The sequence below is a fragment of the Lissotriton helveticus genome, chromosome 7 (assembly GCF_964261635.1).
Source record: "Lissotriton helveticus chromosome 7, aLisHel1.1, whole genome shotgun sequence".
NCBI classification, from domain to species: domain Eukaryota; kingdom Metazoa; phylum Chordata; class Amphibia; order Caudata; family Salamandridae; genus Lissotriton; species Lissotriton helveticus.
Window position 1 is genome coordinate 843,583,302 of NC_136068.1, and position 72,089 is coordinate 843,655,390.

A 72,089-nucleotide genomic window follows, 5' to 3' on the forward strand; every position below is an offset into this window, starting at 1 on the left:
CGGAAAAAGACTCTCAGATCTTTCTCTAGCTGAAATTTATTGATGCCTGCTGTGGGCACAAAATTAAAGCCCATCCCTAGAACTTGTTGTTCAATATTTGTTAACGTTCTATGGGAAAGGTTTATAATAGGAGTTTTTTCTAGCGCCAGTACACCTTGTTCCTGGTTCGCTTGTATTCTTGAGGGGCTGGGTTCTTTTGGTACTCCTGATCCTGTTCTCTTTGGGCTGGTCTCTTTATATATTGACCTCTCCCTCTGCCTCGAAAGCCCCCCTGTGTTCTCTGTGGGCGCTGGTCTCAAAAAGCTGTCTCATACTCCCTATTGGGTCCTGCGTATTCTTCATCCTCTCTGGTGTGTACCTCCTCTTTCTCTTCCCCGCTACTCTCCGATGTTCCTGAGAAGTTTGCGTGTCTCGGTCTTCTTGGCTGAAACCTTGTCTGAAACCTTGTTCTCGGACCTTCGCTCCTATTGGTTTCCGGCTTCTCTGTATAGTAATCTTTTCTGAGGAAGGGATATACTACTTCCTGAGTAAATTTGTTCATATCCTTCCTGAGTTTCTGTGTCTTACGATTTGTTAAGTGTTCACAGTACCCATTCATGTCCCGATTAATTTCCTCAATTTTCTTTTTCGCATCCTCAATTACATTGCTGTCAAGTAGAGTTTTTTCTAATTCTTCCATCTCTTGCATTTCTATCAAGATTGTACTTTGGGCTGTTTCAATTATTAAAAGCATGAGATCTCTACTGCATCTGTTGCAGATAAAGGTCCATGTTTCCAAAAATGTTGGATTATCTACGAAAAGCCCTGGTTCATTTCGTATTTGGAGCCCTATAGGTATTGTGCTGGCCTTCACATATTGCGTCATGAACTCAGCATGTAATTCAGTTCTGATAATTTTCTTTTTGAGATTGACCAACTGGTTCCATTTCTCACCTCCATTAGGGATTACTGTTATATTATTGCCCCCTCTATTGGAGCTAAGTATTTTGTTCAATTGTTCCTCACTAAAGCCAAAGGTCTTTAGTGTATCCATTCTATTGTTGGATGGGGGACGGTTGGTTTTTTTTTAGGAGGAAAAACTATTTCAGTCAACACAAAAAACCTAACTCTCCAGCACTAGGCTGTTCGTTGAAGGTATCTAGGGAGAGAGTACCCCACTATCTCCAGGGAACAGGGTACAGTGACACTCAGTCAAAGAGAAATCCCTGGGTACACACTCACGTATGAACTTGCTATACTTTCATACCCATCTGTCTAGGCATTCAAGCGTCAACAGGAAAGACTAATTCAGTACACTATACTCGTAAAATGTTACTTTCCACACCAGAATTGGAACGTTCACAGTCTTTTTTTAATAAAAGCATATACAAAAAAAAGATTAATACAAAATAACAGGTTAAAATTTCAAAGAACACTCTTTGAAAACATACAATAAAATCAAATATTCATCACAATTCATTACATATATAGACAAATTTTGATTAAATTTAAAACAAAGAAGTCATGAAGGAATGAATATCACAGGCAGATATTTCAATGACTCACAGATCAAAAAATAGAATAAAACAAACTTACCCCCTACACTCAATGTGGCCTACTGATATTTTTGCCACTGCTAATTTCTGGATCCAAAGGTCCTTAGTTGATATAGAAGTGACATCAACAGTACCATTTATATATGTGTATGAGTTGCTCACTGGGCCCTACTTGGATTCTATATATGAAAAATGCGTCGACGCGTTTCGGTGCAGAACACATAAGATACTGTAGCACCTTCTTCAGGACTTCCGTCTTTGGGGTCACCGGCTTCAATGGATAATGCTTAACACCCTTTCTATGGATACACGGGGAGAAAAGCAATATGTCATATTTTTGTACAGATCTTGGTGCAGTAGCATGATCTAAAGCTCTTACCACATAGGTACAAGTGATTCTATGACCAATTTCAATTTCTCTCACACATGTTATTTATCTTATTTCAATTTATCTCTCTTTTGTCCTTCTGCCCGCTATCAGGGTTCATGTTTTTGCTTTTAGACTTTACAAGATATGAAGACTCACATTTTCCATTCTATACATGTAATTACCCTCTGTATAGTTCATGCATTTCCTTACGAGCATTCGTTTTTATAGATAAAATCCCTCCGTTTCCATTTTGGTGTGGAAATAGATATGGGTATTAGGGTCCCACTACTTTTTTTGTCTAGTATTTATAAGGTCCTCACTCACATCTTGGCTCAACTCATTACAATCAAACACATTCTTACCATATAGGTGTAAGTCAGAGCTCCCCTATTGATGTTTATTTTCACGAGTCTCCGCTCTTAGCTTCTAAACTGAGGTGTAGTTCATCCTAATGAGAGCACATGGGACACTGTCAGTACATCTATTCTTTTACTCCCACCCTTTTAAAAAAACTGAAAATTAGGGCCATTTACCTCTTCCCGATTGTTGGGTTGAACGAAGGGGAACCTCTTCTATCTTTTACAGATCTATGTGGGTACTTCCACTCCTTTTAGCCATCTGTGTAGGTATCTATACCAATAGAGAACATAGCACTCTTTAGGACTATATCCCCCCAGTTTTTGGTAGTTAAATGGATCTAATGGTACAGTCGGTAAAATTCGCCTACGCCGTTTCTTTGAAAACAGACCAACTAGGGAAGCACCACAAGACTCTGGCTTAAGAACCAAGTCTTCGTTCACCCCAAGCTTAGGTATGGTGGACAAAAATCTGGAGATTTTTGAATCAATTGTAAAATTGGAAATAGGAGTACTACTAAATAAAAAACACTTTCAAGAGTATAATATCACAAAAGCCCAAAGAGATGCTATAGATTCTCTATCCAAAGACACGCGTATAACAATCAAACCCGCGGACAAGGGTGGAGGAGTAGTAGTCCTCAGCACGAACGACTATGATCAAAGAGTAATGGCTCTTTTATCTAATGAACTACACTATACGAGAGTGCCCCAAATTAGACTCAACAACCTAAAAAAAGATGTAGAAACATTGCTTCAACAAGCACGAGTGAAGGGTGACATAACCGAAGAGGAATGGAAGTTCCTGAACAATACTAATCCGAAGATTCAGGCCTTTTATGGGCTTCCAAAAGTCCATAAAAGCCTAGACAATCCCCCACTCAGACCTATAGTTGCATCTATCGACTCCCTGTTAGAACCTTTGAGCAAATACGCTGATAGGTTCCTTAAACCTTTAGTGCAGAAGCAAAAATCGTATATCAGGGACACTGCTGACATGATAGCTAAAATAGAAGGAATGGAATTTGATGGAGAAAATGAACTCATGGTGACTCTCGATGTAGAGTCACTCTACACGAATATACCTCAACAAGACACCATTGAGGTAGTTAAGGCCCTGCTGGAGGAGACTGAAATTGTAGGAGGAAGTAAAGAGTTCATAGCGCAATGTGTCTCTATGGTACTCCTCAACAACATTTTTCTATTTAAAAAGGACCTCTACATCCAAAGTAAAGGGACAAGCATGGGTGCAATCTGTGCGCCGAGCCTGGCCTGTATATACGTGAGTATGTTTGAAAACAAACATATCTATAATGAAGTAAGCCCGTACTATGAGAATATCCGAAGCTGGGCACGCTTCATAGATGACATCTTGTTTATATGGCTTGGTACAGCAGAACTACTTGAAGAATTTCTATCTTGGCTTAATTTAGGGGATGTGAACCTAAGATTCACAGCTGCATATAGTAGGTCCAAAGTTACCTCTCTAGATATTTGTATAAAGAGCCAAGACAAACAACTCAAGGTAGAGTTATACAAGAAAGAGTCTGACCGCAATACAGTATTGCACTATAATAGCTATCATCTGAGAAGCCAAAAAGACTCTATCCCTTTCGGGGAATTTCTCCGCCTCAGGAGAAATTGTACCGAAATAGATGACTTCTATAGACATGCAGGAGAGATGAAGCAAAAATTCAAAGATAGAGGCTACCCAAAAAAACTGATTGCCCATTCCTTGAAAAGAGCCAGATATTATGATAGGGACTGCTTGTTAACCAAAAAAGACAGAAAGAAGTCACAAGAAAAAATAGTGATGGTGAGCCAATATTCAGTGGTGGCCAATTAGGTGAAGAACATAATAAACCATAACTGGAAAATCCTGAATGATGGAGCAGAAATTGCTTTACAACGTCCTCTATACGTGTACAGGAAGAATAAAAACTTAAGGTCCAACCTAGTACACACTTATAGGGACGATGTAATAGAAGGTCAAACCACCCTAACAGGAACTAGAGCAGTAGGGAACCACAAGTGCGGTAACTGCTGCATATGTGAACTATGTATAGTTACCAAAAAGGTGGAACACAATGGAGCAATACAAGAAATCACCACACTTAACAATTGTAGAACCAAGAACGTGATATATATATGATCCTGTGTCCATGTGACCAGGCATATATAGGGGAGACAGGCAGGGAAGTGAGGTTGAGAATAGGAGAACATAAATCAGCAATTAAAAATAACAAGGAAAATGCACCACTAGTGACTCACTGGAAAGAAAAGGGACACAGTGAGAAAGACCTAAGATGGGTCATCCTAGAAAGAATAAGGGAACAATCCCGATTAGGCAACAGCATTAATAGAAGAAAACAACAAGAACAATGGTTTATGGTCAAATTCAATACCATTAGGTGTGGCCTGAATTCAAGGGAGGAATGGGAAGCCCTGATATGAATGAAAAAAACTCGAAGGAAGTTGCATGAAGACAAGCAAACTGAGGTCTTTTACACAGGCTAGAAGAGGGGTTGAGAAGGCAAGTTTAAGAACATACCCAATATATACATATATGATACATTACAATCCAAGAGAATATAATTGCTGAACTCCTAAACCCATGTGGAAAGGGAAAAGGACCCTTACAAAATAAGGGCGTCGAGAACCTAGAGCAAGTGCCCTGGAGGGATTTCATGCAAACTAAATTAGTACTAAAAAAGTGAAACAGCGTATAAAATAGTCCCCCCGGGTCACCACGCAAAGTATTTAAGATAACGAAATAAAAAAAAGGAGAGACTATACGACGCGGTTTAATAAAACAAATTTAAAGAAAGTCAGGGTATATTTATAAACTATGGAGTTAAAACAAAACATTTGAATATATTTAGTAATAGATGTGGGGATGATATAACATGCACGAACGGGCTGAAAAAAAGTGTCGGTTGAATAAATCTAACACACACAAACACACTGCAAAATAATAGGAACGCCGTTTTAAGATGGCGCCACCATCTGTGAAGGATCCGTCGAGTTAGCGCATGCGCGTAGCCCAGGTGAAACCAATCTATCAAATCTAAATTTGCATAAATACAGCGCGCCCTGATCCTCGGCGTTGAAGGTGAAAGAACGAGGCAGAAACGCGAATCCCGAACGCAAGAGGTAAGAGAGGGGAACCGAATAGACCTAACATATAGATGGGAAAGTCGGTCCATTTAAAACGGGTTGAAGGGTGGAGCTCGGCTGACAGAGTAAAGCTAGAAATATAACGTGGATAACAAACCCCGATAGCAGCGCATAGAGGTGGGAAGGGCTAAGTAAATAGACAAACCCTCGCAGCAGATATATAATGGCAAATGGGTACGGGGATACAGAATAAAGCCATACTAAATGTGAATAGAAAATTCCTGAGATAGCAGCGCGCAGGGGAGGGACTGTTTAAGCAAACAGATGAACCCTCGCAGCGGATACATTGGTAACATAAATGGGAACAGGGAAATGAAATAAAACCGCATCAAACATTGATAGAAAATCCCTGAGATAGTATACGAAGAAGGGAGATAGATAAACATCTAAAACTAGATAAACTAAAATAGCAAATCCAATACGAATAAAATCAGGTATTTGGATTTCTAAGATGCACAAATATATATGTACATTTGTTTACCCCGACAGAACATATCCAGTTCACCGACGGAGGTACGCGGACATATGCCCGTTCAAGAAAGGTTTTATAAATTCTTAAGGTAAGGTAATAAAAACTGACCTTTACCGACTGTACCATTAGATGCATTTAACTACCAAAAACTGGGGGGATATAGTCCTAAAGAGTGCTATGTTCTCTATTGGTATAGATACCTACACAGATGGCTAAAAGGAGTGGAAGTACCCACATAGATCTGTAAAAGATAGAAGAGGTTGCCCTTCGTTCAACCCAACAATCGGGAAGAGGTAAATGGCCCTAATTTTTAGTTTTTTGAAAAGGGTGGGAGTAAAAGAATAGATGTACTGACAGTGTCCCATGTGCTCTCATTAGGATGAACTACACCTCAGTTTAGAAGCTAAGAGCGGAGACTCGTGAAAATAAACATCAATAGGGGAGCTCTGACTTACACCTATATGGTAAGAATGTGTTTGATTGTAATGAGTTGAGCCAAGATGTGAGTGAGGACCTTATAAATACTAGACAAAAAAAGTAGTGGGACCCTCATACCCATATCTATTTCCACACCAAAATGGAAACGGAGGGATTTTATCTATAAAAACGAATGCTCGTAAGGAAATGCATGAACTATACAGAGGGTAATTACATGTATAGAATGGAAAATGAGAGTCTTCATATCTTGTAAAGTCTAAATGCAAAAACATGAACCCTGATAGCGGGCAGAAGGACAAAAGAGAGATAAATTGAAATAAGATAAATAACATGTGTGAGAGAAATTGAAATTGGTCATAGAATCACTTGTACCTATGTGGTAAGAGCTTTAGATCATGCTACTGCACCAAGATCTGTACAAAAATAGTAACATCTTGCTTTTCTCCCCGTGTATCCATAGAAAGGGTGTTAAGCATTATCCATTGAAGCCGGTGACCCCAAATACGGAAGTCCTGAAGAAGGTGCTACAGTATCTTATGTGTTCTGCACCGAAACGCGTCGACACATTTTTCATATATAGAATCCAAGTAGGGCCCAGTGAGCAACTGATACACATATATAAATGGTACTGTTGATGTCACTTCTATATCAACTAAGGACCTTTGGATCCAGAAATTAGCAGTGGCAAAAATATCAGTAGGCCACATTGAGTGTAGGGGGTTGTTTGTTTTATTCTATTTTTTGATCTGTGAGTCATTGAAATATCTGCCTGTGATATTCATTCCTTCATGACTTCTTTGTTTTAAATTTAATCCAAATTTGTCTATATATGTAATGAATTGAGATGAATATTTGATTTTATTGTATCTTTTCAAAGAGTGTTCTTTGAAATTTTAACCTGTTATTTTGTATTAATCTTTTTTTTGTATATGCTTTTATTAAAAAAAGACTGTGAACGTTCCAATTCTGGTGTGGAAAGTAACATTTTACGAGTATAGTGTACTGAATTAGTCTTTCCTGTTGACGCTTGAATGCCTAGACAGATGGGTATGAAAGTATAGCAAGTTCATACGTGAGTGTGTACCCAGGGATTTCTCTTTGACTGAGTGTCACTGTACCCTGTTCCCTGGAGATAGTGGGGTACTCTCTCCCTAGATACCTTCAACGAACAGCCTAGTGCTGGAGAGTTAGGTTTTTTGTGTTGACTGAAATAGTTTTTCCTCCTACAAAAAAAACACCAGTCCCCCATCCAACCATAGAATGGATACACTAAAGACCTTTGGCTTTAGTGAGGAACAATTGAACAAAATACTTAGCTCCAATAGAGGGGGCAATAATATAACAGTAATCCCTAATGGAGGTGAGAAATGGAACCAGTTGGTCAATCTCAAAAAGAAAATTATTAGAACTGAATTACATGCTGAGTTCATGACGCAATATGTGAGGGCCGGCACAATACCTATAGGGCTCCAAATACTAAATGAACCAGGGCTTTTCGTAGATAATCCAAAATTTTTGGAAACATGGACCTTTATCTGCAACAGATGCAGTAGAGATCTCATGCTTTTAATAATTGAAACAGCCCAAAGTACAATCGTGAAAGAAATGCAAGAGATGGAAGAATTAGAAAAACTCTACTTGACAGCAATGTAATTGAGGATGCGAAAAAGAAAATTGAGGAAATAAATCGGGACATGAATGGGTACTGTGAACACTTAACAAATCGTAAGACACAGAAACTCAGGAAGGATATGAACAAATTTACTCAGGAAGTAGTATATTCCTTCCTCAGAAAAGATTACTATACAGAGAAGCCGGAAACCAATAGGAGCGAAGGTCCGAGAACAAGGTTTCAGACAAGGTTTCAGCCAAGAAGACCGAGACACGCGAACTTCTCAGGAACATCAGAGAGTAGCGGGGAAGAGGAGGTACACACCAGAGAGGATGAAGAATACGCAGGACCCAATAGGGAGTATGAGACAGCTTTTTTAGACCAGCGCCCACAGAGAACACGGGGGGGCTTCCGAGGCAGAGGGAGAGGTCAATATATAAAGAGACCAGCCCAAAGAGAACAGGATCAGGAGTACCAACAGAACCCGGCCCCTCAAGAATACAACCGAACCAGGAACAAGGTGTACTGGCGCTAGAAAAAACTCCTATTATAAACCTTTCCCATAGAACGTTAACAAATATTGAACAACAAGTTCTAGGGATGGGCTTTAATTTTGTGCCCACAGCAGGCATCAATAAATTTCAGCTAGAGAAAGATCTGAGAGCCTTTTTCCGTAAAATTAGCCTACGCCTTTTCTTTGAAAACAGACCAACTAGGGAAGCACCACAAGACTCTGGCTTAAGGACCAAGTCTTCGTTCACCCCAAGCTTAGGGATGGTGGACAAAAATCTGGAGATTTTTGATTCAATTGTAAAATTGGAAATAGGAGTACTACTAAATAAAAAACACTTTCAAGAGTATAATATCACAAAAGCCCAAAGAGATGCTATAGATTCTCTATCCAAAGACACGCGTATAACAATCAAACCCGCGGACAAGGGTGGAGGAGTAGTAGTCCTCAGCACGGACGACTATGATCAAAGAGTAATGGCTCTTTTATCTAATGAACTACACTATACGAGAGTGCCCCAAATTAGACTCAACAACCTAAAAAAAGATGTAGAAACATTGCTTCAACAAGCACGAGTGAAGGGTGACATAACCGAAGAGGAATGGAAGTTCCTGAACAATACTAATCCGAAGATTCCGGCCTTTTATGGGCTTCCAAAAGTCCATAAAAGCCTAGACAATCCCCCACTCAGACCTATAGTTGCACCTATCGACTCCCTGTTAGAACCTTTGAGCAAATACGCTGATAGGTTCCTTAAACCTTTAGTGGAGAAGCAGAAATCGTATATCAGGGACACTGCTGACATGATAGCTAAAATAGAAGGAATGGAATTTGATGGAGAAAATGAACTCATGGTGACTCTTGATGTAGAGTCACTCTACACGAATATACCTCAACAAGACACCATTGAGGTAGTTAAGGCCCTGCTGAAGGAGACTGAAATTGTAGGAGCAGGGCCGGACTGGGAACCAAAACCGTCCCGGGGGGGGGGGGTTGGGGAAGCCACCGAGCACTTTGCTAGGGCCGTTTTCGGCCGATTTTGTTGCAGGGCCGATTTTGCAGCAATGCTGCAAAAACGGCCCTCTAACAAAATCGAAAACCGGCCCCCACCCTTGCGGCGCACCTGGGGATTGCCCGGTGCCCGCTATGGCCAGTCCGGGCCTGTGTAGGAGGAAGTAAAGAGTTCATAGCGCAATGTGTCTCTATGGTACTCCTCAACAACATTTTTTTATTTAAAAAGGACCTCTACATCCAACGTAAAGGGACAAGCATGGGCGCAACCTGTGCGCCGAGCCTGGCCTGTATATACGTGAGTATGTTTGAAAACAAACATATCTATAATGAAGTAAGCCCGTACTATGAGAATATCCGAAGCTGGGCACGCTTCATAGATGACATCTTCTTTAAATGGCTTGGTACAGCAGAACTACTTGAAGAATTTCTATCTTGGCTTAATTTAGGGGATGTGAACCTAAGATTCACAGCTGCATATAGTAGGTCCAAAGTTAACTTTCTAGATATTTGTATAAAGAGCCAAGACAAACAACTCAAGGTAGAGTTATACAAGAAAGAGTCTGACCGCAATACAGTATTGCACTATAATAGCTATCATCCGAGAAGCCAAAAAGACTCTATCCCTTTCGGGGAATTTCTCCGCCTCAGGAGAAATTGTACCGAAATAGATGACTTCTATAGACATGCAGGAGAGATGAAGCAAAAATTCAAAGATAGAGGCTACCCAAAAAAACTGATTGACCATTCCTTGAAAAGAGCCAGATATTATGATAGGGACTGCTTGTTAACCAAAAAAGACAGAAAGAAGTCACAAGAAAAAATAGTGATGGTGAGCCAATATTCAGTGGTGGCCAATCAGGTGAAGAACATAATAAACCATAACTGGAAAATCCTGAATGATGGAGCAGAAATTGCTTTACAACGTCCTCTATACGCGTACAGGAAGAATAAAAACTTAAGGTCCAACCTAGTACACACTTATAGGGATGATGTAATAGAAGGTCAAACCACCCTAACAGGAACTAGAGTAGTAGGGAACCACAAGTGCGGTAACTGCTGCATATGTGAACTATGTATAGTTACCAAAAAGGTGGAACACAATGGAGAAATACAAGAAATCACCACACTTAACAATTGTAGAACCAAGAACGTGATATATATGATCCTGTGTCCATGTGACCAGGCATATATAGGGGAGACAGGCAGGGAAGTGAGGTTGAGAATAGGAGAACATAAATCAGCAATTAAAAATAACAAGGAAAATGCACCACTAGTGACTCACTGGAAAGAAAAGGGACACAGTGAGAAAGACCTAAGATGGGTCATCCTAGAAAGAGTAAGGGAACAAACCCGATTAGGCAACAGCATTAATAGAAGAAAACAACAAGAACAATGGTTTATGGTAAAATTCAATACCATTAGGTGTGGCCTGAATTCAAGGGAGGAATGGGAAGCCCTGATATGAATGAAAAAAACTAGAAGGAAGTTGCATGAAGACAAGCAAACTGAGGTCTTTTACACAGGCTAGAAGAGGGGTTGAGAAGGCAAGTTTAAGAACATACCCAATATATACATATATGATACATTACAATCCAAGAGAATATAATTGCTGAACTCCTAAACCCATGTGGAAAGGGAAAAGGACCCTTACAAAATAAGGGCGTCGAGAACCTAGAGCAAGTACCCCGGAGGGATTTCATGCAAACTAAATTAGTACTAAAAAAGTGAAACAGCGTATAAAATAGTCCCCCCGGGTCACCACGCAAAGTATTTAAGATAACGAAATTAAAAAAAGGAGAGACTATACGACGCGGTTTAATAAAAAATGTTTAAAGAAAATCAGGGTATATTTATAAACTATGGAGTTAAAACAAAACATTTGAATATATTTAGTAATAGATGTGGGGATGATATAACATGCACCAACGGGCTGAAAAAAAGTGTTGGTTGAATAAATCTAACACACACAACCACACTGCAAAATAATAGGAACGCCGTTTTAAGATGGCGCCACCATCTGTGAAGGATCCGTCGAGTTAGCGCATGCGCGTAGCCCAAATGAAACCAATCTATCAAATCTATATTTGCATAAATACAGCGCGCCCTGATCCTCGGCGTTGAAGGTGAAAGAACGAGGCAGAAACGCGAATCCCGAACGCAAGAGGTAAGAGAGGGGAACCGAATAGACCTAACATATAGACGGGAAAGTCGGTCCATTTAAAACGGGTTGAAGGGTGGAGCTCGGCTGACAGAGTAAAGCTAGAATTATAACGCGGATAACAAACCCCGATAGCAGCGCATAGAGGTGGGAAGGGCTAAGTAAATAGACAAACCCTTGCAGCAGATATAATGGCAAATGGGTACGGGGATACAGAATAAAGCCATACTAAATGTGAATAGAAAATTCCTGAGATAGCAGCGCGCAGGGGAGGGACTGTTTAAGCAAACAGATGAACCCTCGCAGCGGATACATTGGTAACATAAATGGGAACAGGGAAATGAAATAAAACCGCATCAAACATTGATAGAAAATCCCTGAGATAGTATACGAAGAAGGGAGATAGATAAACATCTAAAACTAGATAAACTAAAATAGCAAATCCAATACGAATAAAATCAGGTATTTGGATTTCTAAGATGCACAAATATATATGTACATTTGTTTACCCCGACAGAACATATCCAGTTCACCGACGGAGGTACGCAGACATATGCCCGTTCAAGAAAGGTTTTATAAATTCTTACGGTAAGGTAATAAAAACTGACCTTTACCGACTGTACCATTAGATGCATTTAACTACCAAAAACTGGGGGGATATAGTCCTAAAGAGTGCTATGTTCTCTATTGGTATAGATACCTACACAGATGGCTAAAAGGAGTGGAAGTACCCACATATATCTGTAAAAGATAGAAGAGGTTCCCCTTCGTTCAACCCAACAATCGGGAAGAGGTAAATGGCCCTAATTTTCAGTTTTTTTAAAAGGGTGGGAGTAAAAGAATAGATGTACTGACAGTGTCCCATGTGCTCTCATTAGGATGAACTACACCTCAGTTTAGAAGCTAAGAGCGGAGACTCGTGAAAATAAACATCAATAGGGGAGCTCTGACTTACACCTATATGGTAAGAATGTGTTTGATTGTAATGAGTTGAGCCAAGACGTGAGTGAGGACCTTATAAATACTAGACAAAAAAAGTAGTGGGACCCTCATACCCATATCTATTTCCACACCAAAATGGAAACGGAGGGATTTTATCTATAAAAACGAATGCTCGTAAGGAAATGCATGAACTATACAGAGGGCAATTACATGTATAGAATGGAAAATGAGAGTCTTCATATCTTGTAAAGTCTAAATGCAAAAACATGAACCCTGATAGCGGGCAGAAGGACAAAAGAGAGATAAATTGAAATAAGATAAATAACATGTGTGAGAGAAATTGAAATTGGTCATAGAATCACTTGTACCTATGTGGTAAGAGCTTTAGATCATGCTACTGCACCAAGATCTGTACAAAAATAGTGACATCTTGCTTTTCTCCCCGTGTATCCATAGAAAGGGTGTTAAGCATTATCCATTGAAGCCGGTGACCCCAAATACGGAAGTCCTGAAGAAGGTGCTACAGTATCTTTTGTGTTCTGCACCGAAACGCGTCGAGCATTTTTCATATATAGAATCCAAGTAGGGCCCAGTGAGCAACTGATACACATATATAAATGGTACTGTTGATGTCACTTCTATATCAACTAAGGACCTTTGAATCCAGAAATTAGCAGTGGCAAAAATATCAGTAGGCCACATTGAGTGTAGGGGGTTGTTTGTTTTATTCTATTTTTTGATCTGTGAGTCATTGAAATATCTGCCTGTGATATTCATTCCTTCATGACTTCTTTGTTTTAAATTTAATCCAAATTTGTCTATATATGTAATGAATTGTGATGAATATTTGATTTTATTGTATCTTTTCAAAGAGTGTTCTTTGAAATTTTAACCTGTTATTTTGTATTAATCTTTTTTTTGTATATGCTTTTATTAAAAAAAGACTGTGAACGTTCCAATTCTGGTGTGGAAAGTAACATTTTACGAGTATAGTGTACTGAATTAGTCTTTCCTGTTGACGCTTGAATGCCTAGACAGATGGGTATGAAAGTATAGCAAGTTCATACGTGAGTGTGTACCCAGGGATTTCTCTTTGACTGAGTGTCACTGTACCCTGTTCCCTGGAGATAGTGGGGTACTCTCTCCCTAGATACCTCCAAGGTAATCAATACTGTGAACTCTTTCTAGTGATTTATTCCCAACTTTCCCAATACAATGTTTAGCAGTTCCAGGTTCAAAACACCATACATTTAATTTTGGTTGCATTCAATTCCAGTCCTAATTTAGAGAATCCCAGATATTTATTGATTAGCACCTGCAGGCCCATAGGGGTTTTAGAAATAAGAAGGGAATCATCGGCAAAAAGTAGGATTGGTACCTTCTTAGTGTTTAAAACAGGTGAATCATTCTAGCTGTCTAATTGAATCTGTACCACATCACTTATATACAGAGTAAACAAAGTGGGCGTACAAACGCACCCCTGCTGTACACTTCGTAAAATTGGGGATGCACTCAGTCAATTCCCCATGCTGCCCTAGCGGACCTGAGCGTAGTTCTCCATTTGCAGTTTAGCTATACGTTTGACCAAGTTCCCAGGAGCACCCATCTTAAGCAAAATATTCCACAGATTCCCTCTGGGAATGAGGTCAAAAGCAACCTTCAGGTCCACAAAGGCAACATACAATTTTTGCTTTAACAACAATGCATATTTCTAGTAGAGAAGAGCCAGTCTGAATACCTGGTCAGACATTCTCGTCTTTGATTGAACCAGCTTGAAGGGGGGACAAAACAGGATTTTCATCAACCCATGCTAGTAGTTTATCAAGGACCTGCCTAGCAAACATTTATTTTGCAAACTGGCAATGATTTTTAAAGGTTTATAGTTGGAAGAATTATGAGGGTTGCCCTTTTTATTCACTGGGATTGTTTCGGCTCTCCTCCAGGTATCAGGAATCCCACCCCATGCTGATATGCCACTCGAAAGAAGATTGACTTAGCTGAGCCAAAATTTGCGGCTCTGATTTAAGCAGATCACCTGGGACTTTGTAAGGACCGGGTGCTTTTATTGACTTGAGAAGGTGTATCGCGTTAGTGTCTTCTAAGGTAAAGTGCATCAGATCTGTTTCCACCACCTCACCGAGAATACCGTCACTTCTAGAGGTTGTCGCCCCAAAACCTGGAGTAGTATCACCAACAGGGACAGGATCCTCCAAAGCATACAACTTAGGAAAATGGGCACCCCAACTCTCTGTTTGCATATGGTGGTGGTAAGTTCTATGGTAAGTTCTAGAGCTATCGTTGCTACCATGGAACAGGATTCGCCAGAAAGATCTATTCTAATAGCTGAAAGTAGATCCTGCCAGATTGTATCATCTCAGTTCCCTTTAGCGTAAGCAAAGGCAGATTTATAGTTTCCCCCTAGCCTCCTTTATCTTCACCCATACACGATCTTTCACAGTACTTCTTAATCCAGTTTTAGCGATTTTACACTCTGTGTTAAACCATTTAACCTCCTTTGCCGGAGCAGACTGTCTATAAGTGGGCTCCTTGAAAACAATTCCTTGCAACTGAGAGAAAAACTATTGGCGAATACCAAAGATCGGTATATTAGTAATAGAGACATTTTCTGAATCAGAAAAGAAAGACAAATAAGCCATATATCTTGGCATAGAATATATGAGTTAACAGTACTTGTGGCCAGGTGACTCTCCTGTGATTGCTGGCTAACAAGGGTTCGGGTACAATAGTGCAACAAGCAGTGTTAGCCCTTCTCAGCATTTCACCACAAAGAAACAAGAGCAAGGAATAATCGCTATCAAGGCGGACATCAACCTTCATGTCCTCCAGCAGAAGCCATAGCCTAACATCTAGGAAGTCATAATCAATAACACTTGAGTAGGAACCTCGCTTAAAAGTGGACATCCTAAGGTAGTCTGAGTGTGTCCTTCCATTGCAGGCCAACAGTAATCGCAGATAGTTGGAGTACAGTGTGAGAAGAAATTATGCTGCTGCTTCCTACTGCCTGCGGGATTTACCACGGCTCATCTTCTGTGTCAGTGAGCTCGTTAACATAAAAAGACGTTCAAAAGAAGTATTACAATCTCCTGCAGCAATTATATTTTCAACTGCTGATCAATTTCAATTAGCTCATCTAAGATAGTTAGCACCGCGGACTCACTGTCAAAAGGGACAGTTTTGACACAGACGTTAATTAATACCAATTGCAAATCCAAAGGAAATGTTGTTGAGACCCCCATTATATCAGGGGAGTCTATTATCATGGCTGAATGGGAACAGAATACATCATACTTCATCAGCATAAGTAACCCTCCGCTGGCACGTCCATGCTTCTCTGGACATTAAGCTAGGAGTTGAAAAACCATTAATACACACCTTAGTTGTAGCTCAGTTCACTGGAACATACAGACATCATAATTATTAATATAGGATAACAAATCTGAATCCACAAGTTTAAGTTTAATGCTGGGCAGATTCCAGGTGATTATGGTCAAACTTGAACAGGAGCTCACAACTCCCCTTGGGTGTGTGGGTACAAGTTGTGTTATTGTAGCTGAAGAATAACCGTGTGCATAATCTCTAGTACCCCCTAGAAACTGAACAAATGTTTTGTCATATCCAACCAACCTAGATATATAATTACCGGCTATGGTGGTACTAGAAGTGTGGCACATGCCCAATGCGCCAGACTCAACAAATTCAGTTAGTCATCTATTCATTCAAATTTGATGCCTGTGGTCGTGCCTCCGGAGAGAGGACTCCTGGGGATTTCGAAGGCACGTCCCGCTGCCAGAAATGGAACTGGTTATAGGAGATGAAAGTTTTAGCTGGATGTTGGTCTTGTTTGATCCCTCAAGGTGACTTGCGTGTAATTCAAAGTCAATAAGATTATCAACTAATAGGCCGTCAATCATTTGCACAGTGATGTAATGAAAGAGGGATGCTTCTAGACTGCAACGTTTAGCATATTTGATGTATGATCTAACTATGGAATGACAGTTGCGTTGGGTGCTACACCAATGTGTCATCCTATTGATCAGTGAATCAGTATCCTCAAATGACCCTGGGGTTTGCTTGGGTACCTGAATCATAAAGTGTTCTTCTGGAGTTACCTTTTTCACAAAGGTAACAGGAATGCTCCATATTACTTCAACAAGACTGGTGCCAATTACTGGTAACTGTAGGATATCCTGCCCCACAGGTAGGTTTAGTAGAGAGTCCCCCACTACAAAGGGGCAGGAGGAAATCGAGGGCTAAGCGGACATACTGAAGGCTTAAGCGCCTGGGCTGTCACACTGGTGGATCCATCCACCATCGTTGCAACAAGGGAGTATTAGCTGAATGGTTAGACCGTCCCATATCCGTAAGAGGAGATGGATTTCTAGCCCCATGACCCAAGTTCTGAGCATCAGGCAGAGGAGGCTGTGTAGGTGATGCGCTCCCTTATGGGCTTAGCACCAGTATTGGTGCTACACTATTGCCTCTCGGGCCCCTTGAGACAAGAACACCTGCAAGGACAGTGCTTATTTCGTACATGTGTCATGTGCGAAGAAAGGGACTAGCATCTTCTGCAGATAATCCAATTTTTGTTGGAGCAGTGCATACTTGGAGGTTGATGCAACAATCTGGAGAGTATCTGCACTTTCTCAATGTCCCTGTGCTACAGGCTGAGCCGGTGATGGGGGAGAAATCGACTCTCCTCTAGCCAAAGAAGCGAACCTGTTGGAGAAGGGAATGTTTCAAAGAATACGAACTCTAGCACTAAGGGGAAGCCAAGGTGTAGCAGATATGGTCAGGGAAGGGGCCCTGGCGTGCCCCGGACACCCAGCAGTATCACAGATACTATGGGGCAGATCTACAAGAAAGTGCCGCAGCGCAGCACCGCAAGCCCTGTGGCTGCACCACGCTGCAGCACTTTCAGAGCACAGGAATGCGACATATCTACAATGATACTGGAAATCTCATATGGATAATGTGGTGCTAAAGTTTAACCAATTGACAGGTTCAATAGCGCTAAAATACAAATCTTCATTCACAAAACCTACTCAGCCAGTTATGGAGATTTACAGCATGAAAGTTTTGGGAGCTTGTTTGTACGGGTCTGAGTTATGGGGCTTCTCAAACTTGAGCCCACTAGTCGTCGCAGAAAATAAGTTTCTTCGACGAATGATTGGTGCACCCCAGAGCACACCCACGATCCCGCTACCATATGACCTCGGGAGAAAAAAGATAGAGGACATGATAAGACTGCGTCCCCTCCTATATTGGAGACGCGTAAAAACTACTCCCGAACTGAATCGTTACGCAGCTGCTTTAATGGATGTTGTAAGCTCCGATTGTTTTCATAAGATATCATGGCTCAATGAAGTAAGAACCTTGCTTCAAAAACTGCACCTAGATCACCTGTGGACAGCAGTAGATCCACAGGTTTTTCCTTCCAAGACATGTTTGAAAAAAATTTACTGGGACATGATATTTAACACGCCATTGATTTCTAACCAACCATCGATGTTGACATCCCAGTTCCTGGATTTTAAACCCATACCTAAATACGAACAGTATTGGGATTTGATTTCCAAACCCCTAGATAGGAAGTTATATTTTCAGTTTAGAATTGGCTCCTTACCCCTTAATGCTTTTACTGTCAAATGGTCCTCTGGTAATGTGAATACCTGCTTTCATTGTAACGTACATGTAGAAGACATCCCACATTTTTTGTTTGTTTGCCCATTATATGCTGCCCCAAGAAGTAGATGGCTAAAGCCGGTATGCAGGAACTTAGGGACTAGGAATTGCTCAGAGGCACTGAGAATATTAAGATCTAACTGTGCCCCGTATCTTGCTATCGCTGTGGCCAAATACATGGGGTGGGCCTGGCTAATACGCATGCGCACTTTAAAATTGTAAATATAACTACATATGCATGCAAGGCTCTATGCTGTGACTTGGATTTTATATGCTGGTTTTTTCTTTTATGAACTGAACTATTCGTCAGCACTATATATCATGAACGGTTTAATTTGCATTTTATCTTGTTTCTAAATTTTAGAATAGTATTTATTGTTATAGCTTAGGGAAACATGATTTTATGACAGTGTTGTCGAATAAAGTATTTAAACTTGACTTGACAATGATATGTCGCATTCCTGTGCTCTCCCCAGCGCTGGCGCAGAAACAGCTGCCATGCGCCGGCGCAGGCACCTTTGCACCATAGTGCAAGGATGCCTGCGCAATAGGGAGATTGCTTTTGTGAAGGAAGGGGCCCCTTCCTGCACAAAAGTAATCACTGCAGGCATTTTCCTCTTTCAATTTGTGCTGTAGAATGCAGCTCGCATTGAAAGAGGAAAAAGCGAGGAGAAATGAAAACATTTCTCCTCGTTTCACTTGGCTATGCCACCCTTAAGGTGGCGCAGCAAACTGACGCAATTCCAGGTGTACGATTTCTCGTAAATCTGGAAACGCATCAGTGGACATGGGTGTTGGTTGGGAACACACACAGCAACACCCATGTCCCGCCCCTAAAACGCAAAGTGCTGCGTGAACAGGGGCGATATTTACAAGCACAGGTTAAGTCATGCAGGGTGACTTTACCTGTGCTTGTAAATATCTGTTAGCAGGCTGCGCCACCGGTGCGTCACGCAACGTGATGCACTGGCGGAGCATGGGGCTTGTAAATCTGCCCCTAAAAAGGGAACAATGAAGCGCACGCTATAACTTGGAATAAATAGGAAAGATTCAGCGTACTCATCTCTGACACCGGTAGTCCTAATATTCCGATGAACGGGAATGGCCCGGCCTCTTCTGGGCGATGAGGGCCCGCCTTGACCCGGGCTTCACCTGTACACGCCCCACGCTGCGGGAAGCTGAAGGCAGATTTAAATGCCCTTGGGCTCCTCGCTGCCTCAGATGCACACTAGGGGGCGTAATCCCATCGCACCGTGTGTGGTAGAGACCAGTGTGGCCGATAGTGCAAGCCGGGAGCCGCCAAAGAAAACATCCGTTCAAATGTCAATTCTGAAGCACCTCATTCCCAAATTCAAAGATTGAATGTTGGGGTGATGGATTTTGCCTTTCATTCTGGCTAGAAAGTTCCATTTGCCAGTGGTCGAAGTGGGGGAAAAAAGTAGGGGAACTGTTGGCGGACAATCAGAGGGTGGGAATAACCCATGGATTGGGTCAGTGGGCGGAGTCAGAGGTGTGGCATAAAGAGCTAAATATCCCAATTTACTTGTTTCCCATTTCACTAACCGGTTACAGCTTATTACGTTATTTAATTTAACCAATTTTATTTAATGTTTAATATTAGTTATTGACATTAAAATACATTCACAAAGTTGGATATCTTTCCAATCACAGAATGTACCAAATATCCTTAAAAGCTGAATCGCAAGCCATTTGTCTCCCAGCCATAGAGTTTCTGTCATCAGCTTTTCCCTTTTTCCACAAGAACAGCTCAAACATGAATGGCAAAATATCCTAGTTTGCAAATGTTCTCCACATAATTACGGCTTTGCCATATTTACCACATAATACATCATCTGCTGCATAATCTGACGCTTTTAACTAATAAATTGTTTAGAGCTCAAACGGATCAAAAGTTACTAAAAAATGTGACTTGTGCTGCTGTGAAGTGGAGGGCCCTTTGCAGAGGTTGACTGGTCATCTTTCTCACTGTTGCAGTTGTATGTTTCACTGGTACTAACAAGGAAACATCTCTGGAGAGACTGTTAGCATGTGTAAAACTGTCAAAATAATAAAGTATCATAAAATTTACAGCACCGCTAATACCAGTGTAGGGTGTCAGAGCACTTTACATCACACATATTACACAGAGACAATCAATCATATGTGTGTAAATCACTTTATAGGAAATGTTACATAAGACAAAGGACTACAAGGTGTAGGAGTCACATGACAACCATACTAGTAGGCAGCATAGTTTAGTAGTGATTGGTCTGGAGAAATACAAACTCAAAATGTAAAACGTAATACCATGGTTGGGGGTTCTCTTCAATAATCAGAATTGATTTCTACCCAATGAACCCTAGTTTGCAACATTAAGATAATCAGACTGGTGAAAAAAAAACATAACGCTCTCATTTATACCTTGTAGTTTGCACAAAGCTCTTACATGACACATGATAGGGTCTCTCTTACAAAAGCTGTAACCTACTGACCTATTTACATTATGTACACTTTGTGATCTGCATGGTACATGTTCTTAGCAGCAGGCACATTAACAGCCTGTGCTTCCTTTCCATGAGTTAAAACTTCCACTAGACATAACTCCATCTCACTCTACTAAGTACATAAAACACTGGAGTTATCGTGAAATTGTTATTGTTGCCGAAAATTGTTGGAGGCCAGGTGGGAGTCAGCGAGTGCTTTTAAAACCATATTATACTTCCAAACACAACGCCCCTACCTGAAGTCAGCACCCGGTGCAGTCGCACTGCGCTGGAGCCTCCCTGCTCAAGGGACCTGTGACCTCAGTGACAGAGTCACTGTCACTCTATGGTGTGCTGCTTCATAGGCCTGCCTGCCAGACTGGAGGTGAACTTCAGAATGAATTGTGGTGGACAGGCCTTCAAGGTTACCCCACACTTGTCATTGCTAGGGTCCACCAGGTGGTGCTGAGACACCAGAGCTTTTAAGATCTTGCGGGGCCTTCTAAGGACTAGCATTGGAATGTGCTCCCCCATGGGGAAGTAGTCTGATGGACTGGTCGTGATGGCTGAACCTGGTTCCCCAGTTCCAAATTCAGCAGCTCTTACCATAGTGCCACATCCTCTCCAATGAACACCATACTGCCCCACTGAGAGAAACTTGCACTGCACTGTCCCGCTATAAACACCTGGATGTGTCTCAATTCAAATTATGCACTACACAAGCAATATGCTGCCTAAAGAAATTAACAACATCCTCGAAAAAGCAAACACTCATAGGGAATGCAAGATTAGGTGAAGCAGGAACAACAGGGTTACCTTTTTACTTTTACACTCATTATCCAGAAATTAGTGAGTGCTTTTGCCTGAAAAGTTAAGGCCATGACTACAGGGCCCAGAAGGGACCCTTTTCAATGCCCTTGCTCATATCCTTACAATACAATACAATAAATCCAATATCCTTACAAAACATAAGCAGTATGGTTTAAAAATGCCACATTTGTGAACACACAGCCACTGCACACATTTTGATTTCCAATTCACCCATCAAGCAGATATTTCAGTACCTCCAGGTATAGTGCACTAGAGTGGGAAAACAATGTTATTCTAAGACAGACTAGAAAACAAAAGTAGCGCTTCACTGGCAAACACTGTAAAGTGGCACTAACGTGTTTAGGTGTGGATAAATTAGTCAATCTGGCCACCTTGGAACCACGCAGTCTTGCTTTAGTTCGTTATTTTTCATATTTTTGAATGTTTTATTTCTATCCACCCCTAGGTTGCTCTTAGAAATTGAAACATTTTAGAAGAAGACGAGGTTGCTTTTTTTTGGATCCATTTCACAGGGGAGCAAATAAACGAAAGGAGGAAAGCAGCCCTGGCAAATTTTGCCAGACCAGCCCCCGTCAGGCGTGTAGCGAGCCAGCCCCTGTCCGGCGTTTAGCGAGCGAGCGCAGCGAGTGAGCCCGACGGCCACTAGGGGAGTTTGGGGGGGTTCTCCCCCCAAGAAATTTTTCAAAAACGACAGACCAAAATGGTGAATTTTACAGCACATTTTTCATTACATATTCAAATTGTATCAACTTTCAAAGCACAGTAAACAGTAGATGATGACCTTAAAGAACATCAGGTTATCCACCCAGTCATATGTATCCATAGGCATTCTTTCAGAGAGCACCAAAAATAGACACAAGTAGTCAATCAGAGAGAACAAAGTAAAAGTGAGACCAACCCCCCCCCCCCCACATGGTGTGTAGCGAGCAAGCGCTGTGAGCAACCACTAAGGGGAGTTTGGGGAGTTGAACTTCTCCCCCCCATGAAAATTTGGGAGACAGAAAGGCCAAAACAAAGCATTTTTCAACACATTTCTCATTACATATTAGATTGTATTCACTTTTAAAGCATAGTAAATGATTACCTATAGAGCACCAGGATACCCAATCCTAAATCACAGACATTCCTACAGAGAACACTAACAAATGAAATGTCGAGCATGAAACATGAATTTAAATATAACCAATTTATTCTTCATATAAAATAGCATAAAGACATTTAAAAACACACTGAATTTCAAACAATTGTGCAAAGGTTCAGAGTAAAAAGTGTACAAGACAATGTGCAAACATTAAATGATTTTTATATCCTGTGTTTTGTACAGTGCTAAAATAAAGCATCTTATGTAAAGTGCAACAGTGCACAACATTATGATGATAGGCATATTGACATTGTAAACAGCTAACATGTCCTGCCTGTAGTAGCACATCCTTCATATGATATTAAATACTATAAAACATAATAACGTATTTCTTCTCAAACAAGTGTTATATTCAATTGCACTTTGCATTAATTTGTGTCAAGAGGGTGTTTCACGGATGAGATGTCGGAGCAAGTCCCCAAGCAACTACCCATGGGTATTGATGTAAAGCCTACCTACTAACAAAGGTAGACCTGGATTTAAGACAAAAGCTGATGCCTTCTTGAGGTTTTCCAAGAATGCATGTATACTCTAAAGTACAGCATAAATACAGTTCAGTAAACATTTTAAAGTTTTACTAAGCATAGGATTTTGTAGTGGATGGATATTACTTGTTGTTTCAGTGCGAAACCTATGCTAGACAGTAGACATAATGCTCACAGCCTTTCACTATGGTACAAAGGTGTGTGCGTGGTGCAAAGCAGGCTCAAAGAGAGCCAATGCAAGGAGGTCAACTCTGGTTATTGGACTGCATTGTTTGATATTTATAAATGGCCCTCAGAATGTTTACGGTAACATGCACAAGTCAAATGCTTTTCATGTCCAGAGTGCAACCATCAAAGAATATGGATAAAATAAGTGTGATACACTTCTGGAGGGTACAACAACCTGTTAATATTTGTGAATAGATGGCACTCCTAATTACCTGGAATACATCATTATTACGAAGGACTTCCTATTTAAATATGAAGAGTCTGCATATTAGGCCAAATTCCTGCTGTACCATTCCAGATCAGAGGTATGGTAAAATCGGGCACGAGGCAGAACTAAGATCCCAACATGGAGATTCACTGTTCGGGCCTTATTGAGAAGGTTGAAGGAGAATGCTAAATAATACAGCGCAAATAAATAGGAGCTATTCAAAGTGATGATCTGAGGAGAATTCATGGCCAAAAAGTATAGTAACAAACAATAACTGGGACTGAAGAAATTGAAAAAATATTCAGCTAAGAGAAGCAGCATCTACAATGCAACCGAAAAACGCTAGACTTGTTATATGTATACGAAAAACATGGGCTACCCGTGACAAATTGACTATTGCTACATATAGAAAACCCAGCGCAGTGACCATATAACTAGATCATGAACATATGAAATACCACAAAAGACCTGCACATTTGCTCAAAGTTGCGTGAAAAACTTTGAAATCCACAATTGTCTCAACCTTATACAAACATATTTTGACTTGAACTTATGTAGGTTGTCTATTTACCTATATATTATTGTGGGGCCTCCTCTGATGTGTATGTAAAACGTACCTTTTGCCCAAAAGATTTGTACTGAATTTTGACATTCTGTCCTGAATTTTTGTCCTGAATCTTGACCCTTTGTCCTGAATTCTTACACTCACCGTCCTGAATTTGCACCAATGCCAGGTGGTCACCCTAATCATGCTGGTTACAAGGATCCTCAAGAAGAAGGCTGGCTTGGCGCGGTGAGTGCAGGGGATGGGACAGGTGTGAATACTGATGGCGATGGTTTGGCACAGATGTATTATGGGGTTGTATTGTGCGAGTGAGCGATATCTGAGGGTTACTGACTGTTTTGTGTTTTGCCTACGTTCAGGGTCCCTTTGAACTGCGATGCTGCTGTGGGATGGATCCTCCAGAGCTGAGGCCCGGAGCCGCAGTTGTAGCATTGTAGCTTGTTTCATACGGTTGTTTGCCCATCCTTGAATCTAGCCCCTGCTGCCAGCCCACACTCCTCCATTTAAGGGGTACAATATCAAGCGGCAGCGCTCAGGTTGCACATCATAAAAACGTCTAAACGTCTTATTTATCCCTAGTTAAGTCTTTCACAGCAGCACTTTCATAATAATAGCCGAATTGGGGCGATGTGACTTGTGGGCACCCTTGACCTGGTTACTCTTTCCGGAGCGGAGAAGAGAACCATACCACTACATCACCAGGCTGGGTAAGACCAGGGCGGCCCGGCGAAGAAGACAATGGGAGCATTGCCTGATCCATTTCTCAGCAGGCAGTGCCAGTGCAGTGCTTCCGTATTTTTAATGCTTACAGGCAGCTTGTGTGGGATTTTGTCTGCGAGTGCAAATTATCCTCTAATTGCATTTCTATTTGAAAGAAGCAAACAGAGTGACATGAGTGACTTATGTGTACCTAACTCTCGAGCCGGGAGGTTATAACTTACAAGTTATGAGGTACATAGTCAGTCACGTTACACATTTGCTTCTTTCAGTCACTCTCAGCCCCATTTATTGCATTTAGTAAGATGTGAGGACTAATCTGCAAGTGAGGGATGCATGTTTCGAATCAGAGGTAGACACTGTGATACAATTACCCATACTGTAAAACTCTGAGCTCCTATCTTCCCCTAGACTAGATATTGCAAGCCCTAGACTGGATATTGCGGGTTCCACCATGAATTTACTGCTGTCAATCATCTGGCCTCCTCTCATATCTTTCTGTCCAGTGCTTCTGTGTTGTCTGAAGATGCCTGACTTCCGGGTGCGAGATGCATGGTCGGGCTGTGCTCTGGGTTTTCCATCCCTGAGGGTGTTTCTCTGGGGGGGGGGGGTTCTCCAGGGATTATTGGGCTGAAGATGGTCTGAGCTGATACAATCTAATGCTCCTGGAAATTGTGTTACTTAAAAACGACTTTGTGAACATATTGGTGTGTCTTATCATGTGTTGAGCGCATCTGTCAAGTGTGTCTTGCAAGTCTCGTGGCAGTGTTGGTCCTTGCGATCTAATTGGAATGCTGGTGTATTTGTATGCATGCGTTCTTGTGGAATCAGTTGAGTTGGCTACTCAAGAGAACTGTGTGTATGCTCACACCAAATAAATACGTACTTTAGGACTCAACATGGCGTACCTACTCTTCGAACTCTCTTTTTCAATGCAATGTGAAGTGTAGGAGATGAAATCTACACAATCTCTACCTAAGGTGCACCTAGTGCCTTGGAGCTCTTTCTTTGTTTTAAGAACAAAGAAGCGATACTGTGACAAAATAACTAAGGTCCCACTGCAGCTGGAGTGCACAGTCTTTATTGTTTATCAGCGTCTCAGGACATCAACAAAACCAATAGGCAAATTGATGGAAAAGGGACGGAATTAGTCCCACTTTGGCCCATTGGATAACCTACAGTCCTGTCAAGTATCACGCATTGAGTGTGACGCTAATGCATTTCAGTGTGGTGATCCGCATCATCGCACTGAAATGCATTGTCACGCATTATAGCGCCGTTCTGTGCTGCTATAAAAATGCACATTATAAATTGAGCTACAGCACCTGTCAGCGCGGTGCGCACACTGCTCCCAGCAGACAGAGGCTAACGGGGCTGGGCCTGGCTAGATCTGGTTGCAGCTCTGAAAAGTTAAGTACCGCTACAATGTTACAAGTTGTAGAGACACATGGCACCGAAATTAAACTGACGTCACTGCAGGGCCCACTGGTGACGTTAATTGACTTCCTGCCACCCGCGCTTCTTTTAAGTTCTGTGTAGCTCCTGCTCCTTCCTCCTGACATTGCCGCTCTCACCGCAGCAGGGAGGCAGGATGAGGTGATCTTGCGTATCAGCGCTTTCGTTTTCGAGGAGCAGCAAATATCTTCAAATCACTGCAACATCAACGCGTAGGCCCCTGCTGCAGCTGGCTTATCTGTTTGATGCAGAGCTGAGACGGCAGATAGAGGAGGTCTGCTTCCAGACTCCGAAGCGCGAGACCCCGGGGAGTTCAGGGCAGTGAATTTACATGGTGTCACTTAGAGCCAAGGTAAGGAGACGCCGGTATGAACTTCCTTGTGGTCACTGACTTGTGTTCAAAACGGAGGTCTGGTCACGGGAGCTCTGATTTCATTATGTTTAATGTAGGACAGGAATAACGTCATTTATTTTGGGCTCGGCTGGAACACCCGATATTTAAAGTGGTGCTTGTGCTAACAGCGTTGCTCTTCAAACTCTTTCTGTGGCGCCTAATGCAGTGTAATTCCTTTACGTGTGTATAGGCTGGTAATTCAATTATTGCATTAGCAGAGGCAGGCGATCCGTGGCACAGCTCCTCCGAAGAGGAAATACACGGAAGTGCCCCCTTCCCCCAAAGGATTGGGGGTGCTGAGCCACAGTCTGCCATACACACCTACCCTCCCCACGAGGTGTGGGCATTACAGTGAGGCTGGCTGTCAAGGAAACAACCATCTCAAGCCCCCCCCGCCCATCCTCACCTGAACATTCCAGCATGGGGCTTAAATTGAGTTGAAAAAGGGTCCGTAGTTATATAGCGCTTTCCCACCACTTGCAAGGTATCAAGGAACTAGCCTGGCAGATAACCCAGGCAACAACCCCTGGTCGCAATTGGCCTGTTTGTCTCTGGTAAGTACACAAACAACTCTTCCCTCTCCACTGGCAACCAATGTTGTGCCATCAAATGGCTGCGATACCAGCTTACTGGCTCTCCTTACCCATGCCCCAGTCTCGTCTGTTTTGCTTAATAGCCACAAATCTGTGCGTTTTCATCATGCCCTGGTAGAGCTGAACTTCTGAAAGTGCAGTAGTCTTAAGTATATTAATTCATTTTTTGCCTACACCAAAAATCTATTTCCAAGAATATCTGCTACATTAAATCATTGAAATGGGTTTTGAAACTCTGAAAGGAAACCCACAGTTACGTTTTTTAAAGTATATGCATTCATGTTTTGCCTAACCCAGGTAACCCTGAGCACTTACTTCCAAGATTTTTAAGATCGAGTGTTGTTGTCAAGTGGGTGTAATTTCTAATAAGTATAGGTTTCCCACCTCCTCATTGCTGGATTTGCTTGCGAGAAAGAGTCACTCATAGTCGTTGAAATGTCACTCATAATTACAGTAAAATTATAAAAATGTCACACATAGCAATCTGGAACCTTGGCAGCTATGAACCTACGTCCTTTACAATCGTGGCAGTAACTTTATGTCCTGGTGGCCTCTTGCTTATAACTGTGAAAAATGAGCATAAGCAATATCACTCTGCGAGTGCGAACCTGATCCTAATTGCATTTGCATTTCTAATTAAAAGAAGCAAGCAGCGCGACGTGACTATGTACCTGGCTGATAAGTTATAACCTCTCGGGCCAGGACTCCGCCTGTCTCTCTGTCCATATACCCGTGTGTATTATCTGTAATTGCAGGTCTGGTCTATATGTGCATTAATACTTGTAAGTGTGTGTGCAGTGGTGCAGGTGTGTTGACCCCTATGTAAAGGTATACCTTGCCCTCTTTTAGATGCCTGCTGGTCTCTGTTTGAAAGGACCTGTCTGTTCTTCTGTGTTCATTGTTGTGTGTATGATTGCTGTCCTCTGTACATGGATGTCTAGCGGTGCTGGCCTTGCTGCCTGTAAGAATTTTCCCTCCCACTCATTACCATCCTTTCTTTCATGCTTATGTGTGTGTCACCTGTATAGAGTGCCTGTTATTGGGTTTTGTGCATACATGTTTGTATCTGTTTCTATGGGTTTCTGGATGCCTTTGTGTCGATTGGTTAATGTGTTATGGATACCTGTTTGTTGGCACCAAATAGAAGGAATTTCTCCGAAAACCGGACAGAAATGAAGTAAACGTTGACATTTCAGTCCCTTTAATTATATCCATTGTCGAGTGTCTGAAGGTTACTCTTGCGTTCCTGCCGTCACATTTTGAGCAGTCTCTATCACTTTGTCTGACAATCTATCTTTTTGGCCAGCCCTATATTTCCGTGTCCTTGTGTGCTGTGTGACTGCAGGAAAAACGGACTCACCTCAGGGCATGCATGCAGTGCTGACAGCTGTTGGTGGCAGACACGGGGGTCGGGCTAGGCGGCAGTAGAATAAAATTATGGCCCCCTACCTTCAACTAAGCACCGACGACGTCCGTGCGCACCTCTGCTCCTTGGCTCTCGTCACTCCTGTGGCAGTCACGCACAGTTAATTACCTAATGCGCATGCGGGTCGGGAATTAATTACACCAGCCAGCCGAACCCTGGAGACTGAGGCGCGCAGACGCAGAGGAGGAGACATGGACTGCGCGCTGCGCACAGGCACCTCCTCCTCCGTCATTTGTTTTGTTAGGTTGCACATTCAGCGATGTGTGCACACCGGACCGGTCAATCAGGCTTGCTGGCACTAGTATTCGGGGCAGGCCTGCTTCAGAACTGTCTGTAACTTGGAAGTCTGAGAGAGAGTCTCAGACATGATCCCAACGAAATGAGTGACGCTGTTGTGGCTGGGGGCCGATTTTCAGTCCGACCGTCACAAGCTGTGACGGTCGGACTGAAAACCGGCCCCCAGCCACAAAACCGGCCCCCACCCCCCTCCAGCCTACCGGGGGATTGCCCAGTGCCCGGACTCACCAGTCCGGCGGTGGGGCTGATGGAGTGAAGACAACGGAAAGAGAGAGCAAGTTATTCTAGGAATCAGTGGGTGTGACAATGCCGGGCCCCGGGGGAAGCATAGTCGCAGACTAGTCTTCCCCAGGGGTCTTTCGCATGGGGATAGGACAGGCAGGGGAAGGGGAGGAGTTAGGTGGGGGTATGTAAGGCACAGGGGAGGAAGGGGACTTCCTCTTCCTGTTGCCTGGCACCATCGGGAGGGTTGGGAAAAAGGAGCGTAGCGTAGTGTGTTCAGGGAAATCCTTAGTTGGTAGTTCAGTTAGTTTAGGGGCCGGTGGTAGTGTTGGTGACGTCAGGGGGCTGTCCAACGGCAGTTGCGGTTTGCATTACGCCGGAAGCGTGCACTTTGGTAGCATGTCGGGCGTCTCGGCCGAGGAGGTTCGGGCGGCCCTGTTGTTGCTGGCCCGCGCGGGCCGGGAGGACCTTCTTCAGCCAGGTGTGTTGGGGCAGGCATGGGTAGGGGCCACGAGGGCCACGCGCGAGGCCTCGGCCGGGGTCGCGGCTGTGGTCCTGGCCTGTAAGGAGGACTCACTGCCGGATTGTGAACAGGAGGCAGAGCGGGGGGGGGGCAGAGCAGGCCGAGAATCTGCGCGGGGCGGGAAGCGGAAGAGCCTGCCCTTGCGTGCCTTCCCCTCTCTGCAATTCCTTCCTGGGGCCTCTGGGGCTGCAATTGGGGGTGGTGACCCCCCCACACGGCCGGTGGACGCTTCCCTGCCCGGGGGAGTGGAGGTGAGGTCTGGGCCCTGTGACTTGCCTGTTGGGGGTGGGGGGAGGGCACAGGGCGGGAGGTGTCGTTGGTGGGGGGCAGGGAGACGTTTGGGGTCCCGGCAGCCGGGCTCCCGTGCGAGGCAGGCACTGCGGAGGCTGGAGAGGACCAAGGGGTGGACGGCCCCATTGATCTGTCGAGAAGTTCCAGGGCAAACACCCCTGCCCCAGCGGGGCGGGAGGTGGTAGTGCAGGTGGGGGGGCTAGGCGAGCCAGATTCGTCTGGGGCCTTGGTCATGGGGGGGGCTCGCCCCTGGGTCCTGGGCAGGGTGGATTTTTGCAGCAGGATGGGGGTTTTCGGGGCTACTGCCCGCCCCCGCCCCCCCGATTTGGGGGGCCATGTTATGGGATGACAGGGCCTGGGAGCAGAGGATCATGAAACAGATTCTGGAGGCGAGGTGGGCCGAGCAGACGATGGCCAGGGTGGGTGCAGTGTGGGGGCACGACATAGAGGGTCCGCCTACCCCGACCTCCGAGGAGGAACGGGCGGCGGAGCTGGAGGAGGCGCAGAGGCGCGGGAAGGGCAAGAAGGCGTCCGTTGTGGAGCCTAAGAGCAGGATGGCAGGTGTATGGACGGCCAAGACGCTCTGAGGCCCGATGGTGCTGGGGCCCTCTCAGGTTGGAGCGACCTGAAGGGTGGGCGGGGAACCAAGCCGGCGGCTGTCGTGTGGTAAATAAATAAATAATACCTCTATTTTTGGATGAATAAATGAATAACAGATAGCTCAATAAATAAGAGTCAAGATTCGAGGTAGTAGGAGTTTTGCAGGTTTATTACAGCATAAAGGACAGGAACAGGACAACCTGCATAGGAATAGGATGGCAGGGCCCAGCAGCTGCTGGGGCTGGATCTGGGATGAGCGCGCTAACATTTAATAACAATACACGATCATATATACTAAAACAGTTGCATTACAATACATACGATAGGCGTAGCAGTGGGTGGAGCAATAGGCGTGACGCGTAGCAGTCGCGAAAGATAAGGGTGAAAGTAGGTGTAACAGAGGCGTATACATAGACATGTGATGCAAATGTAACAGAATATGTCATAAATGGGGCGGAAACATGGAGGGGGCTACCTAAGGAGCCGGGACCTCTAACCTGATGGTGCGCGCAAACTGGCAATGACGTGTTACTAGGAGAAGCTGGGGGCTATGAACTCTGTGCTAGGAGCAGAGACTGAAGTCTGGAGAGTCAGGGCGACATGTACCTAAGCAGTATCTAGTATCTGATGTTTAGAGAACATGTTGATGGAATCCAAAAGTTATCGGGGTAGAGGCAAACAGACTCTAAGACTGGAGCATGCATTATTCTACATGTAGTGCGTGATGAAGAATATTAAATGACCATTAATACAGTATTTCTCTAACGTGGAGACGTGAAGGCTAGACAATGACGGAAACTATTGATGCGATTCAGTAGCTTTAGGAATGCAGAGAAGGAGGGCTGTACTGATAACTCGAATCATAACATACTCTTGGCAGACTCAGAGGCAGAGCCAGGCTGAACCGGGCACTGCGAGGCAGGAAGTAAGTGAAGGGTCGAGGATACAGGCGGGGGCAGTATCGCTCCTCAGCGAGGCTTCAGGGGACAGGAGCTGAATCTGGTGTCCAGGCCCTTTTGAGGCCTAGAAACGGAGATTTTACAATGAAATAACGTGCACACTGAGAAACGTGGCAACGTAGCTTTACATAGGCCTGATATTCGTAGTATTCACGAGAACTGGAAACTGACATACTAAAGGTGGACACAACTATAATTGCGTCTTTAATCGAACATGGGGAATAACATATGCATATTAATCATGCACAGATAACATATGATGGATGACACGTAGGGACACAGAACATGGCAAAATTTACTTTTCCACATTCCCTCCTTGTCACTACGTTTCCTTCAGGAAACATCAATATTCATGATACCATCTATCATTTCATACAGTATCATTTGCTCGTCTCGAATTTTCTTGGAACGGGTTTTAGAACGGGGCTTGGGACTAGGAATACATGATGTAGCACAAATGCCGCAAATCGCAGGGCCACATTGTATACAGAGGCAGCAGCTGAATATGATCGCTACTGCAATACCTAGAAAGGACAAGACTTTCCATCCCCAGGCGGAAATTATATTCCAGAACCAACCGGACCATGTCCAGGTGCCTGGATCTTGGTGTAACAGATGGGCAATTTTATGGAGTCTGGTTATAGCTGAATAAACAGACGGCGCGTTATTTGGAATGAAAATGCAGCAACTAGATCCGATGACTCTACAGGCCCCGCCCCTATCGGCCAATATGACGTCAAGGACGAGACGATTCTGTAAAACGACAAATCTCATAGCAGATTGCTCTTCGGTTAAGTTACCTAGAGCAGAGGCAGTCTCATTGACTACTACTTCAAGGGTTCTTGTTAACCTACGGATTAGCTTACTATTCTGGATAGGTCCTATAAAGAAGAAGAAACCTCTATTGAAATCTGTATACTGTTCTAGAGCAGTTTCAGTATAATCGACAATTGGGGACTCGATCTCCCTTCTATGTCTAATGTGTACTAGATGTGTGTTTCTATGATAATCAGGTGGGGCTAGGAAAACTGGTGGCAGTAGGAAGGCAATGTAACAGGTTCCCTCCCAATCGAGGGGCAGACGAACATATGCGGTCTGACCACAAATAAAATAAGAATGACGTGAAGCTTTGAAAATAGATTTCCCACTGTCACTATACTTGACAATAGTAGTACAATCACTATGTCCTACATGTACGGAACCATTATTTCGGACACATAATTCACCTTTGACTGGTAGTACTGAAATTGCAGGTAAGTCTGGAGTAATATCAGACTGAACATTCAGGACCATGAAATTCGAAGAATAATTACCTAAATTATACACTTCATTTTCTAGATCTAACCCGGTTCTGTGGGGGAGACCTTGCTTGTCTGGAAAACATGTACTGTTAAGAAAAGACATATCTGTTGAGGATGACGTTAACGTGGACCATGCTCCACACGAACCATTATGTGAAAATGGATAAGGAAAGAGTGGCAGAACTCCCTTCGGTGTCTGGAAAGGGGGGAGTCGACCACACACCCAACAATTAGTGGCATTGCTGGTCTGGTGTGAATAATGTAACATGCGGATGAAAGAATTATTACGCATAGCGAGGCGGTAAGAGAGTTCATGAGGAGGCAGATCACTAAACGTGTGTTCTACTGTAACATTAGAAGACTTATTTACATGAGAAACTGGAAAATACAAGTAAAACGCATAACTGGTGCAGGAAATCATAATACTGAGAAATAATATGAAACATAGAAAAACGATACATCGGATTGAGTTTTGACTAACTCTCTCACTATGGGGGTCTATTTTATACATGTCAGAAACAGTCTAACCGTTTCACCTAGGGGAGGACTTAGACAATCAAACTGGCTGACTTATTTTACTAGACCTTAATTTGAGCTTATACTCCTGTTGCGGAGTTTTCTCTAACAGGGAGGGTGCAGTATCATTGTTCTTTGCGGGACAGTCCTTGAGAATAGTACTTTGGTAATCCTTCAAATCCTGGGAAATGTCCTTTGAGACCGGTTTCAGTCCATAAAACTTCTTTATATGTGAAAGATGCACCCAGCCTTTGCGTCCCTCCAACTTCACGGCTGTACGGGTGGCCAGGAGGACCTGTCGGGGCTCCTTCCAGCGAGGCTCCAGCGGACTTGAGCGGTCAAAATTTCGCACCAGGACCATGGATCCTGGAACGATTTCATGCGGTGCCACCTCGGTGTTGTCTGGAAATGCGGCGGCAACCTGTGAACGACAAGAGTTGAGGGCAGACATCAAGGAAGCTAGGTAATCTGTCAGCATATTACTTGAAACATCGGTAATACTTCGAGGTCTAGGAGTACCCCACATGTTAGGGGGGCGGCCGAAAACGACCTCATACGGGGACAGACCTGATCTGGAATGTGCGACCATGCGCATATAGAACAGATCGACTGGCAGAGCTACGAGCCAGTCCACACCTTTCTCTTGACAAACCTTTGCAATTCGGATTTTCAGGGTCTGATTATGTCTCTCTACGAGACCAGCTGCTTCAGGATGGCGTACACAATGGAACTTCCACTGGTACCCTAACAAAAGGGACACATGCTTCATGAGTTCAGATGAGAATGGCTGGCCGTTGTCAGAATATACGACTCTAGGGAGTCCGTAACGGGGGAAGAACTCACGAACCAACTGCTTGGCAGTGGTCGCGGCTGTGTAATCTGGAACTGGATATGCTTCTGTCCACCTGGACAAAGCGCATACAACTACAAGGACATACTTGAAACCTCGACATCGCTCCATCTGAATGTAATCCATCTGGAGGACTTCAAAAGGGTGGTCAGGGGGCTGGAATCCACCTTGTTCCACCGGGACACTTTTACCTGGATTGAACTGACAACATATCATACAGGTACGGACTTTCTGCTTGGCTGCAGCTCGTAAATGCTTGTTGAACCAAAGGTTCTGGATACTGTCTAACATGGCTTTTTCTCCTAAATGTGCTGGACTATGTGCGGTATTAATAATGACTTGAACCATAGAGTCGGGGAGAAACCATGTGGCTCTACCCTTTGTTAACCATCCTTGATCTGTCTGGACCCCTCCTTGTTCGGAACATTTCTTGATTTCCTCGGGAGTAGCATGTAACTGGATATCTATGACATCTTGAGTAGGGTCTTTAACTGTCATGCATGTAGTCGGCTCTGGAGTGTGCGTCTGTGTCTTATTAACTGGAATGTCTGGTGTCTGTGCTGTAAGCTTGGCTGTGCGATCTGCTAGATCATTACCTTGAGAAATAGTGTCAGTAACTTTCGTATGTGCTTTGCACTTCATGATAGCAATGGATGTCGGTAAATGTATTGCATCTAACAGAGCTTGAATGAGGAGACCATGCTGAATCTTGGTTCCATGAGAAGTCATGAAACCTCTCTCTTGCCAGAGCACTCCAAAGTCGTGTACGACTCCAAATGCGTAGCGTGAATCTGTGTAAACATTAACTTTCCGGTTCTTAGCGTGTATGCAGGCTTGTGTCAGAGCAACTAGCTCTGCTGCTTGAGCAGACAGGGTGTCAATGCGGTGTGTTTCAATAACTTCAGTGTCAGTAGTCACTGCATACGCGGCTACTAGTTCTCCTGTACTAGTTTTCATGCATGAACCATCCACATAAAGTGTCAGATCGGGATCTGGTAATGGAATATCCGTCAGATCTTGTCTTGGCTTTGTCATGATGTTAACTACTTCCACACAATCGTGTGTGGCAGAATTTGGATTAACTGATGGTAACAGTGTAGCAGGATTTAAAACGTTGCAGCGTCTGATTTCTATGTGTGGCTGGAACAGTGTCAATTCATAACCTGTTAAACGTGCAATTGTCAAGTGCTGAGTTTGTGTTCGGTTTAAAAGAACTTCCACGGAGTGTGGAACTTGTACTGTCAGGGAGTGTCCTAATACTATGGAATCACTTTGTCTGATAGCTAGTGCTGTGGCTGCAACTGACTTGAGGCACGCAGGCAGAGCCTGGGCTACAGGATCTAATGTGCTCGAAAAATAAGCACAGGGCTTGTATTGTCCTGCTTGATCTTGTGTGAGAACAGATAATGCTGTACCTTCGCGTTCAGTAACAAAAAGTGTAAAAGGCTTACTGTAGTTCGGTGTAGCTAGAACTGGAGCTTGACATAGGGCTTTCTTTAACTCATTAAAACTAAGTGTATGTTCAGATGACCAAGGGAGGACAGTCGATACGGCTGCCTCCTGTGTCGTTAACTGTATCAGTGGCTTGGCCAGGAATGCATACTGAGGAATCCATTGTCTGCAATAAGAAGTAAGGCCGATAAAAGCACGTACCTCCTTCTGGGTCTTGGGCTGAGGAAGACTCGCTATTAACTGGATACGGTCTGGTGTCAACTGCCTACCCCTCTTGGACAGTAAGTGTCCTAAGTAGACCACTTGCTGGACACAGAATTGAAGCTTAGAAGGGGACACCTTATGTCCCATCTCGGCAAGGAAATACAATACTGTAAGTGATGCTCGCTCGCAAGCACGTTCAGAACGGGCTGTGATCAGGAGGTCATCGACATACTGGAGCAGGGCAGTGTCAGTTGGCATGTGAATGTTGTCTAGTTGCCTCTTGAGTGCTTGACTATAAATACTAGGACTTTCTGTGAAACCTTGAGGAGCTCGTGTGAACATATAGCTCCTTCCATTTAAACAAAATCCGAAAAGAAACTGGCTGTCTGGATGAATGGGGACACTGAAGAATGCGTTCTTGAGGTCTATGACAGTGAAAAATGAAGCTTCGGAATCAATGGCTGTCAATAGGGAAGAGATATCTGGGACAACTGGATACTGGGGAATAATACATTTATTAAGCTCTCGGAGATCAATCACTAATCGATATACTGGGGGTGCATTTGGATCAGTACGTTTCATAACAGGAATGATCGGAGAATTACATACATTGGAGTCAGTTTCTACAACTACTCCTTGAGCCATGAGCTCGTCAATAATTTTGGATAAGGCTGCTACAGCCTCAGGTGGCAGTCTGTACTGTCTGATTCGTGGTAACACTACACCTGGCTTGAGAGTCACACGATGGGGTGTGATTTGCATATAACCAACATCAGTTGGACCTTGCGCCCATAGATGCTGCGGGACATTGGACAATCTTGGATCAAAATCTCGTAATACATAGTGACCCTTGAAGTCACGTAGGAACAATCGTATTCCCTCTGGGGAACAGCATATAACTGCACCTAACTCTTTCAGTGTTTTAATGCCTAACAGATTTTCTGGACATGACTTAGTAAGTAACAGATCAGTAGTGCGGGACAATGGACCTACTTCTAGAGTAACTGGCTTTGAAATTTCATTTACGATAGGTTTTCCTGAAAATCCAAGGGAAACATTTCTTGAGCCTGAGAGCGGAGCCCCTGGAACTTCGGCGTGACTGATGGTGGTCCTACTTGCCCCTGTATCAATCAAAAACTTTCTATCTTTCCCTAGTACTTGACTGTGAACATAGGGACCTTCTTGATCTACAGGTATCTCGATGAGAGGCAAGCCTACCTCCCTCTCTAGGCTGTTTCATGAATATGGCTGATACTCTGGATACTCAGACTGTGCATACTGGTACATCTGCTGTGTAACATGCTGTGTTGCAGCGATAGGCTGCGGAGCTGTAACTGTCTGTGGTGCATTCTGTGACTGAGGAGTCTGTGAGACTTGCTCTTGTCTCGGCGGACGTGGTCTTTCTTTAGTCTTACCGGTAGCTATGTTGTGTTTCAGAACTGCACACTCGTTTATAAAATGACCTGGCTGTTTACAATAATTGCAGTTCCCTTTAACGGGAGCTGCAGGATGACTGACTTGATTCGGACCCCTCTTCTGACTGTCTTGAGGAACAGATTGTGCAACTAGTACTTTCATTTTCGTGTCTTTCATACGTTTTCTTTCGTGTTCTTGCTCTTCTCTAATTCTATTCTGGTGGTATTGGAGCATCTGTAACATCTGGGACGGGGTATTAGCTTGCCAGGTACTTTCGACTTTCAAAACTCGATTCTTAATTTGTTGACTTGAATTCTCGACTAATTTAGTAACAAAAAGATGAGGGTATGACTCGCTACTCGTCTTGAGGCCACTGTTTATGATAAAACATTTTTCAAATCTAGAATAAAAATCACTAGTGTCTTCATCTTGTTTCTGTTTACAGGCTGAGATTGCATCCCAGTCTTCCTTTTTCGTTGTTAACAATCTGGGTAAAACTTGAATCAATAATTCAGGTAATTCTTTACATTTATCTCCAAGACCGGTACCTGGTACTCGTGCCTTGTCTTCAGCTTCTAGGACTGCCCAATCGATCTTTTTCTCTCCCACCTCCCATTCTTTTTCTTTGAGCTTTTCATACACCCCTGCGGGCAGCAGGACCTTTAACATTTTAATTATATCTGAATACGTGTATTCTCCCATACGGAGTATGTCTTTTAATTCTCGATGGAACCCTGCTGGATCTTTATCATGACAGGGGATTAATTTTTTCATCTCTAAGAGTTCCATCTTTGTGATCGGGGTGTAAACAAACACTCGTTCTAGTTCGCCACCCGTTCCTCTAACTGGGTGGACTTCTCGTAACGGATTCTGTCTCTCTATGTAAAATGGTTTATTTTCTGGGGGTGAGACATGAACAAAATGCGGGTTCAAAAACGTTCTATATTTGTGACGCTGTTCTAGAATGACACTAATTAAATCAGTACCTAAACCTTTCCATCTATACTGGAGTAACTCGTTCAGGATATCATGTAACGGGCCTGGATCAGAGTGCTGACCCTCATACAATGTAATGAGGTGCTGAATCATATACATACCCGCCAGTCGCTGCTCGGCTGGGGGCAGTTTCAGAAACATTTGTGCCACTATTTCGTCTGGAAAAGTGGTAGAATCAGTAATCCATCGGACTGCTGATCGGGCTAGTTCTTGTTCATGCATAGTACTTAACTCACTGTAACCGATTCGTGATTTCAGAATGTGATCGGTAGCTTGAAACACTTGTTCTAGAGAACCTTGTTCTGGTGCTGGATGATGGAAAGTTGACTTGTGTTCTAGGCGTAAATGGCGATCTGGAAATCTAGCTTTTCCTACATACGCTATTCTGTCGGGATTCTCGTCCTCTACCTCTTCTGTAGAAGAGTCATTTTCTTTCTCGCTTACTTGTGCTTCTTTACGTTGTTCGTGTACCCTTATTATTTCTTTACGAATCTTCTTGTACATACTTTCTATACTACCGATAGTCTTGTGCTTACCCTCGGCTATATTATCACTCCACCTTGTCAGGACTTTCATTTCGGCTCGATCTTTGGTCGGATAATCTTGTTCCCTTATTAGACAATTAATCAGAAACTTTAATATCATGAGCTGGACTTCAACTTTTCTTTGGCACATGACGTCACTAATACTTTCTGGATCATTCCCTGTACGGATGAAACGATATATTCTGTCTAGATCTTCTTTCATGTCTGGTAGGGTGACTAGATACTCGGTCACCTTTCTTACGCGTAATGAATATAAAACCATATTATCCTCGCCTGGGACTGGATCATAGCCACATTCGTTAAGGGCTTTTCTTATTTCTGCAACAGACTGATATCTGGGCGTACGCTGTGACGCTTGTGCATGTAATTCGGCTAACGTTAAACGCTTGTGTGGCGGCGGGGTTTGAGGAGGACCTCCCCCCGCGGCCCCTAAACTAGAGTCGTCTACTGATGCTCTTCGTCCTGGCAGAGTGGGAAATGGAAATGCAGGCTGGACTTGTATGGCGGGCTGGACCGGGGGTACCGTAACAGGTACTCCGGTGTCTGGAGGAGCGGGAAGTGCCTGATTTACAGGGACTGGCGGAGCGGGATTTGCATATTCTGGGACTGTGTCGTCCAAGTAGGACGAGATAAAAATATCAGCTGCGGTCGGTTTGTGACGTAGCTTGGTCGGAACTAATGGTGGCGGGAAATTACTGGATGCCTCTGGGGTCGCTTTTGGCAAGCCCTCGGCAAGAAGAGGATACATACCCTTAATAAGAGCATGCCTCTGTCTGTCTGACTGTTCGGTTTTAACTCGTTCACCAATCTCGATTAATTCCCTTTCTTGGGCTCGTTCTAAGGATTCTCTACTCAATTCTGACTTTCTGATTTCTTTTTCGGTTCTTTTATGAGATTCTTTGCGCCATAACTCGATGGCATCTTTCTGTGACTGTCTGGCTTTCTTTTTCCATAATGCTTCTTCTACTCGCATGATGCACTCGGCATCCCATGTGCCTGATACAGGCCATCTATACTTTTCCTCTAACTGTTTGGTATACTCGACCCATAAATCTAGATATAATATGGCACTTATGCCATGCTTCTGGTACATAAAATGACCTGGACTGTCCCTAGGCGGGATAGGAACTGCTGCTTCTAGCAGACCTTTTCTAGTTTTTAACTGACGCAGTTTTGAAAAGAGCGGCATGACTGAACTATGATCTGGACACAATACAATACACAATAACCACGAGAATCACTTCGCACTCATACCACGACATTAAAATACATGAAGAACATTCAGAATAACAGTTCGAACAGAATACTACCTGGAATACGGAAAACAGAATACATGAATTTTCTCGAGAACAGAACTGACTAGAACAGGAACTAGATGTACTGCTGAAACAGTACGAAACTTACCGGTCTCATACAGAGACACGTCAGGACCCGCATCCACCGAAGTGGACACTTCGTTTGTGGGACTGTGTACCACCAACCCACGGACCAGAGTCAATTAGATTGACCCTGTCTAGATACTACCCCAGCAACAATACTCACCGGGCAGCAAGAACGGAAGGCCTCGGACTGGACTGGACTGCTTCGACGCCGGACGGACGAACTTCGGACTTCTGTTACGGGTGGGCCTCCGGATACCTCGGACCTTAGACTCTCGGCTTGGGCTCTGGTCGGGACTCGCCGCGTTCCTCCACCGCCTCGTCTGGATGCTGGACCGCAACCTCCGTCTCCTCCGTGGGCCTGAGGGATACTTGAAGCAGAAATATCTGCACGTGCACGGTATGGTTCCGTCACGGCTGCAGAGGGTCAGGGGGCCGGCGTGGCTTCACCGGCGCGTGGGGAAAGGGCAAGTCCCTATTCGGGCGCCATTATGTGGTAAATAAATAAATAATACCTCTATTTTTGGATGAATAAATGAATAACAGATAGCTCAATAAATAAGAGTCAAGATTCGAGGTAGTAGGAGTTTTGCAGGTTTATTACAGCATAAAGGACAGGAACAGGACAACCTGCATAGGAATAGGATGGCAGGGCCCAGCAGCTGCTGGGGCTGGATCTGGGATGAGCGCGCTAACATTTAATAACAATACACGATCATATATACTAAAACAGTTGCATTACAATACATACGATAGGCGTAGCAGTGGGTGGAGCAATAGGCGTGACGCGTAGCAGTCGCGAAAGATAAGGGTGAAAGTAGGTGTAACAGAGGCGTATACATAGACATGTGATGCAAACGTAACAGAATATGTCATAAATGGGGCGGAAACATGGAGGGGGCTACCTAAGGAGCCGGGACCTCTAACCTGATGGTGCGCGCAAACTGGCAATGACGTGTTACTAGGAGAAGCTGGGGGCTATGAACTCTGTGCTAGGAGCAGAGACTGAAGTCTGGAGAGTCAGGGCGACATGTACCTAAGCAGTATCTAGTATCTGATGTTTAGAGAACATGTTGATGGAATCCAAAAGTTATCGGGGTAGAGGCAAACAGACTCTAAGACTGGAGCATGCATTATTCTAAATGTAGTGCGTGATGAAGAATATTAAATGACCATTAATACAGTATTTCTCTAACGTGGAGACGTGAAGGCTAGACAATGACGGAAACTATTGATGCGATTCAGTAGCTTTAGGAATGCAGAGAAGGAGGGCTGTACTGATAACTCGAATCATAACATACTCTTGGCAGACTCAGAGGCAGAGCCAGGCTGAACCGGGCACTGCGAGGCAGGAAGTAAGTGAAGGGTCGAGGATACAGGCGGGGGCTGTATCGCTCCTCAGCGAGGCTTCAGGGGACAGGAGCTGAATCTGGTGTCCAGGCCCTTTTGAGGCCTAGAAACGGAGATTTTACAATGAAATAACGTGCACACTGAGAAACGTGGCAACGTAGCTTTACATAGGCCTGATATTCGTAGTATTCACGAGAACTGGAAACTGACATACTAAAGGTGGACACAACTATAATTGCGTCTTTAATCGAACATGGGGAATAACATATGCATATTAATCATGCACAGATAACATATGATGGATGACACGTAGGGACACAGAACATGGCAAAATTTACTTTTCCACAGTCGGCAGAGCCCGGTCGTGCCTAGCGGGGCGCAAGAAGGCTCTGAGATGCAGGCCTGAAGCAGTAGGGCAGTCCGCGGCGACTGTCCGTCCACCGAGGGCTCGGGCACCGGCGGCGCGGGTATCGAATGTGTCACTTGTGGTGTGCAGAAAGGTGTGAAGAGAGCAGTGAGGGATGTGTCGAGTGCGCCTGTGGAAGTGGAACCGGTGCTGGAATTGGACTATGACGATGAGAGTGAGGAGCTTGAGGAAGGGGAGGTGCGGGATGACTCAGCCGGCCCGCCGGTTAGGGTGGAGGCGATGCCCCCGTGGCTCTCATGTTACCCGGATCAGGTGGACAACAGCGATTTTGGTGTTTTGCAGGCCCCTATGATGACAGCGGGCAAGAACAAGGCGGTGGCGGCGGAGACCTCGACCCCCAGAGGACGGCCCCGGGAGCGGCTCCCCACGGTCACAGGTGAGGGATCCTGGTGGGTGGCTTGGGACGACGACTCGAAAGGGGGTAGGAAGAGGACTTGTAGGTCAGTGGGCGTGGGGGACGGGTCAATACGGGAGCTGGAGACGCCAGTGGGCGGTCCACCTGTGGAGGGTAAGAAGGTGGACGGTAAGTCGGTAGCTACGGCCGAGGTGCAGACGGACAAAGGGGACGGTAAGGAGGAGAAGGGGGTGAAGCTGCCAAAGAAACTCCCCTATATGGGTTTGGCGATACCCTTGGAGTCGCATCTTTCTGAAAAGGTCAAGGCACGGATCTGGAAGCACGAATTTGTGGATGTTTTTAAGTTGCTCCACAGGGAGGTTCAGGCCAAGGAGGGCTCGAAGGAGGAGGAGTGGGAGCTGACGAGGTGGCCCGGGTGCCGGTGACAATGGAGAACTGGACTTCAGCATTCTTGATTTATGCCAGTATTTATTGTGAGAGGTATTTGGATCGGGCTATTGAGCTTTTTAAGTACATGGACATCATTCGCAAGGCCCAGATGCAGTTTGGGGGTTTTGCCTGGTTGAGTTATGACGAGGAATTCAGGGCAAGAGTTAGTGTGGATCCGGAGAAGTGTTGGGGGGAGGTGGACCAGGAACTCTGGGTGCAGTGGGTGGTGTCCACTCACTCTACTGCATCCACACACATGGCCAGCGGTTTGCCGGTACCATATCGGTCCTTTCCGCCGCGTCCCGCCCACAGTGGGGCGGGGGGAAGTGCGGTGCCTAATACCCTCATCTCTGGTCAGCCTACTAAACCCGGGAGCTGTAACCGGGGGTACTGCTCGAGATACCCCTGTAAGTTTAAACATGAGTACTCCAAGTGCGGCTGGAAACACGCCCTCACTCAATGCCTTACGCTTGTCACCCCCTCGGAGCAATGGCGGAACGCCAAACGGCGGGGCCACTCTGGACAAAAGGGCACCTACACCGGTTAGGGTGGAGGCGATGGCCCCGTGGCTCTCATGTTACCCGGATCAGGTGGCAGCGGGTGGCTTTTCTGGGGTTTTACAGAGGGCTTTAGGGTAGGTTACCAAGGCCCCAGAGTGCGTCGGTGGGCGGACAATTTGCGGTCAGCAAAGGAACTGCCAGGAGTGGTAGCTCACAAGTTGTTGAAGGAGGTTGAGGAAGGAAGGGTAGCCGGCCCGTTTACTGATTGGCCTTTGGAAGATCTGATCATTTCTCCGCTGGGGGTGGTGCCGAAGAAGGAGGAGGAGGAGTTTCGGATGATCCACCATCTCTCGTGGCCGGAGGGCCAGTCAGTGAATGACTTTATTGCAGAGGAGGATTCGAGGGTGCTCTATGCTTCTGTAGATGACGTGATCCGTTTGGTGAGGGTGTGCGGGACGGGGGCTGAATTGGCGAAATGTGACATCAAGTCGGCTTTCCGTCTGCTGCCTATACATCCGGCAGATTTCTCGCTCCTGGGCATGCAGTTTGGGGGGGCCATCTACGTGGACAAGGTTTTGCCCATAGGGTGCGCCATCTCTTGTGCTTTGTTTGAACTCTTTAGTACTTTTCTGCAATGGGCAATGGTGAGGATTAGTGGGTGCCGCGAGGTCTCTCACTATTTGGATGATTTCCTCTTCCTGAGAGGGCGGATTCTGGTGACTGCGGCAGGGCCCTGTCGCAGTTCCAGGAGATGGCTTGCCTTTTTGGTGTTCCTTTGGCGCTGGAGAAGACGGCTGGTTCCAGCTGTTGTCTGACTTTTTTGGGGATCGAGTTGGACTCTGTACAGTGGTTGGCGCGCCTTCCGGGGGCCAAGGTGACTGAAATTCTGTCATGTCTACGGTGGGCGGTCGAAGAGAAATGTATCCCTTTGAGAGCAGTGCAGAAACTTCTGGGTTTCCTGAACTTTGCGTGTAGAGTGGTAAGAGCAGGACGGACATTTTGCAGGCGGTTCGGCATGGCCATGTCGCGTGCGGTGCTTCCCCACCACAGAGTCAGGATTTCCATGGGGGTGCGGGCTGATTTGAGGACCTGGATCATCTTTTTGAATGAATTCAACGGAGTGTCACTGGATTTTGATGAAGACAGGGCGGTTTGGCAATGTTAAATTTTCTCTGATGCAGCGGGATCATCGGGGTTTGGCGTCTTCTGGGACGGGAGGTGGTGCGCTGAGAGTTGGCCTGCTCACTGGTTGAAACAGGGGAGGAGCATTGCTTTCCTGGAATTCTTTCCTTTGCTGGTGGCGCTGGAGATTTGGGGGAGTGAATTTCAGAACAGATCAGTGCTCTTCCACGTCGATAACATGACAGTGGTGGATTTGGTGAACCGCCAGAGAGCCAGGGACCTGAGAGTGCTGCGTTTGTTACGGAGATTCATGTTGGCTTGCCTGCGGCTGAATGTGGTGTTTCGGGCGAAGCATGTCCCTGGGGCGAATAATGACATTGCGGATGCTTTGTCTCGTTCGCAGTGGCAGCGGTTCCGGCAACTGGCACCGGGGGTGGATATGTGCAAGACCGAGCTGCCAGACGGCATCTGGGCCTTGGGGGAGTGAGGATGATTGGCCTGGTGGAACGGTCAGTTTCAGACACCACGAGGAAGACGTATCGGCTGGCATGGTCAGAGTTTGGTGCATTCATGGGTTGGAATCAGGAATCAAGTATGGGTGACAGGTCCGGAGTGGAGCAGGGTATCAAACGTTTTGTGCTGTGTTGCATTGATAAGGGGTTGACTGCTGCTACAATTTCTGGTAAACTGGCAGGGATCTCCTTTTATTGTACTTTGTTCATGGGGTTTGATCAGACGAAAGATGTGATTGTGAGCAGGATGCTCCGAGGATGGGATAGGGAATGTAGGGGAGGGGGGGTAGACTGCGTGAGGCAGTTACATTTGACCTGTTGGTTCGGCTGGTTGGAGTGTTGCCGGGATGCTGGTAGGGTGTTTGAGGAGATTCGTGTGGATGGAGGGCGCCTGGGGATTTGGTTGGGGTGTTCGAAGACTGACCAGTTGGGTAGGGGGAAGTGGGTGTGGCTGAATGAGGCAGATGGTGGGGCAGTGTGCCCGGTGGCAGAGTGGAGGGCCTTCTTGGGGACTGCGAGTGTGGTGCAAGGTGAAATCTTCTGCCATGCATCGGGTGCACGAATGACGGCTGGCCAGTTGTTGGCGGTGTTGCGCATGGCTTTGCAATGGCTGGGTTTGGATGCTTCTGGTTTTGGGACCCACTCTTTTCGTATCGGGGCAGCGACAGCTATGGCCCGTCTGGGGTGGTCCTGGGACAGGATTCGGAGGATTGGAAGATGTAAGTCGCGCTGTTGTGAACGGTATGTGAGGAAGTGAGGCGGTCGTATGTTTGATTGGCTGGGACGTGCTATTGTGTTTCTGTGCTAACATCTTTTTCTTTCGTAGGTTGCGTGGGTGGACCAAGGTCTAAGACGGTGACCTGGATTGTGGGGCACTCCTTCGTGCACTGGGCGTCTAAATATGCGGAACAACAGGTGTACGGCTGTGACCTGGGACTGAAAGGACATTTACATGAGGTACACTGGTGGGGTAAAGGAGGCATGCGATGGGGGGCACTACTGCCCTGGCTCGCCAAAATGGTACCACAAAAAGGATGCCCGGACCTGTTGATTATTCATCTGGGAGGGAACAATCTGGTGCAGCTGTCAGGTTTGGCGCTTGTGCAGCTGATGGGATCTGGAGGTATTGAAGTCAAGGCTTGCAGGGACTTTCATTGCCTGGACGGAGTTGGTGCCCAGGAAAGTTTGGAGGGGGGCAATGAAGCACAGGGATATTGAGAGGGCACGGAGGAAACTCAACAGGGCGATGAGACTTTTTTGCAGTGACAAGGACATTAAAGTGATATCGCACAGTGGAATTCGACTGGAGGAACCTTTAGTTTTCAGGGACGACGGAGTGCACCTGTCTCGTTTGGGGAACGCGTATTACATGATGGAGATGAGAGATGTGGTGAGCAAGTTGTGGAATGAGGCGATCTGGTGTTGCTGGGAGTGAGTGCGGATGAGTGCAGTGAGCAGGGGGCCGACGGACCCGTGGGGGGGTGGGGCAGGGAACCGCCCTACCAGGGGTTCCCTGGTTGGCGGTACTTTGAAGGGATAGGGGGGTCAAGAGCGGGCACACCCATCCCTTGGGGGGGAAGTTCGAATGGCAGACGGAGGCATGACTGGAAGGACACAAGGAGCGGGTAGGATGACAGGTGATTGGTGGATATGGATGAGGTACGGTATGGGGTTTGGTGTGTTTGTGATGAGGTGGAGCGGGTGAAACGTGTGAGAAGTGAAGTGTTGAGTTGGGGTTTGAAGTTATTTATTTGTTAATGTTTACTGTTATGTAAGATTATGCAGCCTGGTCTAATAAATGGTCTTTTACGCTTAATACACTACGTGGTCTATTTATTGCACGATGCCGGGCCCCTGGGGAAGCATAGTCGCAGACTAGTCTTCCCCCGGGGTCTTTCGCGCGGGGATAGGACAGGCAGGGGAAGGGGAGGAGTTAGGTGGGGGGTATGTAAGGCACAGGGGAGGAAGGGGACTTCCTCTTCCTGTTGCCTGGCACCATCGGGAGGGTTGAGAAAAAGGCCACCCACCCGCCCTACAGTTTGGGGGGTTTGGGTTGGTTTTTGGTTTGTGGCGTGCCAGTTTAGGCCAGAGCTGCGCTAGGCGGTACTTTGAAGGGATAGGGGGGTCAAGAGCAGGCACACCCATCCCTTGGGGGGGAAGTTCGAATGGCAGACGGAGGCATGACTGGAAGGACACAAGGAGCGGGTAGGATGACAGGTGATTGGTGGATATGGATGAGGTACGGCATGGGGTTTGGAGTGTTTGTGATGAGGTGGAGCGGGTGAAGCGTGTGAGAAGTGAAGTGTTGAGTTGGGGTTTGAAGTTATTTATTTGTTAATGTTTAATGTTATGTAAGATTACGCAGCCTGGTCTAATAAATGGCCTTTTACGCTTAATACACTGTGTGGTCTATTTATTGCGCGATGAGATGACGAAGTCCGCTGAAGAGGCTGGGCCCTGAAAGAAGGCCGAATGGTTACATTGATCCTGATTAGGATGTAAGTTCTTTCAAAGATTTACGTTTTCAGTGATTGCTAAAACAAAGGTTTCCAAAAGATTCTGTGCATCTACTACCACTAAAGGCCCTTTAGCCCTTGACTGCTCCCAAGCCCCTCACTTTAATTCACTTCACTCTCTTTCAAAGGCAGCGGGCGGGCGCATTGTTATTCGAAAGGGGTTAATCAGCCTCAATTGGAATGACAATGGCCTGCCCTCCGTCTGTGCGAGCTCAGGAAGGGGCGGTTTCAGCCTCAGGAGTTCAACAGGGAAGTGCGAGCAGCCCCTGGAAGCAGAATGAAAAAGTTATCTTATTAAGTTGGACTATTTTTGCCGTCCCGGGACGATTTTCTGAAAGGAAGAAGTAGGGGAACGGACTGAAAGAATGTTTAAAAGTAGGGGCACGTCTGGGAGGGGGAGGTGGGGACCTTGGAAGGGGAAGACTGGAGAGAAGCCCTGGAGGCCCCAAGGGGAGCAGCGGTTGCGGTGCGCTTGCGCTTCATTCAATTTAAGTACCTGCATAGGGCGTACTTTACGAGGGAGCGATTGTAGAGGGTGGGGCTGATTGCCTCCCCGGATTGCCTGCGATGTGGATGTTCAGTTGGCTCCTTTCTGCATACGGTGTGGGAGTGTGTGAGACTGCAGAGATTCTGGACCGGTGTGTGGGATTGTCTGGCAGAAGTATTGGGCTGGGATCTCCCCCGTTCACCGAAGTTGGGCCTCCTCCATGTCATGGAACTAGTGGGGGGAAATATATATAAACGTCATCTGCTTCTCCTGGGCTTTACGGTGGCTAAAAGGGACATAGCTCGGGCCTGGAAGGCTCCTAGGGCCCCCTTGGTGGAAGTGTGGAAACAGGGCATGGACTTTAACATGGGGCTAGAATGCCCAGTATTTGAGGCCAGGGGGTGCCCTAAAAAACATTTTCAGATCTGGAAGAGATGGGCGGACTACAGAGGCCTGTTGCTGGACCCTCCGGCGCCGCGAGCCACTGACACAGATCATTTGCTTACTGAATCTGGGTAACCTGATACACACGTGGATACTGAGCTCACTAGGCTCCTCTTTATGGACAATGTAGACACCGTGCAGGGTGGGGGGTGGGTACCGGGTGGGGAATACTGAGGGTGGGAATTTGGGGGAATGTTGATTGAATAACTGGATTAAGATGATGTTTCTATGCACACTGCCTCTCTGACTCTTAGGGAGCGGTGCTTCTTTGTATTCTATCAACTGCAAAACTCTAATAAAATTTTGTTCTGAACAAAAAAAAAAGCAGGGGCACGCCGTTCCCTTCCGATCCCGCCCACTTCTACCACTGCCATTTGCACAACAACTTCTAGTGGGGTGTTCCGGAGAGGTGACGTAGCTCTGGATAAACACCACAGTCTGGGACATTCTGGTGGTGAAAAAATACATTTTGGTATTCAAAAGTTTCAGCTTGAGTAGCCCAGTTGAAATTAATGTAATCGAATGTAACACGCTTTGACCATGTGATCAAAAGGGCATTGTTCAAAGAAGCTGGATGGGACACATTCTCAAGGTGACGTTTGGGCATTTTTTCCGTTTGCTTTTGTGGCAAATAAGTCTATTTCAGGAAACCCCTCAGTCCTGGAACATGTCAAATAAGACTGACTCATCAACTTCTCATTTGTGTTTGCCTTCGAAGCATCTTTTTCAAGACATGGCAAATGAATTTCTTAAGTTGCTTGCCAGTAAGCAATGCCATCCTCCTTGAGCCTGATGGTCTTTGATCTGGCACCTCCTTGTTCTGTACTGTTTGTTTACATCTGGATCCTGTTAAAAGTTAGTGATGGTGCAAACGCTTTCAAGACTAGATGAACTGCCTTTAACTCTAGAACATGTATGTGGTTTAGTCACTATCACTATGTTTCTGACCAAAGTCCTTGTACTGTGAGGTTCTTCAGACACGCACTCCACTCTGTGACAGAAGCATCCATCGCAGTTGTTTGGTTTGGAAGATCCTGGTAAAAAAGTATTCCTTTCAGTAGACTACTTCTTTTGCGCCACCAAGTCAGTGATTGTTTGACGTGTGTCGTGAGAGTTAATTTTTCTCCGCAAATGTTTCCTTTAGAACCAACGATCTTCAAGGCAATGTTGAAAGGCCTCTTGTGAAGACGTGCATTGGGCCACTCCTGTGTTTTGCTGGTCAATGAGCTCAGACTAGGGCCCTAAAGGTTCACATACCAGTGCTGCTTTCCCTGTCTTCGGAGGCAGGGCCAGCAGAACTATATAGCGCTCCCTACATTCCCGCAGCTTGGGCCACTTCTGTGTTTTGCTGGTCAGGAAGCTCAGAGCAGGGGCTCGGTAGTACTCAAAGTCCCACAAACCGGTACAGCATTCCCTGTAATCGCAGGCAAGGAGAAGAGGACCATATATTGCACATGACAATCCTGCGGTGTGGGACGCTCACAGACTGCACCAGGCCAAAGACCAGGCCAAGACTGACCCGTCTGAATCCGAAACAGGCCACACGTCTTGGCTTGTGGGTTTGTTCACCTCCAAGGTACGTCCATATTTAGCTGCAGTAGGGGGGAAATGAAATCACTTGCTCACTACACTAAAACAAATCTCACTGGGACCAGCTCTATTACAATTTTTTTGACAAATGCCATGTGGGCCATTTACAAAGAAATGGGCAACGCGAAAGAAAGGCTGGGGCCCAAAAAGCTGTATCTGAAACCCTAGGCCCTGTCATTGACTTGGAGTCCTAATATGGTTGATATTGGCATTACAGGTTCTACTACAAAATATGGTCAGATTTCAGCTCAAAATTTTCATCCCTGTGTGGTCGAGAATAAATTGGCCCTTATCTTGGTCCTCCCCTGATTAACCTCCAGCCAAGAAAAAACTGATCCTAGGCCAAATATGAAAAAGTGACTCCTGCTTCTGGTGTAAATGCATCAAATGGTTGTTCTTGTTAAAAAGTGGGAGCTATTTGAATCAATGGGTATGAAGAAGCCCATATTGGGCGCAGTCACCAACTGTCAAAGGTGGCTGGAGAGTAATCCCTTGGATCAACAGATCAGGTACTTTCTTCAAGACTCGGTGAGGTTGAGGCTTCTCTCTCCCTAATGGAATATTCTGCAAGCAGTCTGAGAGACCTTGTCGCATCGGCTACCCCTCATTCTAATGCCTGGGTCATGTATGATCAGCTCATTAAGATGCCCTGCTCTACAAGGATAGTAGTAGTAAGTAAGTTTATTTGCACAGTTAATTAAAACCAATGCAGTACAATTACAAAATATGAATTAAAATAAAACACAATATAAAATGACATGTATTTTAAAACCAGTATGGCGTGGACGTTGCTGTTCTGTTCATCCTGATTATAAAACGTGTTAGCCTTTCATTTATCACACAAGTATTTAGACAATAGACATAGTTTCTGTTTTAAAACAGGTTAAAATCAAATGGTTTTTTTTGTTGTTTTTGTTTTGTATTTTGTTTTGTTTTAAATCAGTTCAAGGATCAAGTCCGGGCGTTTTTTTTTCCACTGCCTTTAAAAAATTTACAAGGCTACAGCTCAGCTGAGGGTCCTGAGAGGAAAAACAGGTAAGAACTGCGCTCCTTCGTGTGCGTGTCCCATGTCGGATAAAATGGCGTTTCAAAAAAAGTTTCTGCTCCTCTAGCATTTTCTCACAGGAGCATAGCAGATGAAGCATATCTTCTTGCGTGACACCACATAGCCGGCATAGCGTGACTGCTTTCTTTTTTACCATTAAATCAATGGGGTATCACCCACAAAATCAAAGGACCTGGGTATAAATGATATAAGAAAAGAACAATGGTCCTAGACTATTGATTGGATTAACCTTATCAAAATAACATTTTTAGATTAGGAAATGCGATTCAATCTGCATATTTGAAATCAAGCTACATGGGAGAAAGGATTGATTGAATGAACAGTAAACACCATACCCACATTTCAAATTTTTATATTATCAAAAATCAAACACAGTTATTTACAAAATCCGAAAACAATTCTACTAATACACGGCGCAAGGACTATAAGAGTTATAGTCAAGGTGAAAGAAAGGGGGTGCTCAAGCAGTTACTGATTTATCATTCAAGGATGCTGAGGTAACGCTTGTACCTGCTTCCACTCACTAAGAAGAGGCAATCTATATATCACGCCATATGTTTGTAAAGATTCACCCTCGTCCGAGAACCCTGACGGTGACAATTGCCCGCAGTTACAGGGTCGAAACGTCGACGCTTTTTATTTAATGTGCCTGTACCCCATTTTGCCCCATTCCCCCCTTTTCCCTTGAATAGTTTGGACAGGCTTGTTCAACTAGCGGAAGAATTGCCGCCTTGTTGTTTTTTGCAAATATTGGAACTGTGTATTATAATTGCTCCTTTTTTTCTTTCTCTTCACTGGAGCACCCCCTTTCTTTCACCTTGACTATAACTCTTATAGTCCTTGCGCCGTGTATTAGTAGAATTGTTTTCGGATTTTGTAAATAACTGTGTTTGATTTTTGATAATATAAAAATTTGAAATGTGGGTATGGTGTTTACTGTTCATTCAATCAATCCTTTCTCCCATGTAGCTTGATTTCAAATATGCAGATTGAATTGCATTTCCTAATCTAAAAATGTTATTTTGATAAGGTTAATCCAATCAATAGTCTAGGACCATTGTTCTTTTCTTATATGCTTTCTTTTTTAGCCAGTGTGGGAGATGCTGAGTGCACGGCAGCAGACCTAGCCTGTACCTTAAGAAGCACATTTTGGTCTTTTTGGCGTAGCCCAGACCAAAATAGTTCTGGGGAGCTTTTGCCGAATATGAGTTCAGAATCATCCAAGCGTGCGTTCTTTTTGAGAAGTCTGCTTTATCTTGGACCCACGACTGTTGTTTAATCGACTTCTTTGCCAGTTTATGAAACGTTTTGTGATCTGTAGAGGAAGCCCAGAGCTGTTCCAGCCCGGTGTTTACAAGACTTTTTGCTAAGTATTTAGCTGCTGGTGAGGTCGGAGACTGCTCTAACTCCCTCCATAGATATTCGTTCAATGTTCCTTGTGCGGATTTCCTCACTTTGTCCCATACACAAATGTAGGCCCCCTGTCGTGCCAGGAGCTGTTGTTGAATGCCAAACTCCAGCCTGATCTGTGGTGGGGAGGTTCGCTTAGGAAGGCTAAAGATGATTCTATATGCGGCTGTAATTGTGCTGTCAAGTATTGTTGCGTCTCTGCCTCGTAGCACCTCGCTTCCGTAAGTTATTGTAGGCAGCAGTTTGGCACGGATAACTTGTACCAAAGGTGTTAGAGATGGGCCAGAAAGCTTGTTATTCAGTGTTTTTAAGGCGATTGCCAATGCAAGTCCTTTGCCTCTGATGCTAGACCTTTGCACACTGAATCGACCGCCGTTATCAATCTTCATGGCTAGATATTTATATGTTGACGTGTCTTTGATACGAGAATTGTTCCAAAACCACGAAAAGATTTTCCTTTTTCTTTTGCTAATGGTCATAGTTTGGGTTTTCTCGAGGTTTACTATTAGGTCGTTTGTCTTGGAATAGCTCTGCGTGGTGTTCAAGAGGTTTTGGAGCCCTACTTTGGTGTGGCTTATTAGGACAATATTGTCCGCATATAAGAGGCATGGTAGATTAAGCCCTCCTAGTTTAGGAGCATGTGAGTTGCAGTTGTTCAAAGTTGGAGCCAGATCGCCCAAGTACAGATTAAACAGTGTGGGGGCCAAGACGCAGCCCTGCTTGAGGCCATTGTTGGTCTGTATGCGCCTTGACAGCAGTGAGCCGTCCCCCTCCTTTATCTGTATCCAAGTCTCCGTGTGCAGATTTATTAACAAGTCCAACAGTGGTTTTGAGATCCCCCAGCCGTTTAATTTTGACCATAGGAGATTCCGGTTGATGTTGTCAAAAGCCGCTTTAGAGTCTATGTAGCAGAGGTGTAGGGGCAATTTTTTTGTCTCTGCCTTGTCTATTAGTATGCCCATAGTTAGTATATTGGTCGTCGTGCCCACTGATTTAACAAAGCCTGTCTGGTAAACCGGTATCAGAGCTTTCTTTGTGACCCATGCCTGTAGTTCCTCCAGCAGTAGGCCTGCGAAGTACTTCGTCTCATTGTCAATTAGGGCCACTAGTCGATAGTTTTGAGGGAGAGCTCTGTCCCCTGCTTTATATATTGGGGTAATGATAGAGCCCTTCCAGGAGCCTGGCAAGATGTTCGAGCTCCTGATTTCCAGAAAAAGGGGTTCGAGAGCTGCTGCCCAATAACCCACATCTTGTTTGAAGAGGATTGGCGGGATCCCGTTTGGTCCCGGGGCTCCTTCCCTTCTGCCTTTTTTGATTTGGCATTTGATGTTATGTTGCAGTTTTGGGGGATTAATTAATTCATGACTGTCTTTAATGTTTGTGTACAATTGTATTTGTTGCGCATTGTCAGCTTTATAGTCTATTGTGATGTTAGAGTTGGATAGGTCCCGGTTATTGGGTAAGACTTGATTGAAGTGCTTACCAAGATAGAGTGCCCATGTTTCCTCTGTGATGTTAGAAGAAACCCCCAAGTTAGCTGGACATGTTAGGGTGTTAACGGTTTTCCAAAACCTTGCCCCGTCATTCTGTTTAATGTCTGAGTGGAGTCTTGCCCACAAGTTGTCCTCCATTGTTTTGTTTGCTTCCCATTTCAGCTTTTTTAGTGAAGATTTCAGTGTCCGAAGGTGGTTTTGCTTTGCTTTTTCTTTAGGGTCCAGCTGTATTTCTCTCATTAAACGGTAAATCAAGTTTTTTGTTTGCTTAATTTTTTCTCTGTGCTCTCGAGATAGTTTGTCCATGTTGCTGAACTTTGCATATGCATTGGGCTTCGTTGCATAATTCGATATGGTGGTTGTAAATTGTTCCCATTTTGTGATTTCATTTGATCCAGTGCGCTCCGTAAAGTGATGTTGTGCCCTTCCTATTAAAGTTTCGCCCATCGCTACCGAGTACTTAATTTTTTTAAATTAACAGTATGAATAGTCTCTTTTAGGGCATTTGATCGCTCGAGTATGGGTCTCGCAATGTCCAAAGCAATTTCCTGAGGGCAATGGTCACTGTCAGTTTTTTTCCTATCTGGAACGAGGTTGTATAATGAAAAAGAGGTAGTGAGATAAAGGTGTAATCTAATATGCTGTTTGCTCTCGTTGAGTAATAAGTTGAGGCTGGCGGCCTATCTCCCGCAAACCTACCGTTTAGGGCTCTGATATTGAAGTGTTCCAATTATTCAAGTATCTGCGCTCCCAATTTTGTTTGTTTAGCTGTTTGTAGCTTCCCTTGCAACGGTAGGTCCCAAGTTGTATTTTGAGCTAAGATTACCACTTCTTGTGGTGTACCCATGAGGTTGAGGTTGAAATCCCCTGTAAGTACAATGTTAGTTGTTGATCTTCCCGTGATGCACTCCTTCAAGAAGATATGTAGTTCCTTTGCTGCTTTTTTTTTTTCTTTAGGATGGATATAAGCGTTGATCAGAATGCAATCGATACTGGCTTTGCCTGAACCTGGTGGTGCTGGGGCAAGCTTAACTGCAAGAGCAGCTGCTGAAGAAGTCCCAATTTCTTCTGTCTTGACAAAACTAGTGGTTGCTACGTATGTTACTAGGTCACCCTTTAGGTGCCCGTACTTGGCTTTCCTTTTGGCACCTGTGAAGAAGCGTAGGTACCCCTGGAGGTGTGGAGGTTCAGCGAGCCATGTTTCCTGTAATGCCACTATGTCGAATGATCTTATGTAAGCTATAAATTCTAGATCTAGGATTTTGGTGGCTAAACCATTAATGTTCCAGGAGCATATGCACAATGGGTTTTGCATATGCTCACATGGGTTCTGGCCGATTTGTCAATTGTTGTTTTTTATGGTTCTCACGATCCATCTTTGATCTTTCAGCTCAGTTGGAGCTGCCCTGTCTGCTCCTTTCCAGCTAGTAATTTCAATATGCTCATTGCTGCCTGTTCCACATGGCCCTACCGCGCCTCTGAGAAACGAGGTTCTGAAGCTGCCTGCATTTTCCCTGGACTCCAACTTTACTCCTGGATATAGTATGTCCGGGTATCCTGGCTTTATATGTGGTTTTATCGTAATGCCCCAGTTTTTAAATACCTCTGCTTCAGATAGAATTTTCGGCGATATTGCTCCCGAGGCCCAAGTTGCCTTCGTCGCTTCCCTTCCTGTACCATCTGCGTCTAAGAATTCAATCGACAACAAGTCTGTGTTTGACACGTTTGCCAATGAAGGAATGTGGGATAGTAGCCATAATATATTGCTTCTGTTGAGGGTGTCATGTCTTCCTTTGGAGATGAAATCTGGATTAAACCATATGGCGTCTGGGGTATTCCCTTGGTTGTTTGTACACCGCCCTCCGTTATAGATGTTGATTGATGATTTCAGGTCCGCACATTCTGTTGGTCTTGCTTTTGCCAGATGGGTGTCGATTTTGGCCGCCCCGCCTGGGGCTTGGTCATTGGCACGTTGATAGGATGCAAAAATTTCACGTTCTTTGTGTATCCGCCCGCCACACGGGCGGTGCGCGTTGCCTGTCAGATTTACGGGTGTCGGTTCTGTTATTGTGCGGTCTACCCGTATATGTATTGGCACAGTTGCTTGGTTGATAGCGTATAGTTGACTGTCCGTCAGTCCTATACCTTGACTTTCTGGTCTTTTGCCCATTCTGCCCAAAGTGAGTCCTTGTTTTATGTTTTTCGTGGGATTGGGGCTGGACTTCGTGTTGTTTTGTAACGCGTTTGACAGGCCAGAATCAGTAGGCATTGTACTGTTCCCAGATAATTGGGCAGATACTAATTGGCCGTATTGAGAATGGGCGTCTTGTTCATCTGATCTGGTGTTAGCTGGTTTTTCCAAGTGCTCAATTGTGTGGCTCATTTCATTGGAATTTTGATATGAAGTTATTTCTTCCCCAAGTTGTGGTTTGCTTTGCTCTGTAATGATAGATCGGCCAAAAAGTTGCGTGAATCCTTCGCGTTTTGAGCAGAGTTTATATTTCCTGCCTTTGCATTTTTTAGCTTGTCTCTGTTTCGCATTTAATTTTAGATCGGTGTTATCTTCGTCAATGATGTCCATTAATGAAGGGCTCATTGGTCCCATTTTGTTGACCGCGATGCTTTTGGTTAGGTCATTCATTTTGGGTTGTTCTTGTGTGCCTGTGCCCAACAGTTCAATCTTTCTTGCAGCTTCAGGGTCTTCACCAATTGTTCCTTTTTCAATGACCTCTGTTTGTGGAGGGAGAGCAATTTTGGTGTCTTTTGTTTTTAGGTGACCCTGTGTGTCCGTGCCCAGCCTGGAGGTTTGCTGAGCAGGTCTTTTGAGCTGTGTACACAGGTCTGTCAGTAGTGTTGGGAAGGTGGCTAAATTATCAATGATTGGGCCACATCCGCACCCACTGGTGATGATCCTGTTTACATCTTGGAGATGGTCCAATTTGCTCTGGAGAAGCGTTTTTAGCGTACCCAGCTTCCCATCTATGGCAACCACAAACACGGCTAATGTGTCTAATAACGTTAATTGGGTGTCCATTTTCTCTGATTGGTAGTGTAGAGCTTCCACCAGGAGTTGTACTGTGTTTAGGAGGCTAGGCCAAACGCTTTCCTGCCCGGGATGTTTTGGAGTTTTTTCTTGACTTTCGAGTGGCCCCTTACAGTTTTCTACTCCTTCTGACGTGCCTATTTCCACGTGATTTTCCTGAATGCCTTCAGTTCTAGTGGTCCGTATGTCTGAAGCCGTCCTGCTTCAGCTATAGGCCTGAGGATATGCAACGATAAGTTCTTCCCATTCCTCCTTCCCCAAATAATAGGATATTTCTATCACCTCTGACGTTGCGCTTACTTGCCTTTCTACTTTATTTTGAGTCCTTTCCGTCTTCTTATCTCCTGCCACTTGTTCTTTATAAGAAGTGTCAAGGACTACCAGGGATAGATCCTTCTCTTCCTCATGGTCAGTTCCGATTTCCTCCTTATTTTTGGGTTCCCCGATGCGGCTTATAGCCTCAGGGCTTTGTCCGTTCCTCATGCTATTGCTCTCGGCGTTATCGCTGATATTAAATTTGCTATCATCTAGTGTTCTTGGTGACCTCTCCTTTGCATTATTTGGCCAATGTACTTGGATTAGGTTGGTGTCTATGGCCAATTTCCTCCCTGCTGTGGCTCCCGCGATTGCGGTCTTTCGCCCTGCCTGGCAGTTTTTAGGCTGGGGTGTTGATGTTGTTTGAGGTGAGATTATAGGCATTGTACTGTTCTTTCCTTTGCTGTTATCCTTGTCCTGTGAGGACTGTGTGCCACTAAACTGATAGGGCAAGGGGAGCTGAGATGGTTCAAGAGGCAGTTGTAATCCTGATACTTCATTGATCTTTGAAAATAAGGTATCCCCTGCGTTTTTTAGAAAACAGAATTTTGTATAAATTTTGGGCTGAAACGAGGTTTGATAAATTTTTTGCTCCTTTCTGATTTTGGCCATGTGGTCACTTTTTAAGTTGTTTGAAGCAGACTTGTCCAATGTTATGTCAATTAGGGAGCTCTGTATCGTGGGCTTAAGTTTGGCTGGTGGAGTCTCTTTGGTTTCCTCAGATGACTTAGTTGTTTGTTTGTGCTTTTTTGATCCTCCTTTGCTCGTTGGGCCTCCTCGGACCCTTCCTGACCTAATTTTGGGCCCTCAGTCCCTCAGTTGCACGTTAGAGGATAGTTTGAAAGGTATCAAGCGAAACCAAGTGGACAACCAGCCTTAGTGTGGCCTGCTGGTGCTGTTGACGCAATTTCCAACTTTGATCCCTGTGTAACTGTCAGTGCAAACAGGCCCCCAGAAGGCGCCCAGCAAGTGGAGCTGGGGCTGGGATGAGGCTGATAAGTGCTCCCTATAGCTGTTTCCCTTGGCGCAACGATAGAGCCTTCACAAAAGGAGCAAGTGCTTCACCTTTCCTTCCGGGCTTAAGTGCGTGCACAGGAGGTTACAGGTAGCCAGCAGAACCAGTGAAGCCCAATTTCCTCTAGTGTCTTAACGGCCTGGTGGCTCAGGCGCCGCTTCTCACGCCCCCTCGTTGCAAAAATGTTCAGCCCTCCAGCTCCCAAGCACCCCAGACTGTCCGTCCGCTGGCCTACCTCCCCGCCCTGCCCTGCCCTTCCTGCAGACGCTGACAAGCGCGCTGCCGATGCAGAGAGTGGCGATAAAATTAAGGCAATCTGCAATGTGGGTAACAACGGCAAAACGGACGGGCAATGGGTCGGAGGCCGGGTGGAAGGTTGGTTAACAAGCAGAGTGGTAGCCGTTGCGGGAGCAGAAAGTCCTGGGGGTCAGTAATGAACCGTAGTAGTTCAATAGTTCAAAAATGTTACGGGCTCACCTCCGGAAGGCTGGCTGTTGGTTGGCTGGCTGGCTGGCTGGCAATGTAAGTGCTGGGCAGACGAAAAGCTGGATACGAGAGGCAAGCGGCTCTCAACCCCTCTCGATCTCTCTCAAGCCTCTCAAGCCGCACTGCACGCCATGTAGCTCGCTCCGATGTAAAGCGGGAGTCGGGCACGGGGTCAGGAGCCTCCGCAATCCGCCTTTGCTCCCGATTTCCCCGCTTGTTTCCCAGCTCTGCTCCGCGCCCGCCACCTGTGCCCGTAACCCATATCCACAGAAAGAAGGTAAGCGGGCGGTTTCTACACGGTTTCTGCTCGTGATCCATGGTCCGTGGTCCGCAGTCAGCGGTCAACGGACAGCCCGGGCAGCTCGCGGTTCTCTGCATGGCTGACCAACGACTCCCGGCAACAGCAACAGCAACACAAACAACGGACACCAGGCACAAATGGGAAAAGGTTACATCCTCCAAGGATAGGTTTTATTAGGATTGAAGGGCAGGGATTGATGAATTCTCCCCTTTACTTGTTTGCTGTGTCTGTCCCGGGCTCCCTCTCAAAGCTTGGTCCCTATCCGAGTTGAAACTTGAAGTCACGTTAGCCATCCCAATAACTCTACCATGTTACCACTTCCCCAGTGGGCTACCCAGTTTGCTATTATTCTGAAAAACACCACCACACCAATCGGTCTCAGTCAGAAGAGTATCCTGAGCAGTTCAGACCTGGATGCTTATCAATATCTTGAAATGTGGATCACTCAGAGAGGTCAACAGTCAACAAGGAGCTAAGCACTTGGGATATTAGGTTTTGGACATCATCTATTACCACTTCCATTCCTGCTAAAGAAATCCAGAACAGTAGTATAAGAAAAACACTCTTTCTACAGGATCACCTCACTTTTTGCTAGATTTAGTGCTGCTTTACTCACTTGGAACATTGTGGCCCTGAGTTCGAAGCCCACAGTGTATGTGCACGACCCCTAAAGAATATGTGCATTTGGCTAATATCCTTTTGCCATACTTAACTTACCTATATAAGCCCTAGTATATGGTACTCAAACTACCCAAGGCCAGTAAGTGAAATTTCACTAGTGGACTGCAACACTGATTGTGCCACCACTACAGTGGCAAAGGAAAAAACATGACTCTATGCCTGCCCTTGCATGGCAGTTTTAAAATTCAACCTTGCCAAATAAACCTTTTGCTGGACTTAAACCTTCCTTTTTAATTCCTAGTGTCACCCCGAATGTAGGCCACCATAGAGCAGGGTGCATGGTCATTAAAAAGCAGGACATGTGTATATAAGATTTACTTGCTCTGACAGTGAAAAAACGAGTAGTCGCTTATCACTGTTGCAAGGTTGGCTCTCCCATAGAAAAGCATGGAGTTACATTGTAACGCTATATAATGTATAACTTCAGTTTGGGAATAGCTAAATCGGATGGTAAAGTCAGGTAAAGTCAGGTTCTAAATTGCTATCTGGAAAATGCCACTTTTAGAAAGTTGCCATTTCAAAGACCCCCCAGCTGTCGACTGACAGCCTGCTGGGAGTTGTGAATGGCTCATAGTAGAGGGAACAAAAGGCTCTTGGCTGGGAAGTGTGACCTTCTCCTGATAGGATGGCCTGGGGAAATTAGGCCACCAACTGTACGAGCTGTAAAGGGGAAGCCCTTGTGAGAGGCAGATGCAACTCACACATAGGCCTGCCATTGTCAAAGTAGCCAGTGTGGCACCAATCCCAGTGAGTTGGTCGGGGGGGTCGCAGTGTTGATCATGTAACAGGACTTATTTTTTCAGGGGGAGTAGTTTATTACACTGGACATACCTCAGGGAAGTGCCCTTATCTCTGACATACGGATGGAAGATTCTGACATCTCGGATTTCGGCAGAGATACAAATCGGTATTGTTTAGTGCCAAAACCCCAGGAAGTGATAGAAAACCAGGTAGGGTTGCCTGTTACTTCTATTGGTCAGAGAGTCTCCCGCACCCAAAACCTAGTGCTAGGCATAAAGTTGGCACCTCGGCTATCTTCCTCACAACACTACAGGGCCTGTACAAAACAGAAGGACTGCACCTGTTGATCTAAACGAATGGAACTCCAAAGAACTGAGCCTGCGGTTTTACCTGTGAAGAGAATCCCCAAAGGCTGTACCTGCTCCAACTTGAACACATTACAAGAGAGTGGACTCCAAAGGGTAGTTTACTAGCCTCCTGTTCAGCTCCAGGAACACAAAAGCTGCAAGACGCCTGCAATAAAGAATAGCCCAGCTGTCCCTTTCCAACTGGATTTGTGCAAAATCCTGCTGGCGACTTTTAGGAGATTGAGTCCTAACTCACCAAGTGGTTCGCAAAAGGTCCTGGCCCCTTGGCTGGTGTTCGAGTGAGTCTCTTGCCCTTGAGATAGCAAAAGTGGACACTTGGAAACTTTCTCCTAAAAGAGCCAGAGACTACCACAGGACCGCTGTCAGACCACAACTGAAATAATCGCATATCCGGCTGGCTTCAACTTGCTAGTTAGCCCCACTGAAAGCAGTCGACTCGCATAAAAGTTTTTAAGTTCAACACTGAGAATTTCAATGGGACCAGTCCCAAGCAGCACCCTGCAGTTGCCAAGCCATTCGTCTGATCCAGTCAGAAGCCCACCCGCAGATGAGAAAATTCCCCAAGAAAAGATTAATGGTAAATTTTTCACTGGGGTAAACCTGATCCCTGAATCAGACCCACACTCCATCACAGTCGACCTTAACTTTTGACTTTGATCCAGTCCAGCCAGATCAGATTACCACAGTTGGTGCTTTGCAGCTCTAGAAAACTTTAAAACTCTCATATTCATATCTCCAGTGCCTCAGATCCAATTTTTGGTGTTTGTGTCTTTTTGCTAGTTAAAATGTATCCTATTTTTACAAACTGAAGTTGGATTTTTCCTTGGAGTTAAGCGCGACTGCTCTGTGCAACAGCTACCCTAATATTTAAATTAATCAAACTGATAAAGAATAGTGACAGTTAGACCTGGCCCTTTTGTCAGGTTTAACCCCAAACTTTTTGGCTTTTGCCTCCTATTTTTCTGACCCTGTTTTTGTTGGCTATGGGACTCTGGGCACTTTTCCACTGCTGATCAATGCTAAAAGGCATATGCTCTCTATAAATTGTGACAATGATTGGTTATCCATGATTGGCATATTTGATTTACTGGTAAGTCCCCAGTAAAGTGCACAGTGTGTGCCAGGGACTGTAAATCAAATGCTACTACTGGACTTGCAGCACTGGTCTTGCCACCCACATGAGCAGCCCTGTAAATGTGTCTCAAACCTAACACTGTAGTGTCTGCGCAAGCAGTTGTAAACTGCCATGTAGTCCTGTCAAGTGCACCCACTAGCCGGCCCAAACCTTCCCTGGCATGTAAGGCACCCCTATGGAACCCCTGTCCAAATTTTGTGACAGTTACTTACGCCGCATAGTTAAAAAAATGCCGGCATACTTGAAGGACACGCGTGAAGTACTGAACCTTTTAAAGGATCTAGAATTTGATGTGAACAGTGACTTTATGATCGGGCTCGACATAGAGTCACCGTATACTAACATACCTCAACGAGAAACCCTGTGGTTGATTGAGAATATTTTATTCTCAGAAGAAAGGAATTTTCAGACTCCCCGCACTTTCCTTCTCTGTCTATTAGAACTGGCATTGACAAAAAAAAATCACATTTGGAAACAATTTTTACTTACAAACCCACGGTACCTCCATGGGGAGTTCTTGTGTCCCCAGTCTGGCCTGTCTTTATGTCTCAGAATTTGAAGAGGAAACCATCTTTTCATCTGCCAACCCTTTCTGCAGCCAGATTAGGGTTTGGCGACGATATATAGATGATGTTTTTATTATTTGGAGAGGCAGCAGAGATTCCGTTCAAGCATTTTTAACTTGGCTGAAAAAGAGAAATCCTTTCTTATTCTTTACAGGCACTGTAACGAATGATTCACTACCCTTTTTGGGTAATGGGTAATGTTTTTCACAAACCTACCGATAGGAATAACCTATTATCATTTAAGAGCTTCCACCCACGTTCTCTTAGGGAGAACCTGCCTTATGCCTTATGGGCAGTTTCTGTGATTGCGCAGGAACTGCTCATTAGTCTCTGACTATAAAAAGGAAGCAGATCATCTGAGTCAAAAATTGAGTGAGAGACACTATCCTGATCAAGTAATCAACAGAGCTCACAAGAGAGCAAGGAATTGTGACAGGGAGGCTCTATTGGAGACCAATGAAAGAGAGACGGTTGACAGGAGTATTTGTGTGACAACATTTAATACAGCCTCGAACCAGGTGAAAAAGATTATACAGAAAAACTGGAGAATCTTGAATTCCAATGGATTGGAACAACCAATGCCACTCTTCTCCTTCAAAAAAAGTGCTAGCATCAAGGACATGATTGTCAATACCCGCCCATGGACACGGAGTAATGGCCCGAAATTTCTGGACAGAGATTCAACCGTACTACCAGTCATGGGCCACTATTCGTGTGGCTTTTGTAGAGCGTGTCCTCTTTCCATCAATGGCAAAAATGTAGACATTGGTTTGAGCCGTCCATGGGAATTGAGGAGACATTCCACATGCAATACAGAAAATGTGATCTATTTACTTAAATGTCTGTGCATCATGCAATATGTTGGTATGACAACTCGGAAAGTTAAGACCAGCATTCTCGAACATATAAGCACAATACGTTGCGGGAAAACGAACACCAAGATGACGTCACATTTTCAAGAATGCAGACACAGTTAACTGGACCTAAGATGGACAGTATTGGACAAACCCTTCATCCCACCGGATATTAATAATGCGTCTGACTTCCTTCTAATAAGGGAATAACGTTGGGTTGAGAGGTTGAAGAGCAGTCTGCATGTTTTAAATGACTGTATTCCCTGGTTCCAACTATATGGCATAACAAGAAGATAATGTGGCCTAGGAAACCGGATTAGGCAAATATGTGTATTTGCCTTTAGCCTTTACTCATTAACCGCATGCGTGCGGTGCAGATTTCCGCGCTGCATTTGTAAAAAACCCGCTGTGCATGACGAGCTCAGCTCGTCATGAGCGTACGAGAGGCGTAACTCATGACGAGCTCAGCTCGTCATCCGCCTCGAAGGGGTTAAGAGATGGAGTGTTAGGGCTCGGTGACGTTTGGTACTACTGATAGAGCGCGCGAGGTCACCCAAACAATAATTTCGCCGCTTCCGGCTTCGGGCCCATATATTTCAATTCACCATATACATTGACCGGGTGACTTCACGGGCTGCTACCAATTTGTGTGAATTTCCCTACTGTTATTCCTCAGCGTACCCGACTTACCATCCACCGACATGGGTACCTATGACCACAATGGATCAGGGAGCTAGCTGTAAAGGAAAGGCAGCAAAATACAATTCAAATTGACCTTCAATACCTTTGTAAAATGACCACGGACAACTGGAAGTTTTAAAGTCTTTATCTAAAGTTCGTTCTCAGTAAGCATTAGATTTACAAGGATAAGACAATCGATAATCAAGATAATGGAAAGTACATAACTATAGAGAAATAAAGTCAGGGTAATCATGGAAATGCTAATATGGGATGCAACAGGAAACGCTATGCATTTAGGGCAAAAGTTCTTTGGACAGTTTAAGAAAAGCCGTTCTAGACCATATCAGGAAATGACAAACTGCAATGCAAAATATGATTTCTAACAGGTAGGGTAACATGGGAAACGTTATGAAAATATGCAATGATTTTACGTTTCAATAATTTTCGGCAAAGCATGGAAAAATCAACATGTGCAAAGGTGTGTCTTTATTGAAGCAAAAGACAGAAAAATAGAAAGGTGCAAGTATGAAAGATTTCAGAGCAATATTTACCTAGACTGGTGTGGAAACCAAACCCTGGCCACGGGTCAGTTAAGGACAGGAAACCCTCAAGGAAGGATACCCCTCAATGGACAGCAGGTGCAGAATGGACACCCAGGACAGGACAGGAAACCCTCAGATTAGGAATCAGGACAGGACCTCAGGACAGGACAGGAAACCCTCAGGACAGGACCAGCACCCGCAGTTCGGAAGCAACGCCTGCGCTCCACCCTCTCTGCAGCTATCGATCAAGACCCCGATTGGGTCAGCGAACTCCCAGCAAAGTGCTCCGCCAGCACTTTAAGGTTTAGTAAAACCTTAGTCTATGGTCAAATTTCGGACAGAGTGCTCCGCAGCTCTCTGTATCTTCAGTCACCTATTGAGTGCGATGGGTCAGTGACAGGTCAGCTAAACCAGACAAGTCGGACCATTTCCCTAGGTGAACCCAGGGTAGATATACAGTTTGGGGACGGTGTACCACCCCCCAATGTTGCAAAGTGTCAGAATCCCTCAATTTGGATTGGTCCTAAGATAGGATTTGGGTAACACACCAATCAGAACACACTATTTCGATGCCTACTTTGCATCTCTGGGTACCGCCTAGCAAGATTGGGGTTCTCATGAGAAAGTCCAGGGAAATACAATGACAAATTAACATTGTTTCAGAATAGGGACACATGACTCCGTCCTGCTGAGTTCGCAGGTCAGTTCTCAGGAGCATCTTGCCCATCCCTGCCAGCTGGCTGAGTTCCACCAGCCAAGGTTGACTTCTCCCCAGGCGGACGGTCCTGCGCAGAAAGGACCTCCAAGATGGCTTTCGGCTCAGTCAGACCCCCATTTCCCGCGGTACATAAAAAGTAAGCGAGAACAAATTAATACATAGAAATAACATTATGAAAACACATCATTGGTTTTGTACTTTCAACTTATCACCAAAAATTATACTTATGCAGTCTAAATGTTAGCTACATATACACAGGCACAAGAGCAATGGCACGAGCAGTACCACGTTATTGCCAAAACTATGTATTACGCATGCGCAACTATTTCCCTCCAAACCTGCAAACACGTCAGGACACGTGAGTGTGACTGACGCATGCGCAGAAGCTATTTCAAAGCAGCGGCCATTTTATTGACTCGAATTAATCGTATTAGAAATACACATGTGCAAGCTTCATTTACCTCGTTTAAACATGAAATAAAGGTTAGTAAGACGTACAACTTATTACTTGGTTACACATGGGCGAGGTTCATGACTACAGCAAGTCGCAAATGCGAAGCTTTGCTTCATCAATCCCCTCTTTGATGATATTTACTATCATCACAAAATAAATGGAACCAGATGCCAACTTATCACACCTTATACAGCTCTATCTCTTCCAGCAAGCTATTCAGCTTTTCTCTCTCATTTTTGGTAGGGTGAGAATTCTTCACCCTTTTGTATATCTGATTATTCATTTCCTCTAATTCAAGTTCATCCACACTTCGTTTCACTCCTCTCGCATTCACTTGATGCTTTCGGGTGTGCTTACGGCATTTGCAACAGACAAATATGAAGAATAGGATAAGACCTATAATTCCAATTGGCATCAGTACCTTAAACAATAAGCTTTTACCTAAGCTAGCAAACCAATGACCTACATTTGAGAGACCATCTACCAGTCTCTTCCAGGCACTGTCAACCTCGAGTGGTTTGAGTTCCCTTTCCAAATTAGTAATGTTTTTCACGTATCTTTTGAGCTGTACACTTTTGTCCGGAATATAAGTGCAACAATGTTGCGCCTTCAACATCCGGCAGACTCCGCCCTCTTTTGCTAATAAGGTGTCAAGAGCAAGTCTGTTCTGCAAAACCATTGATCTGATCGCAACCATTTCGGTATTGACCAGCAGAAATCCATGAGCTGTGTCAGTAGACAACACATCCACTATAGTGGACAATTTGCAAATTCTGTGAGTGTTCAGAACCACTCCCACTCCAGGTATCAGTGCACTGAAAATACTACCCATTATTTCACCTATGCTTTCTCTTTTACTACGCACTAAGCCATTAGTATTTTCACTGCTTCCAGCAACTTTGTTCACATGGTATATTTTCGGGAAGACAATGCCAAAGTAGCAGCTTCCATACCAGTGATCCGGCAATTTGAAATAAGCCTTGTCCCCACAAATATAATAAATTCCAGGAAACACAGGCTCTGACCCATTTTTGAAACCCCAACCTCCAATTACCTTGTAATTATGTTCGCATTCTGTGGTATATAAATAAATAATACCGGATCTAGGTTTTACTGGACATAGTAATAACAGATAGCTCAATAAATAAGAGTCAGGATTCGAGGTAGTAGGAGTTTGCAGGTTTAATACAGCATAAAGGACAGGAACAGGACAACCTGCACAGGAATGGGATGGCAGCGCTGCCGGGGGCAGGATCAGGATCGGCGTAACATTTAATAACAGTACACAAGCATATATACTAAAACAGTTGCATTACAATGAATACAGTAGGCGGAGCAGTGGGTGTGGTCAATAGCAGTCGCGAAAGATAAGGGTGAAAGTAGGTGTAACAAGAGGCCTATACATAGACATGTGATGTAAACGTAACAGAATATGTCATAAATGGGGCGGAAACATGGAGGGGGCTACCTGAGGAGCCGGGACCTCTAACCTAATGGTGCGCGCAAACTGACAATGACGTGTTACTAGGAGAAGCTGGGGGCTATGAACTCTGCGCTAGGAGTAGAGACTGAAGTCTGGAGAGTCAGGGCGACATGTACCTAAACCCTATCTAGTATCTAATGTTTAGAGGACATGTTGATATAAACTAAGAGTCAGGAGGGGAGAGGCTAACAGACTCTAAGACTGGAGCATGCATTATTCTACATGTAGTGCGTGTTGAAGAATATTAAATGACCATAAATACAGTATTTCTCTTACATGGAGACGTAAAGGCTAGACAATGACGGAAACTATTGATGCGATTCAGTAGCTTAGGAATGCAGAGAAGGAGGGCTGGACTGATAACTAGAATCATAACATACTCTTGGCAGACTCGTAGGCAGAGCCAGGCCGAGCCGGGCACTGTGAGGCAGGAAGTAAGTGAAGGGTCGAGGATACAGGTGGGGGCTGTATCGCTCCTCAGCGAGGGCTCAGGAGACAGGAGCTGAATCTGGTGTCCAGGCCCTTTTGAGGCCTAGAAACGGGGACTTTACAATGAAATAACGTGCACACTGAGAAACGTGGCAACGTAACTTTACATAGGCCTAATATTCGTAGTATTCACGAGAACTGGAAACTGGCATACTAGGGATGGACACAACTGTAATTGCGTCTTTAATCGAACATGGGGAATACATATGCATATTAATCATGCACACATAACATAAGATGGAGGACACGTAGGGACACAGAACATGGCAAAATTTACTTTTCCACATTCCCTCCTTGTCACTACGTTTCCATCAGGAAACATCAATATTCATGATACCATCTATCATTTCATACAGTATCATTTGCTCGTCTCGAATTTTCTTGGAACGGGATTTAGAACGGGACTTAGGACTAGGAATACAAGAGGTAGCACAAATGCCACAAATCGCAGGGCCACATTGTATACAGAGGCAGCAACTGAATATGATCGCTACTGCAATACCTAGAAAAGACAATACTTTCCATCCCCAGACGGGAATTATATTCCAGAACCAACCGGACCATGTCCAGGTGCCTGGATCTTGGTGTAACATATGGGCAATTTTATGGAGTCTGGTTATAGCTGAATAAACAGACGGCGCGTTATTAGGAATGAAAATGCAGCAACTAGATCCGATGACTCTACATGCCCCGCCCCTATCGGCCAGTATGACGTCAAGGACGAGACGATTCTGGAGCACGACAATTCTCATAAAGGATTGCTCTTCGGTTAAGTTACTTAGAGCAGAAGTAGTCTCAATCACTACTGCTTCAAGGGTTCTGGTTAATCTACGTATCAGTTTACTATTCACAACAGTACCTAAATAGGGGAAAACACCTTTATTGATATCTATGTATTGTTCTAGAGCAGTTTCAGTATAATCGACAATCGGGAGGTCTCTCTTGTGTCTAGTATGTACTAGGTGGGAATTCCTATGATAGTCAGGTGGGGCTAGAAAAACTGGTGGCAGTAGGAAGGCAATGTAACAGGTTCCCTCCCAATCGAGGGGCAGACGAACATATGCGGTCTGACCACAAACAAAATAAGAATGACGTGAAGCTTTAAAAATAGATTTCCTACTGTCACTATACTTGACGATAGTAGTACAATCACTATGTCCTACAGATACGGAACCATTCTTTCGGACACATAATTCACCTTTAACTGGTAGTACTGACATAGCAGGTAAGTCTGGAGTAGTATCAGACTGAACATTCAGGACCATGAAATTCGAAGAATAATTACCTAAATTATAAACTTCATTTTCTAGATCTAACCCTGTTCTGTGGGGAAGACCTTGCTTGTCTGGAAAACATGTACTGTTAAGAAAAGACATATCTGTTGAGGATGACGTTAACGTGGACCATGCTCCACACGAACCATTATGTGAAAATGGATAAGGAAAGAGTGGCAGAACTCCCTTCGGTGTCTGGAAAGGGGGGAGTCGACCACATACCCAACAATTAGTGGCATTGCTGGTCTGGTGTGAATAATGTAACATGCGGATAAAAGAATTATTTCGCATAGCGAGACGATAAGAGAGTTCATGAGGAGGCAGATCACTAAACGTGTGTTCTACTGTAGCATTAGCAGACTTATTTACATGAGAAACTGGAAAATACAAATAAAATGCATAACCTGTGCAGGTAATCATAAGGCTGAAAAACAATATGAAACTTAGAAAAACGATACATCGGATTGAGTTTTGACTAACTCTCTCACTATGGGGGTCTATTATATACATGTCAGAAACCGGTCTAACCGTTTCACCTAGGGGAGGACTTAGACAATCAAACTGGCTGACTTATTTTACTAGACCTTAATTTGAGCTTATACTCCTGTTGCGGAGTTTTCTCTAACGGGGAGGGTTCAATATCATTGTCTTTTGCGGGACAGTCCTTAAGAATAGTACTTTGGCAGTCCTTAAGATCCTCGGAAATGTTCTTTGAAACAGGCTTCAATCCAAAAAATCTTTTCACATGTGACAGGTGGACCCAGCCCTTCCTGCCTTCCAGCTTGACGGCAGTACGGGTGGCCAGGAGGACCTGTCGGGGTTCCTTCCAGCGGGGCTCCAGCGGACTTGAACGATCAAAGTTCCGGACAAGAACCATGCATCCGGGAACGATGTCATGCGGTGCCACCTTGGTATTGTCTGGAAATGCGGCAGCAACCTGTGAACGACAAGAGTTGAGGGCAGACATCAAGGAAGCTAGGTAATCTGTCAGCATATTACTTGAAACATCGGTAATACTTCGAGGTCTAGGTGTACCCCACATGTTAGGGGGGCGGCCGAATACGACTTCATACGGGGACAGACCTGATCTGGAGTGTGCGACCATGCGCATATAAAATAAAGCGACTGGCAGAGCTACTAGCCAGTCCACACCTTTCTCTTTACATATTTTAGCAATGCAGATTTTCAGGGTCTGATTATGTCTCTCTACGAGACCGGCTGCTTCTGGATGGCGTACACAATGGAACTTCCACTGGTACCCTAACAAAAGGGAAACATGTTTCATAAGCTCAGATGAGAATGGCTGGCCGTTGTCAGAATATACGACTCTAGGGAGTCCATAACGGGGGAAGAATTCACGAACCAACTGCTTGGCAGTGGTCGCGGCTGTGTAATCTGGGACTGGATATGCTTCTGTCCACCTGGACAAAGCGCATACAACTACAAGGACATACTTGAAACCTCGACATCGCTCCATCTGAATATAATCCATTTGGAGGACTTCAAAAGGGTGGTCAGGGGGCTGGAATCCACCTTGTTCCACCGGGACACTTTTACCTGGATTAAACTGGCAACATATCATACAGGTACGGACTTTCTGCTTGGCTGCAGCTCGTAAATGCTTGTTGAACCAAATGTTCTGGATACTGTCTAACATAGCTTTTTCTCCTAAATGGGCTGGACTATGTGCGGTATTGATAATGACTTGAACCATAGAGTCGGGGAGAAACCATGTGGCTCTTCCCTTCGTTACCCATCCCTGATCTGTCTGGACCCCTCCTTGTTCGGACCATTTCTTGATTTCATCGGGAGTAGCATGTAACTGGATATCTATGACATCTTGAGTAGGGTCCTTAACTGTCATACAGGTAGTCGGATCTGGAGTATGTGTCTGTGTCGGATTAACTGGAATGTCTGGAGTCTGTGCTGTAAGCTTGGCTGTGCGATCTGCTAGATCGTTACCTTGAGAAATAATGTCTGTAACTTTAGTGTGTGCCTTGCACTTCATGATAGCAATAGATGTCGGTAAGTGTATGGCATCTAACAGAGCCTGAATAAGGAGACCATGCTGAATCTTGGTTCCATGAGAAGTCATGAAACCTCTCTCCTGCCAGAGCACTCCGAAGTCGTGTACAACTCCAAATGCGTAGCGTGAATCTGTGTAAACATTAACTTTCAGGTTCTTAGCGTGTATGCAGGCTTGTGTCAGAGCAACTAGCTCTGCTGCTTGAGCAGACAGGGTGTCAATACGGTGTGTTTCTATAACTTCAGTGTCAGTAGTCACTGCATACGCGGCTACTAGTTCTCCTGTACTTGTTCTCATACATGAACCATCCACATAAAGTGTCAGGTCTGGATCTGGTAATGGAATATCTGTCAGATCTTGTCTTGGCTTTGTCATAATGTTAACTACTTCCACACAGTCGTGTGTGGCAGGATTTGAATTAACTGACGGTAACAGTGTAGCAGGATTTAGAACGTTGCAGCGTCTGATTTCTATGTGTGGCTGGAACAGTGTCAATTCATAACCTGTTAAACGTGCAATTGTCAAGTGCTGAGTCTGGGTTCGGTTTAAAAGAACTTCCACGGAGTGTGGAACTTGTACTGTCAAGGAATGTCCTAATACTATGGAATCACTTTGTCTGATAGCTAGTGCTGTGGCTGCAACTGACTTGAGGCACGCAGGCAGAGCCTGGGCTACAGGATCTAATGTGCTCGAAAAATAAGCACAGGGCTTGTATTGTCCTGCTTGATCTTGTGTGAGAACAGATAATGCTGTACCTTCGCGTTCTGTGACGAAAAGTGTAAAAGGCTTACTGTAGTTCGGTGTAGCTAGAACAGGAGCTTGGCATAAAGCTTTCTTTAACTCATTGAAAC